This window comes from Cupressus sempervirens, chromosome 3 (genome assembly GCF_028749045.1).
Source record: "Cupressus sempervirens isolate cs-2001-9-10 chromosome 3, ASM2874904v1, whole genome shotgun sequence".
NCBI classification, from domain to species: domain Eukaryota; kingdom Viridiplantae; phylum Streptophyta; class Pinopsida; order Cupressales; family Cupressaceae; genus Cupressus; species Cupressus sempervirens.
The window spans coordinates 420,754,211-420,826,299 of record NC_143120.1 but is presented as its reverse complement, the minus strand read 5'-3'; the positions used below and the strand labels follow the sequence as shown (position 1 = coordinate 420,826,299).

At 35.1% G+C, this 72,089-nt stretch overlaps 1 protein-coding gene across 1 annotated transcript; it reads right to left on the bottom strand.

The window, feature by feature from the left end:
• Positions 1–22,571: 22,571 nt before the first annotated feature.
• On the bottom strand, positions 22,572–61,225 carry LOC149566822 (Ribosomal protein L18e/L15 superfamily protein). The gene is made up of 4 exons (XM_089820146.1): positions 60,494–61,225; positions 23,843–23,926; positions 23,611–23,700; positions 22,572–23,251 (listed from the first exon to the last, which is right to left on the bottom strand). The coding sequence occupies exons 1-4, from the start codon at positions 60,935–60,937 to the stop codon at positions 22,997–22,999; spliced, it is 873 nt and encodes a 290-aa protein (XP_089676272.1). The 5' UTR covers positions 60,938–61,225; the 3' UTR covers positions 22,572–22,996.
• Positions 61,226–72,089: the final 10,864 nt, after the last annotated feature.

Below are 72,089 nucleotides of genomic sequence, written 5' to 3'. Positions count from 1 at the left end.
AGACAAGGTGACCCCTTATCTCCTTTTCTATACATTATTATGGCTAAAGCCTTTGGGAGATCTCTTACTAGGGCTTATAACGATTAGGATATTAAAGGTATTACCATCACTAGGAATATACCTAATATTACTCATCATCAATATGCAGATGATACAATTTTGCCGGTGAAAGTTTAGCAAAAGAAGCGAGGGCTTTAAATTTTATTATAGAAAGATACATGAATTCATCTAGTCAAAAAGTGAATGTCTCAAAATCGGAGATATATTTCATTAATATGGATCCTAAGGTGGAAAAATAGATTTGCCACATTATGGGATATCAAAAAGGTTATTTCCCATACAAGTATCTTGGCATTGAGTTAGAGAAAGGTGTGAAGTCTAGTAAGGTTTGGTATAACACACTGGAGAAATTGGAAGCTAGGATTGGATGTTGGAAAGACAAGTGGCTTACGAAAGCTGGTAAGAGTACCAAGATCATATCAGTGTTATCGGCCATCCCTACGTATCCGCTATCTTTCCTTTCTCTTCCCAGGTCTCTTCTCCATAAATTTGAATCTAAACTTAGAAATTTCTTATGGAATGACTATGAGGAATCCAAAAATTGGCCCTCATAAAATGGGACAACATTTGCAAACCTAAGGAGTGCAGAGGATTAGGAATAAAAAATTTACAGTGGCAAAATGAAGCTCTAGGGGCTAAATTAATATGGCGCCTCTATACAAAAAGAGAGCATAAATGGGCAAAGATCATGTATAATAAATACCTGAAGGTAGAAGACCTAATTTTGATTTTTAGGATGAAGACTCTTCTTAAAGGTTCAGAAAGTTGGAACTTCATGGTCATATGCCACAACCTTGTGGGCAAATACCTTATTGAGATTTTGGCAAGGGGGATGAAGCTCTTTTTTGGGAAGATTCATGGGATAGGCACTCCCCTGATAGACAACAATCTAATCCCAAGAGACCTCAAAGAAAAATTAATTAAGCTATGGGGAAGCAAAGTATGTTATTATAGAACAAAGGTCACTATGAAAGAATATTCAAGATGGATTTGGAAACCTCTAAAAGATAATGAGATGGATCCAGTTGCTATAAAGGCATATGAAAAGATTATTCAAGATAGGAAAGTCAAGCAACTTGAGAGAAAAGACAAGCTCATTTGGGTAACATCAAACGATGGCAAGTATAGTGTGAAAAATGGGTATAAAGCATTGATAAATTCAAAGAGATGGGAGGAAGTGGAAATCCCACTTAAAATTTACTGGGACCCTGCATGTTTTTCGAAGGAAGGATTCTTCTTATGGTTGGCATTTCAAAATAGGATTGTTATGGCAGACAGAATCTACAAGCTAGGTTTTGAAGGTCCTTCGAGGTGTGTACTATGTAATTATGATGGCAAAAATGTGGACCATCTACTCTATAGCTATCCATACTCTTGAGACTATTGGGACTAGTTGAGATAGAGTTTAGGATGGAATTCTCTACTACCCAGATCATTTTTTGACTTGCTCATAGGCTGGCCCACAAATCTTTGTAAGGGCATCTACAGTATTCTTTGCAATATTTGTCCTTCCATTCTTGTGTGGAAGATTTGGAAAGAAAGGAATAGAAGAATTTTTGTGGCACTTTGAAATCAGAAGAGTTAATCCATAAAATAGAAGCTAGCATAGTGGAAATAGCTAATGCCCGTTTGAGGAAATCAAGAATAGTAGAAAGCTCCTTCTCTTTCTAGGATAGCCAAATCAAGAAGGTTTGGCCTAATTTGATCAATCCTCCTCATTTCTATTTGAAAAAAATCAAGGAGGCAAGGGAAAGGTGTAAATGGACTCCCCCCCCCCAAAGGAGTGGGTTAAGCTTAACTTTGATAGAGCCGCCACAAGTAATCTAGGGATTGTAGGAATTAGATGTATCATCAATGATTGCATAAGCCATTGGATTGCTAGAAAAGCTATGTCTATTAGCCCTACGTCTAATAAATTGGCAGAGCTCAAAGCTTTGGAAGAAGGCCTGAAGATCTATCAATATTTAGGATTATCAAAAATTGTAGTTGAAGGTAATTCTCAAATTGTATTAAATGCAATAAGGAACAAACCTACTCCAAACTAGGTTCTTAACTCCAAGTTAGAAGAAGTTAAAAATGTATTGGATGGATTTAAAGAAATTAGGATTTGTCATATTTTCCAAGAAGGTAACCAGAAGACTGACCTTTTGTCTAACAAAGGAGCTGATGGTGTTAACCTCTTGTTATTTAGTGATGGTCTCTGAATTCTATCATCCCAATATTTTGTTAGTTTTATGTCTCACCTGTTGTTTAGTAGTATCCATTATCTCAATTAATTTAATAAGGATAGCTAGATTAGGTATCCATAGATAGGATGGGTTATAAAGGGTAATAATAAACTATTGTTCAATTTACCCTTTTTTTAACCTTTCTCAAGTAATAGAGTAGATAGGTGACTAGGGATTAGTTCCTTTTAAATAAACAAAAATATACCGTGGCACTTAAATTAAATCAGGGGGTTCCTCTAAACATGTCTATCAACTATGTAGTAATATCTCATTATGAGGACTTAGATGTTTCTTAGGTCTATGTCTCTCCAATGATATATGCAGAGTTTTTTAGTAGAAGTGTATGTCTCATTATTTCATTATGATGTCAAGCATCGTAGTGAGTGTGGGACACTTGTGAAGCTTCTAGAGCCTTTGCAGTGTCATTTTATTCCTCTTTCTCTAAGAAGTTTTATTTTTTCAATCAGTCTATTCTTCTCAAAAATGGATACAAACATCTATGTATTCCATACTACTGAGGCTCGCACCATGGCCTTTTGAGGTAATGTAAAACTTGAAAGGTGGAATCATAGCCTCAGATGAGTTGATGGGATGACCAGGATCATGGTTAGTAGGAAAATTGGAGAAGGATTCTTCGATTATGAGTATACCTAGAGGACAAGCAGCGACATAATCAGCACTTTTATTGGATGCATGACCAAAGTTGGGATCTCAAAATGGGCCATGGTAAGGCTTTGATTGAACTTATTCGAATCCATCTAGTGTCAAGGTATTATTGAAGTCATCATGAGTCTGGATAAGTCCCTCTTCTTGAGATGTACATGAACCATCCACTAGGAAACTTGGTAGTGGCTAATATCTCCAGGAGGCTTGCCTTAATTATTAGGGATTTGGTAGCTTTCAATTTGGTCTGGCCTAAGATGGACTCTTGCTTTCACTTCTTACTTTGGTGGAGAATGATTATGGTGGGCACTGATACTATTTGGCTGAGCAACTATCAAAGTGTATATTCATCTAAGAGTGGGTTTCGAGAACCTTGATTTGGTGGACTTCTACACCCCCAACATTGAGAAGTCCAATAGAGATAGGTCCTCGTTTGAATTTCCACCACATTTTCGGTTAGAATACCCAAGTGATATTTTAGAAGTAATCATTGTATACTGGAAAAAGTAAAGTGTGATGTGGTCTTCTGGCTCAGTTTTTCATGATCTAAACTATTTCAATGTCAGGTTTTTGGTTCATCATCTCTCACAGAGACTGGATGTATTTTGATAGGTGTTTTAGATCTAAAAATGTATATATCTTACATGCTTATGTACCCTTTATCTTACTGCAATAGTTAGGTCTCAGTTAATATACACTAGGGATTGGGTTCAGTAGAAATGGTTTAAAGGTCAACATTGGTATGTTGTCAAAGAAGGGTTTCTATTGTTGTTCTTTATAGTAGCAGATAAATGTAAGCCTATGCCCAGTATGAATAGTTTATAATCAAAGCATAACTATTTCTCTCTTTGATGGTTTCAATTTTGTGATATGGTCAACAGGATCTCAAATTTATCAAGAACTACATATTTGTTGTGGTAATGTAGCTCTGTTTCTTATTTACAAATATGGCTCTCTGTTTTCTCACTAGCAGATTAGAGATTTTTTTCAAACTATCTAGCTTTTAGATAGGATAATTAATTGTATTCAGTAGGACTTATTGCATTTGAAACCCTAATTTGAAAGTACCGAGGGTGTGGATCTCAGTTTCATTTTTCTGATGTATCGAGAAAGGAATGTTGAGTAGAGGTGTTTTTTAAGGTTTCTGCTGGTAATTATGTCTAACCTTGTTTAGCCTAGGCTAACCTTCGGTATCCCTTTTGTTTTGACTGAGAGGTAGGTGATTTCTTAAGGTAGATCAAGTATTAAATAAGTTTCATTTGAGACAATTGGGATTTAGTTTTTGCTTTTGGTCACTTTAGGTTTTGTAATCAGATCTTAGTATTACAATAATGTCTAATATATTAGGTAAGAATCAGGACAGTGTTTACTTAATCACAACCTTGGTATTACAATAATGCCAAGTATAATAGGTAAGTATCAAGATACTGTTTTGACAATTACAATTTAAGTATAATTTTCTAAAAGAGATTAAATTTTAACAATTTTATTGATAAGTCTTTAGTTATGAAAGAAGGGATAACAACTATACTAACGAACCGGTAAGTGTAATGTTAATTCAAAGGTTATGAGTAACTATTTATTTGGTTCAAGATAGCTTTCATGTTTTAAAGATTATTCTAGTATTATTATTAACCAATATGTTTGATGAAGATAGCTAGGCAGGGTAAGCGTATCTTTTAGCAATGGAAGGACATAATGAGAAGTGGATGGAATGATTCTCAATAAGGTCTTAGCTGCAATTAGGAATTATTTACTCATTTGAAATAAGATCCTTTTATTGTAACAATAAGCATTGATGATAATCTAACTGGGGTATGCCCCTTTTATGATGTAATAATAAAGGACCATGGTCCCGGGCTAGACTAGAGGTTTTCTTCTCCGTTCTTTCCTACAAGTGCCTGTTTGAATGGTGATAAGCTATTGTAATTAATTTTTATTAATAAATATTATCAAAGCCTTGGTCGTTTACCGATCAAAAATATATATAACCTATTATATAATTTTTTTAACATTTAACAATTAAAATATTAAAAATTTATATTTAAAACAAATAAAAACAATATTAAATATTACAATATAAAATTCTAAAAACTCTTTTTAAAAATAAATTTATTATTTAATTATGTAAATATTTTAATAAAAGTTATTTACAAATTTATCTCTTTAATATTTCTAGTGAGCCTAATCACAAAATAAGACAACTTACTCAAAATATTAATATCCATTCTTTTTCTAACGCACATAAAAGATGATTTGATGTTATTGAGTATGAGGTATGGGCATCCAGCCACGAGGAATCTCATGGCTGGATAGCCGGTGCCAGCAACTAATCCCTAAAAAGATGCATATAAAACTAGTTACTCGCCTATTCCTAAGCTAAGAGACATGATTTTCAATGTCCATATTCAAAGGATAGTCATCTAAACCCAAATGACGGCAACCACAACCAACAATAGAAATAAACAATTCAAATTAACAACCATGCATGAAATCAGATAACACTTGAGTCAAGCATACCACCACTTAACAAGCAGCACAAATATTTCCATACTCAAGCTTTAGTGTGTTTACAATGAACCATATTCAGCTAAAATTATGTAAAAAACTCTATCATAAACAAGATGAATGATCAACCCCTTTCTTAAATGCCAAAATGGTTGGTAAAGTAGTATGCCTATCAACATGTCCTCGATATTTCTCAAAATTCACACAATTGGAGCACAACATTTAAAGCTAGCCTGTATTCAAATTCAACACATTATAGTATCAGCAAAATCTCAAATTTTACACTTGTTTCTTGATTAGGGTAAACATCTTATAGGCGACAGCTTGAATTGGACACCTCAGAGGCTAGGTCTAGTGAAGAAATATGTGATGTTATTGCATCATGACTATCAGCTATGCATGTTAAGAGAATACATATGTTGCTAGTTCTTCTTTCTTCTAAATTAGGAGTCTCTAGTTGTGGAGATTCAAACAACTTGATAGTTCTTCTTTCTTCTAAATTAGGAGTCTCTAGTTGTGGAGATTCAAACAACTTGATGCAAGAATGTATATATTTTTATTCTAAAATATTTTGTTGTATCCTAGACAGTAATCTAGAACATTCCCATGACATGTTTGATATCAAATACTTCTATAAAGTGCTAAAATGCATACATATATGAACCAACTTCCTTTTCCACATTCTTCTGATCAGTGTGTGTTAGTGTTTTGAAGCATATTGTTTGGATATTAGTAGTGAGTAAGATCTAAAGATTTTCTCTTTGCCATAGTGCTTGGGACTCTTAAAATTTGTCAAAATTTAGAGTTCTATCAACACCACATACCTTCACGGTATGAAACACATGCATCACAATTACTCTCAGGTGCAACTTGTACCCTGAGTTGGACACACAATGTGTGCCCCGTCTCCAATGCTCAAAAGCCCAACCAAGACCCTCACTATGCACTTTGTGTACTTGCTATATAAATTATTTCCTTCTTATTCCATTTTTCTATTTTATTGTCCTTCATCTGTAATTTCATCCTCGTTCACATATATATATATATATATATATATATATATATAAGCTTCCAAACCATCACACCCTTTTGGAAAGATAACCTTTAATTACCATATAATAATGTAATCACTCTTCTCTTTTAAGAGAATTTTTTTTTAAATATCCATTATTACTATTTTTTAAATCAAAAGATTATAATATCATTTTTTTTTATCTCTCCTTTGGTACTAGAAGATTGTTTCATAACTTTATATTCTCTTGGAGAAAACATATAGTTTAAGATTTGAGATAGATTTTGATGGATTTTGATTCAAAGATTGGGAATTGATTTTAGATCAGGGTGGATAATGTGAATACAAATGAGTCAAAAGAAAAGATTTGATGTTTAATGTTTTTGAAAGTTTTAAAGTGGAGGTCAATGAGAAGGCATGTGTATCAATCACATGGACATATTAAAATTATTCGAGTGAATGTGTACGACAGACACAATCCCACCTATATGCGTTATCCAAGCATGGTTTGTGGCACATACGATGGGGCACTAAGCACTTTTAATCACCCGAGATCATTCTTATAACACAAGTTGCTAACATACATATTGTACACACTCATTTTTACAAGCACACGGTAACTTTCAACATAATTCACAATCAATCCATACAAGCTCAATTAAACGATCTTAAACTGGGCATTTAAAAATGACTATAGGTATCACACACACACACACACACACACACACACACACACAAAATTCCAAACCCTTTGAACCATAGTTCATCTACAAACGTTTTCACATGGACAAGTTTTGTCCCAGTTCACCTCTCACTCCTTATAAAAAGGGGCACAACATGTCCCTTTCGGATTGTATTTGTTACTCATAAATGCCCAAAATGATACCTTGCAAACATCATTCCAAGAGCTTCTTTATGATTGAATTCATTTTTACCCACTGAATGATACAAAATTTTCATTTTATTTATTTATCTCAGCCCATATGCGGATAATAAAAAATTGCAAAAGTACATGCTATTGAAATACTAAAATTACATGTAATTGAAAAACTTTGATCAATCAAGCATCATTGAGATAATTTGTTATATTTAATATAGTTTAAAAATATTTACATATTAGATCACAATAACTGCATCAAAAATCAATATAATTTCTCATGTAAGTCCAACTATCACAGTTATTATAATTGCTCTCATCTTTTAACAATAGACTCAAAGATAAGAATCTACTGTACATCCTACATATAGACTATAGAAAAAAAATGACAAGGTATCATTAAGATTTTTGATGAGCTCTATTCAAAAAATTAAGGATGATGAGATAATAAAGTATGTCAAGGAGTTGTGTCCAATAAATTAGAGTGTTCTAATGAAAATATTATTAGGAAAAAAAAAAACAAATTCAAAAGTAGGGTAATTAAACTCACAAGCACTTCTTATTCATCATTGGTAATACTAGTTACAAATATATAAAGTCATATATGTCCTCATTGTGATCCTATAATTATGTTAATACAAATGACAACAAACTAATGCAAATTGACAACAAACTAGATGTCACTTGGAACTTATTAACAACTAACTCAAACACATCTACAATCTTATTTGATTCCTTCTCTAACTCTCTAGCTTATGGAGCATTAAATTCCAACACCCCTCTTAATGTTACAACATTAACCTGACATACAATAGGAAATACATTATGCATATTCTTTTCATTGAAAAATAGTTCTTAGACTAGTAAGGCTTCTCAACTCGCTCTCAATTCTTGGTATAGTCATGCAGTTAGCCTTTAAGCTTCCAACGCACCATTTGCACATGAAATGTCACATAGCCCTCGTAAAAGTATGATGCTAAGCTTCTCAATTTTCAGATCTCCCTAAACTATTGGACACCAATCCCCACTTTTGTGTCCCATAACCCTGATGAGGTATAGTCTCTTTGATCCATTAGCACCTTAGACTATTGAGCATGCATCTAGCCTCTACTCCATCCTTTCTTATTTTTAAAGCACTAGCTTTTTAAAAATATGGCAAGCCTTTCATCTTCAATGAAATCATCACCATCAAGAATTGGTGGTCCTTCACAAGGCCTCATGTCCTCGATAACTTCTTCTCTAACTTATTCTAGTAGCACTTCTTAAGCATACCCAATTTAATAGGAAGATAGCTTTGATATCATATTAGAAAAATAGAACACCAGATTCAAAAGGAGAGACCTAACTTGCAGCTTCTTATTCATCATTAGTAATACTAATTACAAATATAGTCTCATATGTCCTCATCAATATCCTATAATTGTGCTAATACAAATGACAATAAACTAATACAATTGACAACTAGATGTAACTGAAAACTAACTTGAACTTATTGATAGATAACTCAAACACATCTACAATCTTAATTGATTCCTTCTCTAACTCACTAACTTATGGAGCATTGAATTCCATTAAATTGTAATACCATTAATAATACTTCATGAATTGTTAGTGGTATTATGTGTGAATAATAAATGCTATAGTCAAAAAAATAAACTAGGGATGGTTTAACTACAATATCAATCATTTTCCACAACCCAAAAATGTTCCTTTCAAATAATCCATTATAATGCATGGCATGATTGCTAGCTAGGTAATATTGTATTTACGTGACTAATGAAGACATAGTGTGTGTACATCCAATTAGAGCAATATAAGGTATATAGAACGAACATCCCTAAGGGCATCTCGTACACCAATTTGATGTATTGGGTAACCATGTATGGTTAGCTTTCGTTTATCATTTATGTTTACAAAGTTTTCATTGTACGTTTTATCATTCAATAGAATATTTAGAAGCATTTGACATTGGCAACTACGACACTGGCTATCTAGCTACGAGATTCCTCTTGGTTGGATGCCCATACCATACATACCATGTTCGGTACTTTTCATGTCACCCTTCTCCTGTTAATAATGTCAAATCATCTTTTATGTGCGTTGGAGAAATAATAGATTGTTTAAGATTTTGATTTGTGTTTTGTGTGAATGCGTATTAATATTTTGAGTTGGTTGCCTTATTTTGTGACTAGGCTAATTTCTAAAATCTTAGTATTTATAGTGTTATTATTTGTGACATTAAATTTTTCTTATTTTCTAGGTCAAATGAATAATATCTTAAAAGATTAAATTTAATATATGAACATAAATCATTTTAATTTTAATATTATAAAAAAATCACTTCTATCAATCTTTCAATCTTTCTTACAATGAATTCCTAAACTTATTTCTTGGTTCCTTTTATTCTAAGTTTTCACATTATAATTTATTTTTTATATAAGTCAGTTTTGAAAATTCAAATTCACTTTGTCTCCTCGTCTTACAAAAGGCTTTATGTATGTATATATTTAGACTATGAGTATGCGATAATTTAATTTTTATTATTAATTAGTACTTAATAATAAAATTTATAACTTATTATATAATTTTTTAACATTTAAAAATTAAAATATTAAAATTTTATATTTAAAATAAATAAAAACAATATTAAATATATTAAATAATATAATATAAAATTCTAAAAACTCTTTCTAAAAATAAATTTCTGATTTAATTATGTAAATATTTTAATAAAAAGTATTTACAAATTTACCTCTTTAATATTTCAAGTTAGCCTAATCACAAAATAAGACAACTCACTCAAAATATTAATATCCATTCTTTTTCCAACATACATAAAAAATGATTTGACATTATTGAGAGGAGAAGCTTGGCAGGAAAAGTACGGGGTATGGACATCCAGCCACGAGCCACGAGGAATCTTGTGGCTAGATAGCCAGTGTTGGCAACTAATCTCTAAATAGATACCTATAAAACTAGTTACTCACCTCTTCCTAAGCTAAGGCCCCATTGGTTGTAGGAATTGGATGTAAATAGGATAATTTGACTACGAGATTTTGGAAATTCGGAGTTTGGATGTAAAAATGAAAAGTAGAATAGGAATATATCTATTATATTTTTAGCCCAAAATGGGCATGGCGGACTTCCCACTAAATAGGTGGAATAGGAATAGCCTATTCCTATTCCACTCTTTTCTAAACCAAATTTAATATTTGATTGGGTCTGCCAACATGCTCGATCTTGGAGGGAAAAAATAAGGTTTGTGCATTGCAAATACATGTGTGTAGAGCTAGAAGCACTATTTTCACACATTTTCAAGAGCTGAAGCACCATTTTCACACATTTTCTTGAGGTGAGTCGTCAATTTCCTACAAATAAATCCCTTCATGATAAAGCTTTTCTTTATCCGAATGTATTAACTACCTACTGTATTTTAATTTGTTTGTAACTGTTTTGATCATCCACGATTAGCAATTGTAGCATTTGAGATTGTGAAATGATGTAGAAGGTTGGCTTGAGAATAATTCGAGAGAGTAGATTCTATGTTTTAGATGATAAATTTTAGATTCATTTTACTTGATATTTGTAGGGTTTTATCAAGGTAAAAGTACAAAGTTATGTCACTTTTCAGGCTAACTTATTAAAACAATTGAATTTGAGTATCTATATCTGAAAATCCATTTTGTTCAAACATATCATCTAGATAAATTAATTCTAGCTAAGTTATATATGGTCTCACACTTTTCCAATTGGAAATGTCTATTAAATGCATATTTTATACTAGTTTGTATCTAATTACTAAATAATTTTTTTTTTAAAAATAGAAAAGTGGTGTTTCAATAACTACCACTATTTTTAATGATACATTTTTAATAACATATAAACACCATTTTATAGAGCTCGGAGTGAAGAATATTCTCATATAGAGTTTATAGTGTTTTAATTAGATAAAGTATATTATAATTTAAAAAATTCTACAAGCACATATTTTAACACTCAAAAAGATGTCAATTTTGAGAAAGAAAAGTATATTGAATCATATAATAAAATTACGCAAATTATATAACGTTCTTGAGGAAAGAGTCATCTTCTAGAGTGTATAATTTTTCTTTTGGTTAGAATATATTTATTTTGAAAAATGTGGTGGGAGATGAAAACTATCAATTTCAAGTGAGTTAAAGTTTGAATCATTATAAAAGAGAAAATATAGGTCAAAAGATGATTTATTTTTTTTGATTGTTCTAAATATATATGTTATCTATAACATAGTCTGAGATCAAAGGGAAATAAGTGTATTTCCATAAAGTTCTTTGGTGGGAACTAGACCCCTAATTTTCAACAATTTTCAAGCAACTAAAAAATTGTCTATAAAAATTAGGAAAAAATATCAATTCTTATTCCAAATAATTATTAAAAATTATAATCCTAATATTCATCCATTTCTACACATTTCATTAGTTTACTTCATTTTCAAATTCAAAACAATAATACAAATTTTATGTCATTCAAGGTGAACACTTTACTTTTGTTAGCCTTTTCCTTTACAAAAGGGTGACATAGGTTTGTTCTTTTACCCATCAGATTTCACGTACTCTGCTAATTGTCATTTATAATTTGAAGTTTTCTACTAGGGTTGTAGGCTTTTGCAATCGGGGTATGACTGTGTCAACTTATTTTTAGTTTTTAATCAAATAAATACATATAGATCATGTATTTTTAGTTCTTGGTTTGTAGGGATCGATATATTAGAATGTATGTGTAAAATATTTGAGCAATAGGTTACCTCTTATAGGCTCAAACGTATTAAAAGATTATTAGATCATAAGCCTCTAATTTTTGTACATTTGTTTGAAATTTTGGTTTGGTTTATATGGTGAGGTAGATTTTAACCTAGGTTACACTCTTATGATTCAATCTGGAGCTCAAAAAGAAAGGCTTCTGCTCTCTAGGCCTCATGGCAGCACAAGTTATTCATACTTGCAGCATCATTAGCTACCCACTAAGGTCAGTGTATATAGTTATTCTGAAAGACCATCTTTTTCACATATTTATATGTTTGTGGGCATCATGAGCTGCCTTATATAGTAAGGCAGATTTGAACCTCTTCTATAGTCTTATGATTTGAGCCACATTTTCACTGAAGTTATGTGTTGCTTTGTGATAGTGAGTTCAATTTGAACCTAGGTTGCAATCTTACAATAGCCACATAGTTTCATTACACCAGAATCCAATTAATGTCCCCGTGAGTGATGTTAGCGTTATTGAACCTTTAGGTAGTCAAAGTTCTAAGTACATTAAAGTGATTACCTTTGTGTTGTCTGCATTTTACTCTAAGTCGATTAGGTATGCGACCTTATTACATTTGTAAATAGGGGTCCTCGAGTACTACATATTTAGCTCTTAACTATGTGAAATTGGCCTTGAACCATCTTGAAAAAGAAAAGACTCAAGTGTGCATAGATAATTCATTGTGAAAAATAGGTCTAACTTGCTTTTCCACGCATTCCTGACAAACTTATAGTTATGTTCTTCACTTAATATCATTGCAACCTAAATTTGCTACATTATTCATGTAGATTCATATAATAGAGCATGTAAGTGGATCAACAAAGGGGGGATTTTACTACCAAAAGCTCCATAAATCTAGAGATCTGATAGCATGGCATCAATAGCGGTTCCCTCAGTGGAAAAATGCAATAAAAACCCTTTCATGGAGATCCCACCACGCCTCCACTTGGGGCTTTTTCTCTACTACGAACATCTATAGTAATCTGCCTATTAAATGTGTACCTTGCTATCTTGATTTTTAATGAGAGACCAAACATAAAGTCCCTTCAAAGATGTAATGACTAATGTGCTATGCATTCACATTAGTTTAATAGCCTTGCTCAAGTTTGTTTAAAGCTTTGTAGTCACTTGAAGACATGGGAATATTGAGCACTAGGAAACTAATGGAGGTGTGTACAGGAGTATAGGGAAATAATATAATTTATATATACTAACAAGAAGAGTGGAAAAGGGTATATTGGTCCCCATCCTTGAACCTAAATTTTCTAAATGATTATAGTTGAAATCCAAGGCAAGGTACGGCTAACTATGTAGCGTGACTAGATATGCTTTAGAACTATGGAAATGTTGTCTAACCAAGTGCAAGGAAACTTTTTAGCTTTTTAACTCTCTTTTTTTAAGCTTGTAATGTGTGGGAATTAGCCAAGAAAATTATAAATCTCAAGTTTACCACATTACAACATCCATCAATAATGTTAATCTATGAGTAGAGAGGAACAAAAAGGTTAGTTGATTGAAGTATGAAAGGGTTCCCAGACAAGGTCCATTATGGGTTTACAATTGCATACCTTTTAGATCTTACTTTTTTATCTATTATGGTATTTTCATATTATTTTCATGTTCTAGGCCTATGAGATATTTTAGATTTCATTACCTTATCATTTATATATGTATACATACATATATTGCATATACGATAGATGTATAGTATGTTTATATGATGGTGCAGACTAATTTCTGAACTTGTAAATTAAACCTAGAAGGAAATATTCTATTCTGATCTAACTCTTGAGAAATATAATTACAAAAAAAACATTCTATCCATGTATAAAATACACAACAAAATATAATATATATCATTACTTATTATCAGAAAATACTTTTAAAAATAGAGTGATTGGAACATCTTATTTAACTCCACCAGTTTTATATCCCCTGTTTGGGTACTCGTCTCTTTCTATTGCCAACTTCAAATCCTTTTATTTATTGCCTTATACTGCTCCCTTAATCGTAAAGCTGCCTCCTAAACCAAACTAAAAGCCAACTAAAGACAGCTGCCAACTGAAGATAATTAAAAAAGTAACTATAAAACAAACATCTAAAAATAGTATGTTAAAGAGTTCTAAAAAGACAGAACCACCTCTCAACTAAACTAAATATGGCAAGGGGCTATAAATAATCTGCATCATCGTTCCCTTTTCAAATGCAATACAATCTCTTTATTCGTTTGGTTCTGATAAATATGGTGGGGCAGATCAAGAGTTGTAAGAATCTGGTAAGCCTTTCCATTTATTAGAATATGGCTTGTAATAACTAGATCTGGTAGCTACCAATTTGGTATCTAATACAGAAGTCATTCCGCTCTAAAATTTGGTATCTAATACAATAGACACACCTCTACAATTTGATCAGGTCCTCTAGTTTATGTCAACATTTAATCTCCTTCATGGATAATCAATGATATTTGCACTACATGGATAATCTTTGATATCGTATTCATATATATATACACACATACTATAATTATCTTAGTTTAATAATCTCATCTTATCATAATTGATAACTATTTATGGTTGTTGACTATTATCCTGTATTTTAGTTAGTTTTGAGAATTAGTTCAATCCTTCTGTGCCTAGATTAATATCAGTATAAATTGTTGGCTATCGGATTCAAATTCTTGTAAAAGGGTGTTGGTCTTGGTATTTTACAAAAGAGGATATGAAAACAGATACGGGGACATGACACTATAATCATTCAATTAGGTTTCTATAATAGATACCCATTATAATTATAGTTATGACAACTGATAGAAATATTGCATGATAGTTTGTGATGTGGCTTTAAAAGTAGGTTCCAAATTTCCTTAGCTTCATTTAGTTTATTGGGCATGATATTTTGAATTTCAAAGAAATATTTTAGTCGATAATTGGTTGAAACATTTGTGATGTGTATTTAGGTCACTGATGGATTTCTCTAATGATCCAAGGATTCATGGACTCATTGCTACGAAGAATAGAGTAATTCTTGTTGCAATAGTAGCTCTTATCACCCTTGCAATATCTATTGCAGCATCTGTATGAGAAGCTAGAGGAGAGAGGCGTAAGTGTAGAAGACATGAAATTCTATTTTATAAGTGTGTCATCCATTCAATTGAGACAGATTGTCATGACCAACTTTGCATGAGAAAGACAGCCTTCTTTCGCCTAGCTCAAATTCTTAGTAGAAATGGAAGCATTAAAGATACAATAAACATATCATTGGAAAAACAACTAGTGATGTTCCTCCGTACCCTTGGCCACAATTTGAGGAATCATAAAATTGCCCATAACTTTGCTCACTCTGGAGAGACAATAACTCAACACTTCCACAAGCTATTGCAGGCTATATTAGCGCTACATACTAATTACTTGATACCTGCTACTCCTAACACTCCTGAAATTATTGCGAAGGACTCTTTTGACCCCTACTTCAAGATAACTCTCCTATTGGAACAAAAAAATTTGTTGACTTGAAATTCTATATGTGGAAATTTAATTATAAATTTGTTATTTGTAGGATTATATTGGAACAATTGATGGATCTCATATACTTATTACCATTGATGTGGACATACAAGCCAAATATTGTGATAGGAAAGGCAACCTATCGCAAAGTTTTATGGGTGTGTGTTCCTTTAATTATAAGTTCCAATACATTCTTGCTAGATGGGAAGGGTCTGCCACAAGTAGTCGTGTTCTTGCTTCTTCTATCTCGAGATTGGATCCACTAGTAGTGCTCCCCGGTATGTGGAATCATCTTGTATTTAACTATATAGTGAAGTTTATAAGAAATATGTCAAGGTTATAACATTATACTTTATGTGTGTTTGTGTAGGAAAATATTTTTTGGTTGATGCGGGATATCCAAACATATCTAGATTTCTTGCCCCTTATTGATGTACGCGCTACCACCTTAAGGAATTTTGTAGAGCAAAGCCAATAAACACTCTGAAGGAGTTATTTAACCATTGACTCTCCTCACTTAGGAATACAATAGAGCGTACATTTGGCCTTTTGAAGCAACGCTTTCCTATCTTGAGGCATGCAACATATTATGTAATCATGACACAAATTAAGATTGTTTTGGCATGTTGCATATTGCATAATTTCATTACGATAGAAGACAGCATTCCATCTAAAGTTAAAATTGAAGAGGATGATGACTGTGAGGGGGAAAATGTTCCAATACTTGAAACATATGGGATGACTCAGCGGGATAGAGATTATTAGGGGAAGTTTCGAGATGAAATAGAAAGGAGGATGTGGGAAGACTATAGACAAGGCAATTAGTTGTACTTGAGACATATTATACATTTTGTACTTGGATGGTATTTGAATGACTTTTATGAATGATATATGATGTTTATGGGAATACATTTGAATGAATGAAAGAAAATCTAGCGGCTACAATCTTGTTTATGTTTATGCTCCTACATAATAAACTAGATTTTGAATATCTTGAATGAATATCTTAGTTGTGAGTTCTGGAAGTTTTTAGCACATTCTATATTTAGGTCCTATGAAAGATCCTATTGTATGGTTCCATTTGAATAGTCATCCCCAACTGAATAGTATGTAGTTCAATTTGCTTCTTTTCTTGCTTCATTCTAATAGATGTTGCATTAGAATTCTTATAGAACTTTGTACTTTCATTTATTTTTTGAATTTGGTCCAAAAAATCTTGTTCTCAAGATTTCAATACTTCCAATTTATTAAGCAACATTCTTAGACTTGCCTCCAATTCATCTTTCAGTTTAATCTTTCATTTTTAGGGCCTCCTCCCATATCAAGATGTTGTTTGATTCATTTCAATTAGAAAAATCATTGATAGTTTTAAAAGTTATCTCGCATGTTGCAATGCCAATGTGCTTTTCTTGGAAATACAACACCTCAACCTTGAAATGACAAGGAAAATTATTATGTTTGACCACCAAATCATGGCCATGGGTCCAAAAATCAATCTACGAGTGGAATTCTTTTTTGTTTTTATAATTAATGTTTCCTGGAAGCACAAATATATGAGCATACATCTATGGTTAGTGTCTTTCCTCCAATAGAGACGTCACCTTCTAGTAAGGAGTTGACATGTTTGAAATTGATAAACGTGTGAGTAGTCTATTTTTGTTGCAAAATTGCATTGTATACCATATTAATGGTTGTAAAGTGAATTCTGTTATACCATTCTTAATTCCAAAACCTGACAATTACTAAAATTCCTTTAACAGAGACATTTTTTAATGCAAAGTCATGCATTTGATATCATTATTAAGTTGTGATTATACATATTTGTAAGCACATGCGCTAAGTCCTTGTGGACTGACATTCATACAAATTATGAATTGAAAAGGAGTCTTGGTTACTACCAGCTAACATTTTATGTGATGTTGGCAGTTTCATAATTAGGATTAACAATAGAAGGGATACAACCCATTGAAATATATATTTTCTAATTTCAAATAAGTGCTATGTAAATAGCCAACATTTTCCAATCTTCTCTCTTCCTTGTCCATTTCCATTGGCACAAGTTCTTGCTTGATGGAATTTGCATTAATTGCTTCTCCTTGAGTTTGTGACCTATGAAATTCTATCGATTGATTACTACCGATAGCTTCAAGCCAAGCTATATTCTTCTCAAACACCTGCCAATATATTTCAATACAGCCATTCAAATCTTCCTGACTTCAAACTTTACTCAGTTTATCTTGTATTATGTATCTTGAAATAGTACAATATTTTAGTTCTGAGTATCTTGTATGGGTCAGGACTGATGTTATTTTTCAGGTTTATTATGCAATGGGACTCATTCATTCTTTATGGCTATATGTTTCTTTATTTTGTGCATACATGTATTTGCATTATATTTTGTTGCCTACATGAGTGATGACTTTTTATTTTGTTCAATAGCATGGTTGATGATATGCAAACCAGCAATGTACCTTCATCTTCCGATAGGGTACTATGGTCAAGAGAGATGGAACAAAAGTTCCTTGACTTGCTATAGGAGCAAGTCCAACTTGGTCGAAAAGGTGAAGGCGGGTTCAAAAAAGAAGCTTGGACTACCATTGAGCAGCGCTTCAATGAAGATTTGAAGCAAAATTTGAGCAAAGATAATTTGAAGAATAAACTGAAAACGTGGAATGTGAAATTTAGAATCATGAAAGATTTAAGAAACACTAGCGGGTTCGCTTGGAATGAAGCCACACAATCTGTGGATGCTAAAGATAGTGTTTGGAATGACCTTTTGAAGGTCAAATACTATTTGAAGTTCATTTGAGTTTAAGTTATATTTTATCTTGTAAAGTTAGTATTGAAAGTGAAATAACCATTTCTTTCATGTTGCAAACATTTTAGAGTAAGGAATTCAAAGATGCAAAAGTCTATAAAAGGAAACCATTCCAATACTACAATGAGTTATTCTTTATTGTGGGAAATGACATGGCAGAAGGTACTACAACTGCCACACTGCAAGAAATGGAAGAAAGGCTCATGATGGATAAGGCCATCGATCTAGATGATGATGGGGATTTCTGTTTACCAGTTGATGATAATTTGGATGATGATTTTTCTCAATCCCATCAATCAACTGCTACTACCAGCCAAAGAATATCACCATCATCGTCAAAGAAGAGAAAGAGGAAGAAGGTGAGCATGGTTGGTTCCATGGATAGCATTTCTGAAGCCTTGAATAAGATCCATGAGGGCATGTCAAAGCCTTTCATTATCAAAGTGGATCAAGAAGATTCTGATTCAATTGTAGAGAAAATATATGATGCCCTCAAAGCCATTCTTGTGCTTACTGAAGAAACAATGATAAGGGCATATGATGCATTTTTAATTGAAACAACAAGAGCAAAAGGATTTATGAGAATGACTATGCCAAAGAGAATCAAATACATATTACTTAAGTATGGAGGACTCTAGAGTCTAGAAGCAACACAATATATGTATGATTTTTGTTAAAGCTATTTTGATTATATACCGTAACAACCAATTTTGTAATGGTTGATTATATTACAGTCACCTTTAAATACGGTTGCTTGATAGCATGCCTCACAACATTTTTATATTACAGTCACCTTTAATTATGGCTGCTTGATAGCATGCCTTATGATGTTTTTATATAATTTTAATTATCTTTAAATACATCTTCCTTTCTTACTCTGTGATTGTATACATTATGAATCAACTTCAAATATGGTTTCTTTCAAAATATGGTTGATTGAACTATTTTGTATATTTGCTATGTTATATGAACATGTTACCTTATGTCATTGGTGGTGTTATGATTGAACAAGTGGCTCCTACTATAATTGTAGCTCCTACTATGGTTGTAGCAACTCTTACTAGAATCCGTGTTGATGCAACTCCTTCTATGGTTGTAGTAGCTCCTACTAGAATCCATATTGATGCAGCTCCTACTATGGTTGTAGTAGCTCCTACTATGGCTATAACAGCTCCTACTATGGTTGTAGCTGCTACTATGGTTGTCTTCAAAGGACTGTTTTTTAATGTTTTATAATGAGAGGTCCATTCACACGCTGCTTCAAAATAAATTTTAGCAATTTTAGTTCGTACCAAAATAATAGTTATTACTTGCCTTCAATTTTACATTGTTTGGGTGCTTGAAAAATTGAATATATTAGTTTCTTTCTACACATTGAGACCTTCAAATCTACCGTGTTTTTTTATTAGTCACCAAGAATAGCAGATGATGTGGATATTTTATTTGTCACGTTGATTGCCTATTTTCTTTGGTCTTGTTTGTTCTTAGTTTTACTATCTTTTGTGTGATTAAGCTGATTGAGAGTATGTACATTGAATTCAGTTGATTGATAGCAGCCATTCACAAGATAAATGGTGGTTGATATGTTGACATCGATGTGAGAATGAATTAGCTCAGTTGATGGGGTCAATTGGACTATGGAACCATTAGCTACACATCCATGGTTTAGGTAGACCATGATTGGAGTTGTATAGGCAAGAATAATAGTCCTCTGGTCCATATCTTAAATATAAACAAGTAGTTCAAAAGAAACATAGGCCAACATAAAATCATGCATTAATATTCTTTCTTTGAAATCAAGCTTCAGTGTTTGCGATCAATTAAAAAAACCTCAGTGGATTTCAACAGACAATCTTGATCTTCAACTTTTGCCATGATTCCCCTTCTGATTTCAATTGAATGTTTAATTTTTTGATTGATTGCATAATTGATTGATTGCCTAAAGCCTACCTAAGCCTTCTTGAGTTGCATGATTCAATCATTTGCCTTCTACTCAATGGTAAATGGAACTCTTTCTTCATTAAGTTGCCTTCTCCATTTGATACAACTCTATTGCTTGAATTTTATGACTGAGGGATCATTGTGTTTTTCATAAGAGAATTCTCTTCTATGCTCATTATGGTCTATGATCCTAGTCTTTGCCCTGTATGACAGAATTTTGATCTCCAAGACAGTATCTACTTTCTCAGTCCCACAGTACTTATATGCATTTTATGATTGTCATTCTAAACTCATCATAACCTTGTATTTTTGCTTTACTTTACATGATAATGATATCTGTATTTGAAGGTGAACTATGATGCACAAGTTGGGTGCACACAAGCTTGAAACAATCCAATTGTAGATGTGGAAGAGCTAAATTTATAGCTCAATTAATATGAGATTATAAAGACCCATTTTAGCAAGTATCATAATATAAACAAACCATCTCTTGGTGATAATGTTTTCTAATTGCTTTCATCATAAACAATATATAATAGTGGGAAGCTCACTGAGCCATTATAGGTATTTTTGGGCATCCACAACTCTTGAATAATTGCTTTGCATTTTTACTGAATTTGAGTATTATCGATATAGATTCCATGAAGTAAAGAGAAAATACGGTTTATAAACATTGATTTATGCTAATATATTTGATGTTTTGTAGGGTGTATTTTCATATAACAAATTTACTTTTGATGTTGTAGGGTTGATGCCTTTAATCAATGTGTCAGCATGTCGCTATGGTGCTGGCTCATATTTGTTAAAGACCTCTAATACACCAAAAAATCTTGGGCGTAAATTTTGGTGTTGCTCTATTAGAAAAAAAGTGGTTATTATAATTAATTTTCTTTAAAATTATCGTTATGAATAATTAATTATTATGCTGAGAACTAATGAAGATTTTCTATTGTAAGGACATGATGGGTGTGGATTCTATGGTTAGGTCAGTGATGCACAAACAAGTATGGTTCATGATGAAGGAACAACAAGGCGTGATGAAGGAACAATTACAGTGTGTGATGGAGGAATAAAGTGAAGTGTTGCAAGGCTTAAAAGGCTGAAATTTACTTTTTATGATGTTTTCTTTACCTTGTAATTGCATTTATTTGCTAAAACCATATGCAAAAAACTCCATAAGTAGAACTTGTATAAGATTTTTCTAAAATGACAAAAAAGAGTTATATCAGATTTGAGATCTTTTATCAGCTTTTATAAAATTATCTTTACAAATAAATCTTGTCTCTAGTTTTTAATTAAAATCATGTTGAAGGATCATTTAAATATGACTTATTTGTATTTTTTTTTTAATATTTAAGTTATAATTTTCAATATTTTAATTTAAACTAAGTTGAAACGTCACGTTAATGCTATCAAAACTATACAATTTAAAATAATAACTTTTTAATTTTTTAAAATAATAAACCAAAAATATTTAAAAATCAATTATAAGTAGTTATATAATACATTGAATATAATTTAAAAATAATATTATTTAATTTTAAATACTTTCAAAGGTTGTGTTATACATTAACTATAAACTCAATATATAAAAAAATAGGATGCTTTTAAAATAATTAACAAAAAAATTTAAATTTTAAAAACAATTTTTGTTATATTTAAAATATAATCAAACCTTAAAAATATATATATATATATATTATTAAAAAATTAAAAAAACTTATTCCAATTTTTATTTTAATTGTTGCAACCAAACATAGAATATACATCTTCCGACTCCTCTTCCAGAACACCCAAACATGTTCAAATGATATTCTAGAAGTTATTTTAAGAATGTGTGAATTCCAGAAGAGAGTTTATTCCAGCATTGACGAATGCCGCATTCAACAATTTCTGGAACCAAACGGAGCCTAAGAGACATAGTTATTAATGTCCATATTCAAAGGATAGTCATCTCGGCAGCCACAACCAACAATAGCAATCCAAAATTCAAATTAACAACCATGCATGAAATCAGACAAAACTTGAGCCAAGCAGACCACCACTTAACAAGCAACACAAGTATTTCCTTAAGCTTTAGTGTGTTTACAATTAACCATATTGAGCTAACATTATGTAAAAATCTCTATCATACATGAGAAGAATGATCAACCCACTTTCTTAAATGCCAAAATTGTTGGTAAAGTAGTATGCCTATTAACATGTCCTCAACATCTCTCAAAATTCACAAAATTGGACCACAACATTTAAAGCTAGCCTGTATCCAAATTCAACACATTATAGTATCAGCAGAATCTCAAGTCTTAACAACCTAAATACAATTAAACTTCCTGGATCTCATGCTTGTACTGAAAGAACCTTGACTGAGAAAGCTTCCAGGATATGTTAGAATTTGAATTTGAATTGTTAAGCCAAGTGACCACTGACCTTACCCTGTCCAATGCCTCAAATGGACATATTTGCTCTTTGCATCGATGATTTACTACCAAGTCATAAGCAAACTGACTTTAGCTTATGGCAAATCAGCTGCATTCAGCTACACGTCTTCAAGCAGTAACATCAAAACCACCTTGGTAAATTTTATACCATTAAAAGACTTTAGGAAGATGCTTCAGTCATATTTTCACTTGTAAAAGGTATAGGGGTGGTTGGGGCAGGTAGACGACCAATACTATCAACCTTATGCCGCAGCTTTGGTGGAGGGCGTGCAGGCCGTGGCAATAACCGGCCCTTCTTTTCAAACCATTCTGGTTTCAATAAAGCACGCAATCCAAGTCGGTTGTAATGTACCCTCCTAACACTTCCACCAGCAGATTCAATGGCCTCCTTTGCCCTTTGAGTCACTCGGCTTACCTTTTAAACAGTGTGTTGTGTTAGATAATGATTCAATGATCATCTATAGAAAGTCTGCTTCAAGTTTATATAGAACCACATCTTACCATCGTATATGTTTTGGCAAAACAAGTACAGCATATGATATACACCATGTACGAAAATAAAAATCGGCAAATTCACAATTCATGTTTGGTAAAACATGCACAACTTCGAAAAATACAAATAAATACTCAATGTTATTTTTTAGTATAGCCAAAAAGAATAAGTGACTTATCGCTGACATCAAAAATAACAATACAGATACAAAAACTAGTCATTAGTGTAGCATGTGTAGCATGTTTCATTGGCTTCAACCTAATGCTAAAGGGCAATTATACCTCAACATGAATCGGCCAACGTATTTCCTCTGCTCCTCTGCCAAGCAGCCTTACACCATCCTCGACCTTTTTCCCTAAAGCTCCAGAATCCTGGAATAGCTTCATGATTAAAAAGGAGCCAGGAAAAAGAATGACTAAGCCTTTGACACACTAATAGTTTCCCAAGATGCATAAGTGATGCATGAAGATTGTAGTAAACTAAGGTTAGCTTCAAAACTAATTAGAAAATTACCCTGAGTGATTTCATTGTAATCAGTTCAGAAGAATCAATCCGACCTGCATTTATATATTTTGCAAGTTTCTTCAAGCTCATAGGCTGCATCGCACAAAAACATACGAACCAGTGTAAGAAAGAGCATAAGAAATTTACATAAACCATTAATTAAAGTACTTTTATTAATATTAATAAATATCAACATTCATGTACAATAGAAAAGTCTACTGCAATAGCTTTATCTAGATCTCCCCTAAAGTTTGTCTGAACATAAATGTTGTTTTCAACCCCACAATAAAATGCTGCAAATATTAAAATAAAAAACAAAAACTCTATTGAATATTTTACAAGGAGAAACTGGAATTGCTTATGTACAAGTTCAACCACCAGATTGTTTCGCCATATAAGTCTAAAGAATTTAAAGAACTGTATATACCCCCACAGAAAAGGTCTCTGAAAGCTTCTCAGGCTAAAAATAATTCATGTTTTATTAGCATGCAAAATTATGGTAAAGGAAACTCAATCCTTCCTCGCCAAAGATGATGCTACAGCTGCCAGATTTTGTTTGAGCTTCACATTTCTAGATGGTGTAACTGAAAGATCTTACATCTCAAGCCCAACTATCGAATTTAAAGACTCGATGCTTTTACAGCTATATTCTATGTTTTGAGGCATCCTCCGAAAGCAGACTATGTGAAGACCTTAAGGTCTATATGATCTGAATTTTCTTTTCTGAGCTACATAAACCTCAAAATAACTGATTACACAATATTGATTCAGGGAAAGAAATAGTCAATAATACTTATGCAGATTCAAATCATCAAATAACAAGTTTTACCCACAACAGTATATTCAGGAATATATTTGTATTTGAAATTGATATAGGGTTTCTTCAGAACAGTGATTTAAGTTTTCAGATTTACACAGAATACGTCAACATCTAGTCCTTCTATAATCAGTTTTTAAGAGTACACTATAGAAACCCAATCAGACATTTTGTTAAAATCATATAATTTAGCTACTCCTTATTTCTCGTCTTAGCGTAAAAGGTAGTATGACTTAAACTCATATGATTTAGCTAATTCTTATTTACCTTGCAAAGATGCTCCTACATCAGTGTGGCACGTATTGGTTTTCCCTACAATGCAAGAAGGCGGCCCATATCTAGGCAAAAAAACATATTTAGAGATGTGGTCTTCATGTCAAATTAAGGAGACCCATAACCTCACTTAAAAAACTCTAATCATCAGCATTATGTTTTGACATTAGTGACACAAAGAATAGCTGTAAACAATTATGGTATACACTCTGGTTGACAGCTATAAAAAATTTACTACGTTGCTGGATACGCAGCTCAGAGGCAGGATGTGGATGTGGGTTTGCTGCAGATGTGGATCCACTGCATTTACGAAAGTGGATGTGGTTACCTAGGGAGTCTGCAGACTTTAATATTTATTGGCATTATATTAAATTATTAATGATTAATCTCATTAATATTTATTCATACCCCGTACGTAATGTGAGCAGGCAGAGAGGCAGCTTCCGAAGGTCAAGTCTAAGATATGTTTATTTGATTTGTTTGATCGATATTATTATCACGTAACTTGGTTTCCACATAACAATGCTCATTAGCCGTGAAATTTATGTTAGTCGCGAATAATATTATCTGCAAAGTATTAATGCCAACATGTCATTAGATTACTATTGTTAAAAATAGTAAATTATTAATTAGTAAATAATTATGAGAACATGCATAACTCTTTATAAAACATTGCATCCTTTCAAGTTATAGATATAGATATAGATATGGCTTATTTGAATATTTTTAAACTATAATTTGGCATTTAATATTTATCTTTGGCATTTGGCATTGATCAATTTTCATACTATGAAATGATTTAATTCTGTATATTTCTTTAGTTTTTTTGTATATATATGAATTTATAATATATATATATATATATATATATATATATATATATATATATATATATATATATATCCAAATGCATCCAAACTTTCAGATATGCATGTCCCTGGTTCTCATACCTGCATCGGCATCCGGATTCAAACAGGTAACTTAGGAATGTTATAGTAATCAAGATGTAGAACAATGTTTTTAATGAAGCCTCCCAGCCGAAACAGGACATTTGAAAACAATCATGCAAGAATTGGCAGTGTTTATCAAAGGATAACTGTGGAATAGCAACAAAATCGCCGAGTCATTGCATTACAGAAACAAAAAATATAATAATTGTGCTACCATTTTGAGAAAGATGACTCCCATGTGACCCTATTATAAGATTCATATAATTTTGCTGTTCCTTGAAGTAATACGAGACAAAAAAAAAAATTATAAAAAAAGAGTGACACAAATTGAATTCCCTCTATGTGATAAGTGTGACTCTTGATGCCAAGCAGTGAGGATTGAAAGGCCAAAAGCCACTAATCGATGTTCAATGATCAAACAAAATCAGTTTTGAATTTCCACTATTTAAGGGTGAATCACATTATTCCAAGGCATTAAAGACAAGCTATGTTCACTGGATAACACTAGCCAACCCCACTCTAGTTTAGAGCTTATATCCATGACGTCTCTCCTTAGGATTTGCAAGATACAGCATACAAAATTATACTAATGTTCAATATTGGACCGACCCATGTCTAGCACCCAACATCACTCAATTTTGGGAATTAAAATAAATGATTTTATAATTCAAGTTTGGCCAAACTCCTCAGGAGAGTCACCTCACTTGGGTGAAAAGGCATTTGATGGGGTATAAAAGGATGGAAGTTTGTTGTCTAAGGTGTAAGCAATCAACAAAATATCTTACAAATTTAGAGCAGAAATATATTCTACATCACCAGATTTATAGCAGACATTTCAAGGAGATCATCACCAGATTTTTAAGCTGGTGTATGGCAGATTTGTAGAAGACTTAAGAGTAGATTTATAGCAGACTTTTTGAGGTGATTTATGGCAGATTCGTGGCAGACTTCAGAGCAGATTTACAGCGGACTTAAGAGCAGATCTACAGAAGACTTGAGAGCAGATTTATAGTAGATCTTATGAAGTAGACTCTCGCATTTGAAAAAGCAATCTAAAGAAGACTAAGGCTCTGTTGTGTTAGAGGTTCATGCCCCTCAAAAGAAGAGATCGGTGTCTCTTGTTGGGTTGGATCTCAGTAGTGGGGATTGGTCTCTCCAGTGATTGAGTGCCTATAAAGATGGGCAAGGATTGAATCATCAAGAAGTTCGAGTCTACAAAGTTTGTAAGAGAATTTTATATAAGCAATTATTTTCTGTGGTTTTCTCCCAAAAGGGTTTTCACAAATTCTTGCATTCTTAATTGCTGATGTTGTAGCTGTTTCCTTCAAGTATAGTATAACCACAAGAAGGTAGATCTCAAAAAGCACACATGATCTATCAAGAAGGCTCCATTGCTCACTCGACAAAATATGCCTTTTGGAACATAAGGCTGCACACTTACCTAGCAGCTCTTGGGTTTGATATCTGGCAATTGGTAATGAATGCTTATGAGTCATGCCCCACGATGAAGGCATGGCTTATACAAAACAGATTGGAGCCCATTTAATAATATTCCCTGGGCAACATTATAAGGTGGCTGACTGAGTTTATATTATCCATGCTAACCAACCTGTAGTGTTTAAATTAAATTAAATTTATGTTCCTTTTGGGCCGATTCCCTTTGATCTGATTACCTAAGGGCATCATGAAATAAATGCAGTGATTATTCTACATAAAAGAGCAGGGAATTGACAAATTACAGTGATCAATGTGAATGCGGCAAGGAAAGTAATTGAATTTCAATTAGCATCGGTGCTCATAAGACCAGATCAATTCACAATATATCCGTAATCAGACCATAGATCAGATCAGAGGCTACTATTGATTGCAGGCACTTGTTCCTTTGTGGTATGTGTCAGTAGATGATTGATATGCATGCTTAATATAGGAAATAATATATAATATCTAGTTTATTGCTGTGATCAATCATGACTAAGTTATTAGGGGGAGTGCAAGAGGGAGAGCAGAGATGTAACTTCCTTCTAAGTAGACCAACCATGCTGGGTGTCCAATGTGTCTGCCATGGCCAAGGGGTGAAAAGACATGTTCTTGGGCTTGGATTAGATGTTTTTGATACATTGTGGTGCTTCCTCTCCATCATATGTGTTGATTGATGTAGACTCACTTATATGTGGATAAATGAAGTAGCACGAATAGGGAAGGTGGAAAGAAGCTACCCCACTGAATAGAGCATTCCATGCTCGATGTCCAAAGTGCCTGCCACTTGGGGCCAATGCATGCAAAGTTGTGTCACTAAGCTTAGAATAAAAGATGTTCTGGAAGTCCTATCATGTAGCCTAATTCAACTATCCAATATGGTTGATTACTATATCTACGTATCTTGTCAATTTATCAAGCTCAATATATTCTAATCTTATTAAAAATGACCACTAATGCAACTGATTATATATGCAATTATTCATTGTTAACCCTAACCCTGATAAAATAAATTGGCCATGAACTATATTTCCAATAATATCTAACATGATTGCAAGTTTTAAACCAACATTTATTTTGGAAAGACATTGTCAAATGGTAAGTTGTATCTAAATGAGCTATATTTCTTATTTTAATTCAACTTGTGATTTTAGAGCAGGACCTAGGATCTTCACAAATGGGGACATTACAATATATTGCTCGGAACTACCCACCAATACATCAAGCTAGAAAGAGGTCTAGCCAATATAATCAGAGTCAGTCAAAGTGATGCATTATGCATCAGCAAAAAAAATGGGATAAACTAAAGAATATTATGGAGATAATAAGGTGAGAAAGCAAAGCTTCAAACAGATAGAAGACAATTTGAAAGTTTGTAAATGAACGACAAAGAAAACATTGCAGCCTATCTATGAGACGTCAACAACATAAGAGGTATTGGTAAGAATATAGAAGATTTTATGATTGTGCCAAAATTATTAAGATACTCTCCCCTTGAGATTTTGATGCCAAATTTTCTGCTACTGAAGAGATGAAAAATCTAGATGTATTGACAATGGACAATATGCATGGGATCCTCACAACATATGAAATGAACACAGAAAAGGAGAAATCATTTTAGCAAGAGGCAGCATTTAAAGACTCAACAAAGATGAAGAATAAGGAATCAAAGTCGAGCAATATCTCTGATAATGAATCAGATGAACAAGAAGCTCATCTTGCAAGAAAGCTCAAGAAAGGATCCAACAAGTGTAAAGGTAAGCTAACTTTTGAGTGCTTTAATTATAGAAAAAAACACTTTTTTACTAAATGTCCATATAAAAATAAAAGTAGTGTTGATGAGGAAGAGCATAACTTGAAGAAAGATTGCAAACATCATGAACATAAGAGGGACTACAAACGTGCTAAAAATTAGAAAAAGAAGAGCTTTCACAAATACAAGAAAAGCTTCTATGCAAATGAGAAAAGTACTTCATCTAAAGAGAGTTTCTCTAGTACCATAGAGATAAGATCCTATTCATAACAATAGAAACAAAAGATTTCCATTCTGAAAAATGAAGAGGAATCAAATCGGGAAGAGAATGTAGAAATAGATAGGGGAGTGGGTTTGGAAGAAAACAGTTGTGCCCTAAAGGGAAGAATCCAATTGAAGAAAAAACATAGTAACACGACAAAGTGCCCCCGGCCTTTTTCCCCAATGCACCTGAGATAGGGACACACCCAGGATGAGGGGACGACATTCTCACATCCCTAGCGGCACCACCTTTGGGCCGTTGACTCATCGAGGACGATGGGACATCCCCACATCCCCTATGGCAGCAAGGGGATGGGAACAAGTCCCCTAACCCCTCCAAGGGACGGCTGAGTGTGCCCTATCCAACCAAAATAATAATAAAGTTTGTTTACAAAAATTAAACAAGTTTTAATATTCTATTAAACGTAATGAATATCATGTCATGTTGCTCAATGTAATCATCTCTATGATGAGATACTCATACTTTTTATAACGATGACTATTATTATCTAATTATATGATAGAACTCTTTCATTTGCTCATTCGAGTCTTTAAAATTTATTATTTATTGCTCACTGTCCCACTTTCATGTTCAATGCAATGTTCAAGACTCGAGCATTTAAATTTTAGTAAATTAGTATTTTACATCTTTGTCTTATATTGTTATACATATTAATATATTTATTTATTTTTATATTTATTTATTTATATATATATATATATACATATACATATATATACATATACATATACATATATACATATACATATATACATATACATATATATATACATATATACATATATACATATACATATACATATATATATATATTGCAGCAAATAAGTTTCTCAATACTCTATCTTCTCAATACATTATAGTCCATGAACCTGTCAGAGCTTTCATTATTGGAATAATAGTTTAGTGGGCTCTAATGAACTCAACCACTTGATGACCAAATCCTGCAAATTCAAGGATCAATTGTCTCTGAGTATGAATCCTTCCATGCAGTTGCAAAACTAAACACTGTTGGAGTTGCAACTTCCGTAGGCACCATAAATACAATATACGTTGCTTTCAACTATTAGTTCAGACCAAACCAAACCTCTCGACCGCCGCTCCTTTTCTTTTCTAACTTCTCTCGTACAAACGCCACTCCTTTGTTATTGTCATGTTGTCGTCAAAGACTATGGATTAGTGTTTGTGTCGTGTGCATTTAGGAAATAATCTTTTACCCAAAAGTTAAAACTAATGTCGTGTGTGTCTAGATTATTACCGTCGGGTGAAAAAAATGAATGTCAAAAAACATTATTTTTGGGTCAATTATTCGACTGTGACTGAAAGTCGTTACCAGTTTCTCGAAGTTTTGCTCGGATTTCGTTTTGGGCTCGCGTTGGCAAGTTGGAAGTCATTTAAATTCGCTCAAAAGTCATCTAGAGTCTTACTTGACGACTTCAAGGCAAATGTATTAGATTGCAGACAAATTTGATGCAATTTCGAACCGAATGCGAATGACCTCCGAATGGACTCCCAATTTTCGGCCTGAACAAGCAAATATAGTAACTTAGTATATAGCATATACAAATCCCCTGCCGTCCCTCGCCGCCATTTGCAAATTGAGGCCCCTTTGTCCCCCCTGCCCGGAAACTTGCCCCCCCATCCACCAAGGCAGTGTAACTAGAAAAAAAAATGAAGAAAATTGTAAGAGGTTAGAGTTTGAAATTGTTTCCTTAAGGAAGGAACTAGAAAAAATAATCTTTAAGTTAAACATAAGTCTCAAGTTTGAGAAGAGTACCAAGATCTTAGATGTTATCATCAATGGATAAAAATCACCTCTCTGAAACTGTAATGTCCCCACTATTAGGGTTAGTTTGAAACAAGTAATACCTGCAAAATGATGGTTAGAATCACAACAATAACAAAACTAACTATATTGTTCTACCCTCTAATTTAACCCCAATCTTAAGGACGTCTCCAGATCGGGCTTCCTAGCTCATAGCTACCTCGTTGTCTTCTTGGGAGTGCACCCTTTAAGATTCTTCTTGGACAGGCATCCTCTATCCAAGGCTAATCACATATGCACATGTTAACAACATCAGAATATTCTGCCACATTGAATCTAGGCCATGGTGAACAATGGAGATCTTAATATCTCACATGCTCCATGCTTTAAGTCCACATTGATTGTCAACCATGGCGGACAATGGAGATCTTGATATCTCACATGCTCCATGCTTCAAGTCTCGTTAATATCCATGGGGCTAACCCCATAGGTTAACACAATATTATCCACAAGTAGGATTCATTAATATAAATAAAATCATAAATATAATTAAACAAATATAATCCATAAACATACCTTTCTTACCTTCTTTTCTTGGTCCATGTGGCCCTATCCTTAGTTGGCCCTTCAATGAATTATTCCTTCTAGAATTATCTCAACTCTATATTTGCTTTCTAAAATTCTTCATTTTCTAATTATAAGGAAAGGACAAAATATACTTTTTTATTTCTTCTTTTCCAAAAGTCACAATCTTTCATAATACAAATCCTTTGAAAAGTCACAACACTTCATAGTTATAATCTTTTCAAAAAGTCACAACACTTCATAAATAAAATCCTTTGGAAAAGTCTCAATACTTTATAATCACAATATTTTTTAAGAGTCGCAACTATTCATAATTATGACCCTTTCAAAAGTTTACATCCTTTCAATATCATTAATAACCTTTTAGAAAGTCACTTCCTTATTTTCTTCATATTACTTTCGTCTTCCATTTTCCCTTTTTGAACTCCTCTCTTCTTCTCCTCTTTTTTCTTCTCTTTAGAATAAACTCTCCTCCTTTTTATATCTTAACTTTAAGGAGTCATGTGAAAGATCCCTGATGGATGCCCTTGCTGATCTGCTGTAGTTTTTAAACTAATAAACTATATTTTCCTGTGATTTCTTTGATGGTCTTTGAGAATAGACAGAAGTTGCAGAAGGTTTTGTTTTTGTTTTATGTTTTTTGATAGTTTTCACAATAGTAATGAATAATGAACAATAAACATGAAAGGAGACTAAAAATAAATAAAGAGCATACAGCCAAATCAGAATTGCTATAAATCGTACCAAGTAGATTTCTGATTTATAAAGCCAAATAATAAATCCAATGCAATTCCAAGGAGCTTACATCCAACAATGATGCCAAACTAGATGGTGAATAATGAACATGAATCAAGGATACATCTGAGGCTGAATACAAGCATTCCCTATATTCCACATGGGGTGTACCTGCTGCAAATGGCGGCCCTAAGACTGCAAGGATCATGTCCCAGCTGAAAGAATCAATCTGCAACGTTGAAACCATAAATCTGCAACCTGAATTCACAATAAAAAATGGCGTACTCTATCCCTGATAGCAACGCACACTGTCTGAAGAATCCAATGCCAATAACTGTTGAGGGCTACGTCCCAGCCAATCCAGAACCTGGGGTTTGCGTCCCAGATGAAGAATTGCTCTCTCAGAGCCAATTCAAAAAAACAAGTTTTTCAATATGCAAAAGATAATAAGAAATTAGGTCTCCATCTCCTTATATCCCCTTCCAACTGTAAATCGAACCTTAAAGGGAAATTACACTTTGCCCTTTAAATAAAATATAATAAAATAACATTTTCCCAATTAAAGTCGTCCATGCTATAGGAAAAACATTACTTTATTAAAATTTCATAGCTGAAGGCACCAAAAAGTCTACAGATAGTAAAAATCATGTATAATAATTCGAGACCTTTCCAACGAGCTATAACACATAGGTGTACCTGATCAACTTAAGCCAGAATCCCCTTATTACTCCAAAATGGTTATATTATTAACCTTATTTTAATTTATTTAATCACCAACTTAGAAAATATTTAAATATATTAAAATATTTCCCAAATGGTCCCAAAAGGCCCAAAATGACCAATCAACCATGAATCTGACCTTGTCACCTGTCTGTGACTGATGCCAGACAAGATGGGTCAACTGGCAGTCCATCCCTAAAATCTAGGGATGCTCCTAAAAAGTAGGAGACAACCCCAATCAACCAAAATTGAGTCCCAATGACTCTCCCCTACTGTGTGCACCTCTGAGAGAACTGTCACTGAACTGTAAGTTCCTCCTAAAAAAAAGGAATGCCTCCTAAAAATAGGAGATGCATTCTAAGTCTCCAAAACGTTCGCCAAGGTCTCCAAATGCCTCCTAGACCACTCCTAGTCAATCCCTACAAATTAGGAATCCCTCCTAAATTGTAGGAAATTGTTGTCTACTGCTACAAACTACTTGGGAAGCTCATGCATGACTCTCAAAGCCCCTGGGTTGGTTCCCTCTACGCTCTGCTGGCCTATGGGAACCAGATAATAGACCAACCCTGCTAGAAATGTTGTCACTAAGGAATGGCAGAAATTGGGGACATGACATCATGTGCCAATAGTGGCATGTTGTGATGGTTAAGTTGTTGAGTTGTTATCCTTGCCATCAAGGTTCAAATCTAATGGGGATGAGGTCCCCTGTTTGTGACCTCACTGGTTCATAGCTCCACATCAAAGCGTTTACCCTTTTTTTTAAGAAGAAAAAAAAAAAAAAAAAAAAAAAAAATTTAAGGAGTCATGCCTATTTATTAAACATCTCTTGACTTTTCATTAGATTTAGTTAATTTATATTACTCTATGTTATATTATTTATTTACTTACTTATTTGTGTTTATTTTATTTATTATTAAATTCTATTTAGAAAGTTAACATACTTTCTACAATATTGTCTCTTGTATTTAATTTTATTTCTTTCTTTACTCATTGAAATTTTATTATTTTTCAATTATTTAAAATATCATACTAAATATTATTTTATTAATAATATAGATTAAATAATTATTGTTTCCTTGTTTTATATTTTAGTATAAGTTTTAATATAACTTTATTATTTATTTAATAACATTGTATTATCTAATTATTATTAAAATTCTATCTTAAAATGGGGATATGACAGAAACAAATCTTTGTTATGAAGAAAAGGAAGCGAATGAGGAAAATCCCAAATGCTATACAAATGCTCTCAAAAGTCCTATCAAAAATGAAAGCGGCAAGAAGAAAGAGAACCATGTCCCAAAAAAAATTAGCAATTCTCCAAATGCTAACAAAGACAAATTCAGAAAGTCTTGTCCGAGTCAGGCGCAAATGGCCAAGTTTCAACATTATTTATTTGGTTGTCACTTTTTGTGTGATCACTTTGTTCATAAAGCAATAGATTCTAGAACACATACAAGAAATTTTGGTTGGAAGAAGAACAAGTCATTGTGGGTTTTCAAGTAGGAACCATAACTCATTTGCTCCTCTAATGGATTTTAATATTATACAATATAATTGCACAAATTTTTAGCATATAGCATGCTTTTGTAGAAATGGTTTTGTGGAAGCAGCTAGACAGAACAAACAAGAGAATACCATGGCCAAACACAAGGAGAAAATAACAATATTATGGAAAAAGAAGCAAGGGCAAGAAAACAAAAAGGAGAAGTCCATGCTTGTAGAAAAAACCTTCCATGTTCAGAATGAGGGAAATCAGTGGTATATTGACAGGAATTGCACTAGCCAAATGACTGGAGACGAGCAAATTCCTCGCTTTGAAAGGAATAAATGGAGGGACAGGAAAAAATTTTAAAATGTAATGTTTCCTTTTAGAAATAGGATGTGGTTTAATAATAGATAATAATTAATAAAATATAAATATAAATAAAACATAAAATATATAATTACAAGTTAGTTATGTTTAATCAGAGGTCAAGAGGCATGCCATGAAGACTCGTGTCTCCCTTGACATAAGATATAAATTTATAAAAGGGAGAAGAGATCATTTGAAAGGAGACATGGATGGTTGGAAAACAAAATATGGAATAATCAGATTGGAGTTGGAGAAGAAATCAGAACCTGAATTAGAAATAAAGAAGAGCAATTAAGATTAATTAACGAGCAAGTCAAAAAGTGGAATAGATGCCACACTTGGGAAGGATATATTAAGAAGTTGTGAAGTGCATTTGAGGGGAGCATGAGTTTATATCAGACTTACATTTGCAGATCTGTCAATTAAAAGATAAAAGGGAGAATTGTCAAAGAAAGGTTGAAGGCATAATTGTAAGAAGAGTTTATAACAGAATTGTAAAAAGAGCATATGCAGATATGAAACGGGAATATATGCAAATATAAAAGAAATGTATATGCTAATGTGAATTGACAAGGAGAGTATGTGCAGTCTTAAAGCAGAAGTATAAAAAGAAGACACAATTTGAAGATGTGAATCAAGAAAGAAATAATGGAGAAGAAAATAATGAAGTAACTCCTCCAAAAGGCAAAAGTTATGAAGGATTATTAAGTAACTACAAGAGGTTGTGACCATTGCAAAGAAAAAATATGATGAAGTGGTGTAACTCTCCCCTGTTGATGTTATAGCTGCAGGAGTTATCTTTCTCTCCTGTATCCAAATAAATATATATACTAGTCAAGCCAACTCAACACATAATGTCATCTTCTTTGTATTGGAAAGGTAATAAGTTTCAAGACAACAAAAGGTCTTCAGTTTGTAATGGCAAGACAATAAAGGATCAAGACAAATTTATATATTCTTCCAGGAGGAGTTTGTATGGGAACGTATTGATATTCTTTGATTGTCTGTATATTTGTATCTAGAGAGATGCTATCGCGAGTGCTGGAAGTTTGGCCTAGTGTTTAAACAACTTATAAATCTGTTTTCCGCTCTTTCATTAAGTATAAGTGATATTTTCTTGTGGCTAGGTTTTTCTCCCTCAAGTTGAAGGGTTTTCCCAGGATAATTTAGTGTGCATTATTTTGCTTTTTGCTGCTTATCTTCAATTCTGGTATAAAACATTAACATGGTATCAAAGCTAGGTTTCAGAAATATTCTGCAGGATATTGGATTTCAGAAATATTTCATGGTCGGTTGCTTACTTCAAAGAAGCTGAAATTTGTAAAGATTTGCATGTGCAAAGTAATAAATGCTGTGAGATTTTGATAACAATGATAAGACCCAATATATTCTGAAGAAACATTATTATTTTTGGAGATAAGTAAAATTTACGAGAAGGAGAAGTTATATCACCAAATTCTAAGGAGTCGGTGGAGAGTTTTAAGAGCCAATGTCTGATGGTCTGAGTTGCCAATTCTGAGCCTGAAAAGGGAGACACTCTCACAGCACCTGGAAATATTGTTAGAGGCACACATCTGGTGTTTGAACAGTTTCTTGTTGCGCTTGCAGTGAATTTCCCAATTGACGGGTCTATCATGATGCTGAACTTGTCAGTTTTTGGACATTAACATAAACTACTGGTCTGCCAAATTGCTATTTGGATTATAACCACTCATTTCAACATTAGTTAGCAGATAATGGTGTTGAGTTGTCAAATGAAATCTGTGGGTAGTTTATTCAGTGTTTCTTTCATCAATGGAGATGGATGTGAATGTCGTTCATTGTTTAGTATTCTGAAGCATGAGTTTTCAAATTGCGGAGTCAGTTTTATGATTCTCGACAATCCTTGTTGATGTTTGATAGCTTCAGTCAGATAAATCTATTATATATGTGTTCTTTATATTTATATATGTGTTCTTTATATTTATATATGTGTTCTTTATATTTGAGATATAAGGTTATTGTTATATGAAAAAAATTAATATAATATAATATATATATGTGATTAAATCTATTATTATATTGATTATCTGATTAATGAATAGACATGTCCTATGAAGGGACATGCCTATCCATGGCCTATTCTCTATATATAATCCTACAAGGATGTTGCATTTGGAACACACATACCGAAGAGGAAGTGCCATTACATTTGCAACGATCTTCGTAGCATCAACATGGTATCAAAGCCAAGTTGTAATAATACTGCCTGTAATAAGACTGCCTATTGCCGGGCTAGCAAGAAGACTTAGAGGTCATCCTTTATAAAAATATATAGTCGATATTCATTATTAAAAATTCCTTGCTAAGCATATTACAGTCAGCATAAAGCATAGCAGGAAAATGTCAGACCAAACAAGACTGAGATATTCAGCGCACAAATGAGGAGGAATAGGGAAGGATGTCAGATTACATAGAATATTTATTTTTTATTATTACATTCAGGAAGTTATACCAAACAGAGGAAAACTCAAAAAGAATAGGCAATCTGAGAATACAGTTTGCATCCAACCAGTCAAAGCAATTCTTTAATAGTAACTACGGGGAAAATTACAAGTTATTTAAGCGACCAACATCTTGCACCATAAACCTAAGAAGGATATTGGAAAACAAATCGATCAAAAGAGAAGAATGCACAAGATGAAGATAAGGAAGCATGGAGATAATCACCCCAGCAAACCGTATTCTGCTCGAGCCTCTCGCTTATAAAGGTGTAAGGGCAGCGGGCAATTGAAGACTCGGCAGGGGCCACATCACCCTAGAGAATTATTGGTTGATGGGAAAAGCATTTGGAAACAGAGTGGATAACAGATACGTGCCTCCCTAGAAAATATCGGGCAGTGGTATCACCAATGCAAGGACTGTGTACCACTCAAATCACAGACCAATAAGGAAACCAGGTCCCAGAAGAGTTTAAGCAGCCGCCACGTGAGAGAATTGATTGGTGGCTAACAAATAAGTTACATGGACCTCAAAACATGTGCGAGCAGCTTTCACGCCAGGTAGGAGCGACATGGAAACAAGTACCTTATGCAGTGTAAAAAGTATGAAGGACCTAATGAAATAAAACGCATTGTAGTCATCGGTGAACAATTAGACAGAGATTAGGGTAAAGTCACATGGTTTCATATATTAGCTATAAATGGTGGACCCACCACAATGATAATTAAGGTGGGATTAATGTAATAGGACAAGCCCCCATGGTAAAGGGACCACTAACAAGGGAAGTACAAGGTATGTTCTCTTTGATATTATTATTGAATAATAATATAAATATATGTTTTATTGGAGGTTCTTCTACATTATTAAGTCCATAAATATATAATATGTTTTGTATTGAATATTGTGAAATATGTATTTATATATAATCATTTATTCGAAATGATATTTGATAATTTGATATATAGTTTGTTAATGATAAAGAGATTCATTATGAGAATGTAAAAGATAAAAATGAAGTATATTTATATTCTGACTTCTATACATCACTATGTATTATATTATAAATCAGTTATGTTGTTAGTAATAGGCATAAGTTAAATTACTAACATTCTTATTTGTATTTATATACTATTAGAGCTATTTTCCTTGATCTTTTTTGAGAATGTTCTTATAGGAAAAGGAGGAAGATTGAGATTCAGAGGGAGTTTTGACACTGGATCAGAGGCAAAATTGGATGAGAAGCTCTGAAGATTGATATTCAGAGGGAGTTCGAAAGTCCATATGTGTGACTGTATGATTTTAGAGGGCCTATTCACTGAGTACACCATGAGAAAGTGATGACTTCCAAGTGATGTTATTTGTATTTGCAGAAGTCATTGTAAGGCAACGATCTTACAATAACTTGTATTATGAGATCAAACAAATTGAGTATATGGTGAATGTCTTCCATCTCAAAATTCTGCAAGGCCATTACTAGAGTACTTGGTGAATATCACTGATATTTTGGGAGGCCGATACTCTTGATATAATATGTGATATCAAAACCTTTTGAGTACTTTGTGAATATCATTGATATTCTGGGAGGCCAATACTCTTGATATCAAATGTGATATCAAACCTTATTTTGAGTACTTGGTGAATATCATTGATATTTTGCAAGGCCAATACTCTTGGTATCAACTGTGATATCAAAACCTTTAGAGTACTTGGTGAATATCATTGATATTTTGGGAGAACAAATACTCTTGATATCAGATGTGATATCAAAACCTTTGAAGTACTTGTTGAATATCATTTGTTGATATTCTAGAAGACCAATACTCATGATATCAAATGCGATATCAAACGGTGGAAATCTTATGAGATATCAAATGAGATATCCTTAAAATTGTTATTTGTAATATTACGTTGAAGTGATATTTATTCTTATGTGGTTATCCTTCTAAGCTAAGAGGGAGTGTTGATGTTTGATAGCTTCAATCGGCTAAATCTATTATATATGTGTTCTTTATATTTGAGATATAAGGTTCTTGTTATATGAGAAAAATTAATATAATATTATATATATATATATATATATATATATATATATATATATATATATATATATATGATTAAATTTGTTAATATATTAATTATCTGATTAATGAATAGACATGTCCTATGGAGGGAAATGTCTATTCATGGCCTATTCTCTATATATAATCTAAGAGGATGTTGCATTTGTAACACGCATACCGAAGTAGTGACATTGCATTTGCAACGATCTTCGTATTACGAGGTAATTGGTAAATACTTGCTTATTAATGACAGAGACCGAAAGGTCAATTTATACAAAAGGAAGAGACGATGTTTCCTTAGGAAACGATCGTAAAGAATAGAAACATTCTATTCCAGAGAAAGCAAAAAACGAAAGCAAACTAAAGCTAAAGATATTTACAAGATAACCATTAACTAATAATAGACGTCTTATCTATTATTGTAATACCCTCCCTTAATGGTTAATCTATCTAACACACCAAGCTGTCCTCTGAATTTGACAAACTTATCAGGACCAAGAGGCTTGGTGAGAATGTCTGCAGTCTGATCTGAGGTAGGAACATACTGCAGATCTATAGTCCCGTCTTCAACCAGCTGTCGTATGTAATGACAATGAACATCCACATACTTGGTTCGTTCATGGAAGACTGGATTCCGTGCTAACTTGATAACGCCTTCGTTATTAACAAACAGAGTAGTCGGTCCTACTGGTGACATCTGCATATCCCCAAGCATCCGACGAAGCCAGACAGCTTCACATCCTGCCTTAACAGTCCCTCTATATTCAGCCTCTGTAGAAGTGAGAGAAACTGCCTGCTGCTTCTTGCTGGTCCATGTGACTGCACCGGATCCCAAACTGAACACATATCCAGATGTTGACTTTTTATCATCAACAGAGCCTGCCCAATCTGAATCTGTGAACCCACTGAGTTTAGGATTAGAACTCCGAGAATACAGAAGTCCATAATCAGAAGTGTCTTTCACATAACGAAGCACACGCTTTGCTGCCATCCAATGATAAGCCTTAGGAGCTGTCATAAAGCGTGAAATATAGCTAACTGCGAAGCTGATATCAGGCCTAATAGCAGATAGGTAGATGAGGCTGCCTACTAGTTGCCTATACATAGTATCATCAACGGAAGGAGAATCAGACTTGGCTGATAACTTGAGACCTTTCTCCATAGGTGTAGATGCAGGTTTGCAATCCTGCATTCGGAATTTGTCTAACAAGGCTCTGGCATATTTGGACTGAGAGATGAATATACCAGAAGATTGTTGCCAAACTTCGACACCTAAGCAATAATGCATAAGCCCAAGGTCAGTCATATCAAAAGACTGGCATAAGTGTTGTTTGATTCCCTGAATCAAAGATGCCGAACTGCCAGTGATGATCAAATCATCCACATAGATAACCAGAAGGATGATGTCACTGTCAGTAGTCTTGATGTACATATTTGAGTCTGAAGAACTCCTCTTGAAGCCTTGATCATTGAGGTACATATCAATCTTGATGTACCATGCCTAAGGGGCCTGCTTCAAACCATAGAGAGCTTTTACCAATCTGAGAACCTGATGGTCTTTACCAGCAACCTTGAAACCAGGAGGCTGCGTCATGTAGACCTCTTCATGGAGATCACCATTCAGGAAAGCACTCTTTATGTCCATCTGATGGACCTTCCAGCCAAACTGTGCTGCCATGGCTAGGACTAATCTGATGGTGTTCATCTTTGCAGTAGGAGCAAAGGTCTCCTCATAATCAATGCCCTGATGCTGAGAAAAGCCCTTTGCCACTAAACGAGCTTTGTACTTATCCAAAGTACCATCTGATTTGTATTTGATTTTGTAGACCCATTTGCAGCTAATGGGTTTCTTCCCTGGGGGAAGATCAGAAAGGACCCAAGTGTTGTTCTTCAACAGGCTCTGGTGTTCAGATTGCATGGCCTGTTCCCACTCTGGAATTCCTTTAGCCTCGGAATATGTTTGAGGTTCAAACACATTGTGAATGTTGGCCATAAGAGCAAAGTTAACAGAATCTATAGTTTTGCTCTTTTTCCGAGTAGTTCTCCCATCAATGAGCTCATCATCATGAAGATCAACAAGTGTCTTAGCCCACCACTTAGGCCGGAGAGGAGAATGACCAACAGTGGTACTAGGAGATGCTTGATCATCAGGATCCTGATCAGAAGAATCTGGATCAAACTCAGGTGAAGCATCTTCAAAACGAGGTGATCCTGCAGGAGAAGCCGGAGATGGCTGTACAGGTATCACTAGCAGGACTGGAGCTGTAGGAGCTACTGGAGCCCTCCCATCAGGTGGACCTAATGGAAGCCGAACTCCCAAATCATGAACCTGCATAGGCTGGTCTGCTGGATCAGGAACAGGAGAAACAGGCATGAATGGTCCTCGCTGCTCATCAAAGACTACATCGCGGCTGTATATGAGACGAGATGTCTCAACATCAATAAGGCGGTAAGCTTTGTGAAGACTGCTATATCCAGCAAGCATCAGTTTCTGACTCTTGGCATCCAACTTGGTGCGTGAAGCATCAGGGATCCAAACAAAAGCAAGAGAGCCAAAAACCTTCAGGTGACTGATTCTGGGCTTGCGACCTGACTAGGCCTCTTCCGGAGTTTTACCTTTGACCGCCACTGTGGGTGACCGGTTCAACAGATAAACTGCAGTGTTAACTGCTTCTGCCCAAAAACGCTTCGGAACATGTCTGTGTTCGAGCATGGAACGAGCCATCTCGGTGATTGTCCTGTTCCGACGTTCAACTACACTGTTCTGTTGTGGCGTGTGGGGTGTGGTGAACTGGCGTTGGATGCCATGTGTATCCAAGAAGCTGGAGAAAACATTAGAACAAAATTCCCCCTCATTGTCTGATCTAAGAGTAATAATAGATTTCCCAGACTCTTTTTCAACTAAGGGTTTAAACTTCTGAAATACAATAAATGCATCGGATTTCTTTTTAAGGAAATACACCCACATTTTTCTACTGAAATCATCTACAAACAACAGAAAATACCTGTATCCAAGAACAAAAGGAGTGGCCATAGGGCCGCAGATATCAACATGAACAAGCTGAAGTACTTGAGAAGCTCACCAAGAATCGCCACTGGGGAAAGGTGTGCGATGTTGCTTCACAGCCTGACATGCGTCACAAACTCCAAGGTGTTGGGTTTGAATCTCTGGCAAACCAAGAACAAGCTCATCCCGAGCAAGTTGTGAGAGATAATGCACATTTAAGTGCCCATATCGCTGATGCCAAAGTGTGCTGATGGAAGATCGCCGAGCAGCCATAGCTAAGTCCTGAGAATCACCAGAATTAGTAAGTCTGAAAAGACCATGATCCTCAAGAGCAACTGCAATAGTAGACTTAGTCGCCCGATCAGTGATGGTGCACTGATGTGAACTGAAGGTGACTGCCAAGTGTGGAGAATGTCGCAGCAACTGACTGACCGAGAGTAGATTTAGTTCCATCCCTGGAACGTAGTACACATCAAGGAATATGAGCTTCCTCCCAACAGACTGAATTTGAATGTTGCCTTTACCAACAACCGTGTACTCTTCTCCACCACCAAAGATAACAGAATCTGAATAAGGCTGGTAGTCAGTAAACCAGTCTCTGCGGTGAGTGAAATGTCGAGAGGCACCTGAATCAATGTACCAGGCAGATGACTGTACATGATCTGCGGGTCTTTTAGCCATGAAGGCATAAAAGGCAGATTCCGCCTCCTCAGTGTGCTCTACACTGTTCGCTTTGGGTTGCGAACCTGATTGCTTAGACTGGGCAGCTAAGCGTTTCCGACATGCAACCTTCATGTGACCATACTTGTGGCAATAGTTGCATTGAATGTTCTTCTTTTTGGTACCATCGGATGCTGGAGCAGAAGACTTCTGCTGAGATGGTTGCTGAAACTTGCCCTTATCCTTCTGAAAGGATTTCGCAGCAAAGGCTTGCTCAATGGAGGTGGAACTGGAGCTGCTACTGAACTGTTGTTTCCACCGATCTTGCTGAAGTAGCAGGGTGCAGAGATCAGTGAACTTTAGATCAACATTAGTAGATGTGATGTTGAGAGTCTCGATAAAATGCTCATAGGAATTTGGTAAACTCCGAAGAGTGATTACCACAATATCCTCTTCCTCCTTCTTGCGACCGATGGCAAGTAACTGATCGCGGATTTCCTGAATCCAATTCAGGTGTGCCTGGAGCGAGGTGCGCTCATCCATGACAATAGAAAACAGAGTGTTTTTCAAAAAGAAGGCTCTGCTCTTGTCGGAAGTCTCATGAAGACCTTTTAGATGTGTCCAGATTTCGGCCGTTGTCTTGCCGGATGGAATCTGAGAAAGCTGGTCATCAGCTACGGAGAGTTTGAGAAGCATTACTGCCTCTCGATTGTTCAAATCCCATGTATCTTGATCAGGACCCGGAGAAGTCGGACGCTGCTTAACACCCAGAACAAGTTGATCGGTGTTTCGATATTCGAAGATTGCGATGATGCGCTGCTTCCAGGTTCCATAATTGCGACCATTGAATTTGGAATTATGCTCGAGCAGAATATTTGTCAGAGATGCCATGGCACGTTTTTCAATGAAAAACTGTGAAAATCTGTGAAGGCACGTTCTTCGAGGCAAAAATACGGAAGACCCAGAAGAATCAGAGAATGACCCAAAAGAGAGCTCGAAAAACCCAGAAGGAATTTGCTGTCGTTTTCTGAATCCGCTGGCTCGAAAATCGAGGCACCCAGAAAAAACGAACGACAACCTAGTTGAGCTCTCAAAAAACCCACCAAGAATCTGCAAACAAAAAAAAATTTCAACCCCAAAAATTAGGGTTTCGAAAAAAAACGGCCCTAGCTGAAAAAAGCTTGAAAAAACTTCAGATTTCTTGACGAAAAATGGTTGAATCTGCTTCCCAGAGCACGATGACAAACTGAGACAGCTAAGAGCATGAAGATTTGATATAGAAACATGCAGATTTTCACCCCAAAAATGCGAGTCTCCAAAAAATGGCCACGATTTCCATGCGATTTGCAGACCCGTAATTCGAAAATTTCTCCAAGCAGAAAAACCCTAGGTGGGTTTTGGAGAAATTAGCTGAAATAATTTTGGAAAAATTTAAACAAATAATTTCAAGAAGAAATTATAAATTTTTCCGAAAAAATTTAAGTATTTAGCTCTGATACCATATTACGAGGTAATTGGTAAATACTTGCTTATTAATAACAGAGACCGAAAGGTCAATTTATACAAAAGGAAGAGACGATGTTTCCTTAGGAAACGATCGTAAAGAATAGAAACATTCTATTCCAAAGAAAGCAAAAAACGAAAGCAAACTAAAGCTAAAGATATTTACAAGATAACCATTAACTAATAATAGACGTCTTATCTATTATTGTAATACTTCGTAGCATCAACAATCCTCAATGGAAATGAAAATTGAAATATGAACGGTCAAGGATTTTCAAATCTTGGTGATGAAGAGAGGAAAGATGAATATGAAGACAATAATCATCACAGATCTAACTAGGTTTGGCAAGCTTTGGTGGTGCCAATCTTCTTTGATGTTCCATTTTTCAAGGTATTGTTTGACCCAACAAATTTGGGGCTTGTTGGGATCGCACTGATGTTCTAGTTTCAAATCCTTGCCCTACTACCTCTGTGATGCATTCTGTGTGGATGTTGGCAATCTCAATCCTATGAATGGCATGTATGTGTACTCTTGTGTGCATTTTTACAAGTGGTTGTATAAAGATTGAAACCATCTGTCTGGGTTGTGGCTCGCTAGTATTGCTGCTTGGCAATGTGTTAAGCTCTATGAACCTGCTTGCAAGGAAAGGAGCCGACTGCAATGGACCAATGGGAGCTCCACAAAACATGTGTAGATCAAATATCATTACATTCAGAGGGAGTCTAATGTACCATTCAAGTCTACTAATTCAGTTGATGTACCTAGAGATTTTGTATGGCATTGCCCTTGCTGAGAGGGAGTTTCAGCATCAATATTTTTTTACTAAGTGCTAAAATCCTATATCTTTGAGACAGAGAAATATGAGGTGAAAGCCCTTAGGAGATGTTGTTCTTTCCACTTGTGGGAATAGCCATGGTGGGCGCCGAATTGAGAGACTCCATGACGACATCACATTGAGTGACTCCGTGATGGGCACTTATGCATATGCTCTTTTCCACACATGCGAGTAGCCATGGTGGACATCATGTTGTCACTCCATGAGGTTACCACGTTGAGAGATTTCATGATAAACTCTTTTCCACAAATGGGTGTAGCCATTGTGGGTGTCATGTTAAGAAACTCCATGACGCTATCATGTTGAAAGATTTTGTGATATACTCTTTTCCACAAATGGGTGTAGCCATTGTGGGTGTCATGTTGAGAGACTCTATGACATAGATATCTAGAAAGATAACTCACTAGCTAAGAGGGAATGTTGATGTTATAGCTGCAACAGTTATCTTTCTCCCCTGTATTAGACAAAAATAAATAAATAAACATGTCATCAAAGAGTTGACTTTAATAAATATATATATTATTGAAGCCAACTCTACACATAACGTCATCTTCTTTACAACGTCAAGGCAATGAAGATTAAAGACAATAAGGGTCTTTACATTGTAATAGCAAGACAATGAAAGATCAAGACAATTTTATTCTTCCAAGAGGAATTTGTATAACAACAAATTGATATTCTTTGATTCGTCTATATATTTATATCTAGAGAGGTGCTATCGTGAGTGTCATAAGTTTGGCTTGGTGTTTGGCTAAATTGTAAATCTTTCTTCTGCTCTTTCATTAAATATAAGTGATATTTTCTTGTGGCTGGGTTTTTTCTCCCTTAAGTTTCCTAGGATGATTCATTGCGTCTTATTGTGCATTATTTTATATTTTGCTGCTTATCTTCAATTCTCATATATAACATTAACATCCCCAAGAACAAAATAATGAAGTGACTCCTCCAAAAGGCAAAAGTTATGAAGGATTTGACTCTTCCAAAGGAAGCTAACTATAAAAGGTTGTGACCATTGCAAAGAGAAAATATGATGAAGAGGTGTGAGTCTGTGACATTCCCCAAGAGAGAAATAATAGACAAGAAAATAATGAAGTGACTCTTCCAAAAGGCAAAAGTTATGAAGGATAGTGGCTCTTCCAAAGGGTGTTAACTATGAAAGGTTGTGACCATCGCAAAGAGCAAATATGATGAAGCGGTGTGACTCTCCCCAGTTGGATGATAAGGGGCTATATTTCATTTGAGGACATAAAAGGGAGATCAATTTAGGAAGTTATGAATAATTCTCAATTGGGAAGAAGGTTTCGCTAGAGGACATAAAAGGTAGATCAATTTGGTAAATTATATAATTCTCAAAGACAACAAATGAAAAGCAGTGACTCAATTCATATGAAAGGTGGTGACCCTTTCACCAACAAAGGAGATTTCATTATAAGCATTAAAGGGGGACTTATAGATCCCCTTCTTCCATCAAAGATCGATCTCTCAAGAAATCAACTATACAATCAACAATTATATTGTCATCTTCAATCATCTAATCAACAATTACTTAATCATAACTCAACAATACCTCAAATTATCAAATCAAAGGAAATCTCAATACGCATTCAGAAAACAAAATACAATTACAAAGGAACACCAAAGCAGTCAGCATAAGAGCACATTAGTCTAGAATAGGTTCATACAAGTTGAACATCATATACATCAAAGGAATTTACATTCAGATCGGGCATAATACAACAGAGTGATATTATATCAGATCTTCCTTTTTCAGTATCTTTCCTTCTCACAAGCAATTGTGGTATATGTGTATGTGTTCTTATGCATAATATTCAATGCTTAAGTAAATGTTCATGATAGAATATAAGATAAGCCTGACTGTCTGAAACCCATCGTGTTAGAAGGGCCTGGGATATAAGAGGAGGGTTATGAGAGGGTCATCTAAGTAGACCATCCTAGAGTTGACCATATGTCTGGCTCCTAAGAAGAAGAGGGTACTTACATAGGACCAAGAAACCCCCTTACGACCTATTCCCAACTCCACGAGACAGTATTTCTCTTTAGGAGGCTGAGACTTTGATAGGGAAAGTAGGTACAAGCAAACCACTAAGCAAGCAAAGAGAACCCTAGCAAACATCCACTCTTGGTCTTAGAGTAAAAATGGCTTCAAGTGAACCTATCATGTCTCTTCTTCTGAACCCTAATATGCTTGCATAATATTATTGATAGTGTATATATGATGTGATCTTAGCTAACCCTAATAATTGAGTATACACACCCACACTTGTATATGTTGTTTATGTTATAATTGCAAGATTCAAATCCAGGATCACATAATTTAAAGAAATATAATACTTACTTGGTAAGATGTAACCTTACCCTTATTTGTTGCAATTGTGATTCTAGGGCAAATATGGAAGGCGATATTACAGACAATGCTATACTGAGGATCACAATAAAAGGTACTTGTTGTCACATAGGTTTGCACCCTTGTCCAAGGCCTATGCGCAAGGACAACCTAGTGAAACATGGAAACAACCTCCAAGCTGTGGGACTTGAACTGCGAGGTTGAGTCTCCGGAGAAAGCCGGCTTCCTCTTACTATCAGGGCGCACCTATCTACTCTTGGAGAGGAAAAGGGAGAAGGAGAGCACGAAAGCAAATCTACCTAGTCTAATCTAAGGAGGTGATGCACCAAAATAGAGTGTTCAGACTTCATTTCTGCCCATATATGCACTACAAAACCAAGATAACATTCAAAAGACATACACACCCAAACTTATGTCAATCAATAACCACATACAGATCAGGAAACCAAACTGAATAACACAAGGAAAAGGATTTCACTTATATATTATCCAATAGGCCGAAAATAGACACAGTATGCAAGCCACAGATCTCAACAATACACCAATGAGAGGCAAGACAGATGCACATACACATTGATGGCTGAAGGAGATGATACAGAATGTTATACAGCTCAGAGACAAAGGGAATTTTACACTGCAGACCTGCGAGCAGTAGCAAAGAAATCAGAAAAGGAGTCCCCCTTACAAAAACAATAAAATCTGCCTTTATAGTTCAGGCATAACTGAGATCTTTTGCTGCTGAAGTGACCCTGCAGCTACCTGCCATTAAGTCCCGCGGAGGACAATCATGGAAATCTGAGGGAAATCTGATCTTGTTGCAACAGGTGTCCTGAGAGGATTGAAAACGGTGCCATCGATGTTCTGACTGGGTAGATGGATCGACTGAGACGGTGGAGTGTTCTTCCTCATTCTGCATTCATTCCGGGTAGGTCGGGATTGATCATGAAGATCAGATCGGCAAGATAACCCTCGGTTTTCCCTTTTTGGTGCATGAATCAGCAGAGCCGACAAGTCAACGTATCCTTGGCAACAGAATGAGCCGCGTGGACCAATAGCTTTTTACCCTTTTGCCACCCTGCTAAGTCTTCCTGTGTTGACCACCCTCTTATTGAACTAACCGCACCACCCCCGAACTGTTATCATTAACTGCAGCAATTACAAACCTGACCGCGACATTAACTACCAGCCGCTGACCGTCAACCCTGGTCTGCCAACGAGACACATGTCAGCAAGACGCTATGTCGCTATGGTAAAGATCGCACAACTTCACCATAGCGAGACAGCGCCTTCCGTTGATCTGCCCTGATCTGACGATCATGAAGACTCGTCATGTTCTGTGCTATCCTTACCCCGGGCCCATCATATCTGGCGCCACCTCAGCAACCGCAACACACCTGAATGACACTTGGCAAAACTTGACAGACGTACCTTGGTGCAACTTGGCCCTGCTGACACGTGGCGAAAGGGGCCATGTCGCTATGGTAAAGATCGCACAACTTCACCATGGCGACATGGCGCCTTCCGTTGATCTTCCTTGATCTGACGGCAAGCGATAGATACTGTTCCTCAGTGCATCAATGAATAGGAACCGGCCACGTATCGCCGTCTGACGAATCCTTGCTGACATCTGAGACTCACCGGACATGTGGCAGAAGGGCGCTATGTCGCCATCATATTCTCCATGCAACTTCGGAAGGCGAGATAGCACCAACCGTCGACCTGACTTTGATCCTACGGCCACGAAGACTTGCCCTAATCTGACGATCACATTAGAAACCCTGGCCCCATAATACACATGGCGTCCCCACACTGGTCCACGTAGCATCGTCCTAGTGACTTGTACTGCCTTGACTCATTGAGTAGCTCTTCCTTGCAGATGTGGCATGTTCTGATTTGCTAGCGTGGATCAAGGACCCTTCCAACTGGGCAATCAGAGTACGGAATGGGACCCAACTCATTTGCCTGAAGTTCTTGCCGTTGATCTCTTCCGTTGCCGCGAACCTTGCCGCCGACACTGGGACTCACCGTAGAAACAACCTCCGGTCGGTCGGGCGCTATGTCGCTATGAAGATTTTCCGGCCAACACACGATAGCGACATAGCGCCCACGGTGCCGTGGAACTTTTCGGACCCGCCGAAACATGCTGCCCTGCAAGCTGGACCCACCAGACACGTGTCCTCCGGGCGCCATGTCGCTAACATAAATCTCGCACAACTTCGCCATAGCGAGACAGCGCCAACCGTAGATCTGCCTTAGATCTGACGATGGAGAACCTGCGGGCCGTAGAACCATGTTATAAGGGTTGGCATTAAAATAGTATTATCTTTGGGAATTAGCCGTTGGACGGGCTGGACGTTTGAAATTTGAATCTTGGCGGGGCGAAAAATGATAACAATACTCTGAGTCTTGGAAATGGAAAAACAAATAGTGAAAATATATTAAGTTGACAGGATGAAACATAATCTTCTGAGTCAAAAGTGTGACCAAGGACACACTCACATTTCATGATGAAGGTTGTCAAATCAGAAAAGAAAGTACAGGGAAACGTGTTGCAAATGCAAATACAGCCAATAATGTATACCATTAGTAAGATCAATGGAGAAAGATTCCTTATGGGATGAGTAGATGAAAGTTCATTATGGCATAAAAGAAAGGGCCACATGAACCATTGACAATCAATCATTGTACAGTCAACGTTTAGCAACCTACTATATGTGACAAATCAGGCTAAACATTGTGCAAGCAGCAAAGGTGAAGATGCAAATTTGACAGACAGTATGTCATGATTACAGTACTGTCATATTGCATGCAAGTTCCTGTTGTGGAGGTAGAAAACACAGCAGAGGCAGATTTCATAGGAGTGGTATCATGGAACAGACACTGAGAGACATTGGGGAAGCAGAATAGTATGTCAAAGTGGAGAAGTATCTCAGACAGAAGTTGGGAAGTGGTATCTTATAAAGGCACACAAATTCAGGGGGAGATAGGCATAGCATTGTCTTTCATCTTCATGGAGAAGATAACTCAGTGTAGATATAATGTCCCCATGTGGGCTCTTCCTCAGTTTGCTCTAGAATTTCCAATTATGGTCTCACCTTGTATGTCCTTTGTGAAATTACTTTTTTTTGTCATTCTCCCCAAGGATTAATATTGCAATGAATTGTATATCTTATTTTAATTCCTCAAATGGGTATATAAGTTCTCCAACTATTAAACAATTATTGTCTGTGTTATTGTCTAAATGAATTAGACAATAGAGAAGTTGATCAAATATAACATTCTTTTAGGGAGATTCTATAAGTGGAAATATCAGGAGAGTCGTATCAAGGGAAACTGAGGGATAATAATATTTGCTTCCTTTAGAAATTCTTCAAATGGGTATATAAGTTCTCCAACTATTAAACATTTAATGTCTCTGTTATTGTCTAAATGAATTAGACAATAGAGAAGTTGATCAAATATAACATTCTTTTAGTGAGATTCTATAAGTGGAAATATCATGAGAGTCGTATCAAGGGAAACTGAGGGATAATAATATATGCTTCCTTTAGAATAAACTCCTTCAATATGTAACAATTATTTTAGTAGTAGTTTAAACCCAATTCTCTTAATGTGGAATTCAGTAAGTGGAGGTTGTCTGGAATGAAAGGACAGTAGACTGGATATTGATTATATTTATGATTAATCCCTTTATACTTAAAATATTCAAATGTTGTTTTAGATATTCAAATGCCGGTTGTCTTTCTAATATATACTGAATGTATTCTTTTATTATTACCGATTGGTTTGATTGCTAAATGTACCCTCAGAGGTATTCAATGCTTGTTTACTAATTCTATGCTATGCTCGACATTTATCCATTGCCTGCTTGCATATAATTCTTATCTCTTGTTTAATACTTAGTCAATGGTTCTCTTTGATGCCTAGCATGTATTCTTAACTATATATTTTCTGGTCCACAATTCCATATATCAATCACCCAGTTGATGTTGACGTGATTGATTGTCCGTCTTAAGGTAATCATTTTATATAACTTTAAATGAAATCTCTCTGTGTCTTGGTAACGCTAAGCTCCAACACAATTACAATTCAATGCTATTCAAGTATATTACTGCAAACTTCATTATAGTTCTTTTGAGATTGATGCCGGCTGACTATAATTGTTGAATTGACATTTATACTGTCTGCTTCCCCCTATGCTGAGTGGGTTGCTATCTTTTTCTCCCGAATGGACTAGACTGTATTCCTCCTTTGATTGCTGCAAGTAAGTCCAAACTCTTCTGCTGCTCGATAAATTAGTAGTTTGTTCACTGATTGTATGTTTTTTTAAGGCTGACTGAACTCGTATCGCTGAATCCTTATTTTCTCTCATAAATCTTTAGTGTCCTCCTTCCTCTCCAAGATTGGATCTCCTGTTCATAAGTGCTTAGTGTATGAATTTTGTCTTGATATCTTCTTTTCTATCTTTTCAATTGAGTGAGATCCAACTGTCCAAGTACTATATGTGTAATGCTAGCTGGGAAGTCTGTCAGTGCACCTGCAATGCAGAAATGTGCAAATATTAAATACAGTATTTGGTTTGGCCCATCTAAAATGACTCCCCTGTATTGTCTCAATCCTTATTACTGACTGGTCCAATATGAGATGATTCAAGTGGCTGAGGTTGTGATAATTCCCTCCACAAATCCCTGTTTTACTCCCTTTATAATATCTCATTACTGGGTCACAACCTTTGGTCGCAGCAGTCTTTAGTTAGTCGAAGGAATATATTAGATTTTATATAGTTTAATTTATAACTTCTTTAATGATATTCTTGTTAATTAAATATTATTATTAGATATTGTTAATTATTTGTATATATTAAAATTCATTGCTTATAATAAATTCTTACTGTATATTGTCAATTATTATTAAAAATAATATATTTATTAAATGTAAATATCAATTATTATAATTAACTAATCATAGTTATTATTGTGCTGTTATTTATTGAATTTAGTCTTCCAGATGGGGGACATCGCAGCCCCCCTCCCCGAAATTGCTTGTCCTAAAGCAATTCAAACTTTAGGTATGTGTGATGTCTTACTATATAACTCTGACCTCCAATATGACAACCCTGGAATGATAATTTCCACTAAGGTTAGAACTGCTTTACAAATACGGATTCATCAAATCTAAATATCATAATATTTAATTTAAAATATTAAGAATAATTCAAAGATTGAACTTATCTTAATGTGATGTAGAACTTCCTTTCTCACTTGTTCCATGATGAGCCTTGATGAATAATCCTTAGGGAGGGGTTCGTAATCAAGTTCCAAGAACTCTAGGGAGGACCTACTGGGGTTCTAACTACCATATTAGAACAGTCCTCAAACTGTGACACCATCTCAATACAACAATCTTCTCCCAAGTCCTTATGGATATCCAAAATTTGGTATATCTGTCCTTCCTAGAAAATAAATCTCTCTTCTTGGCATTCAGAGATGAAACCTCTCCCTTGTAGTGGGGTGTCCTAGCAATTCCCCCTTAATCACAATGTAGTATTGTGTCCTACTAATAGTTCTCCCTTAACTACTACTGCAATAAGATGCCCTTAGCGGTTCTCCCTCAACTACTTCTACAATAGGGTGCCCTTAGCAATTCTCCATCAATCAACAATGCAATAGGGTTCCCTTATATCAGTTCTCCCTTAAATTGTCGCTGCAATGGGGTGCCTTTCACAATTCTACCTTAATTGCAACCTTGGTTTCTTCTGCAATAGGGTGCCATAGCGGTTCTCCCTTAATCACAAAGCAGTAGATGCCCTTATAGCAATTCACCCTTGAACATGCTGCTGCAATAGGGTGCCCTAGCGATTCTCCCTTAATTGTAGCCTTGGGAAGGTACCAGCAATAGGGTTCCATTAGTGGTTCTCCCTAAATTGCAGTATAGTGAAGTGCCCTTGTAGCGGTTCTCCCAATCTACTACTGCAATAGGGTGCCCTTTGTGATTCTCCCTTCATTGCAGCGCTTTTCCCCTTTATTTGTTTTATCTCTTTAAATACTAATAACAATAAATTCATAGATATATTAATCACAATTTATACATCATTGATTTTTTAGATTGTTGGTACGGCTGCGATTGAACCTCTTTGAAACTCCACTGGCTTTTGACATTCTTTTTTCATAAAAATTATTTTCAATATCCTCTTTTACCCCACAGGATGGCAAGATCATGCTCTAATGCTACTGTAATGTCCCCATGTGGGCTTTCAATCAATTTGCTCTAGAATTCTCAATTATGGTTTCAACTTGTTTCCATTATGAAATCACTTTTGTTGTCCCTCTCTCCAAGGATTAATATTGTAATGAATTGTATATCTTATTTTAATTCCTGAAATAGGTATATATATTCTCCAACTATAAAACATATAGTCTTTGCTATCATCTAAATGAATTAAAAAAATAGAGAAATTGATCAAATATAATGTTCCTTTAATGAGATTCTATAAGTGGAAATATCATGAGAGTCGTATCAAGGGAAACACTGAGGAATAATAATATTTGCTTCCTTTAAAATAAACTCCTTCAATATGTAACAATTATTCTAGTAGTTTAAACCCGATTCTCTAAATGTAGAATTCAGTAAGTTGAGGTTGTCTACAATGAAGGTGTTAAGTTTTTGAGCCCAAAAATCAATGATGATAAACAACAATAAGAAAGAGCAAAAATGAAACAATAAGCACCAGAAATATCCTAGGAAAACCCAGCCACACAACAAAAAAGGCATTTTATTGATCATAAAAGTTCAAGTGTACAATGCCTATCGCTTGATGAGATATATATAACTTAAGGAAGACTCTTCACATTCCAGCCGAAAGTCTATCCAATTTCCCAAAACATGACCCTTTATTACAATTGCAAATACAACTCTTCGAATTTTCACACCTCAATGCATGTCGAATGACACATATTGTTACATTTAATATTATAATTTAAACATAAGTGTCCTTTTCAGCTGATGATGACAATAACGGTAATAACATCCATATTACCAGAGATAAAGATCTCTATCATAGCTACAAACTTCAACACTCCCTCTTAGCCAGAGAGAGGTCTTTAGTTGAACAATAACACAAGACTGCAACCAAAATGTCAATGATAAAATCTCATCACATAGATCCTATAAAATTCACGGAATCACTCAACATGAAAACCTGTAATAATTACTCACATTCCTAGAGTCACTTCAACATGAAAACCTGGAACAATTACTCATTGTTAATAATCATGGAATCACTCAACATGACAGATTTGTAAGACTCGCAGCTAAGCCTTTAATCACAAACTCTCTCAATGTGAACTGTCATGGAATCTTTCAACATGACATCCAACTCCCATCATGGAATCTCTCAACATGATGACATCATGGACTCTCTCAACATGATGTTCACTATCGCATAGTGAAAGAGTTATCATAGCTAATCTTACAATCTCATTTATTCACACAAATATAGAAATAGGCAAAACAAAATAAGACTTAGTTCCATTTACATCTCAAATTATAAAAATACCACAAGCATTATACGCATATATGAAAATGAAGGGGATTCCATAAGCACTCTCTCTTAATTATGAAGCCTCCCTCTGAAGCTAAAATCTCCCTCTAAAATTCAACATCTCCCTCTTGCAACATCCTCTTCTTATTGCTTTTCTCATTGAATCCTATAACGAAGAGAGATAAAATCAACTTATCATAAATATCATTATTAAGAGAACATTATTTTTAGTTATATAACAAGAATCGAGATCCCTAATACTTGTTAATGGGCCCTTGGTCTACTAGTGAAGTTAAATGGCTCACAAAGAGCCCACCAAGGGTCAAGTCTTGCTGAGTGCAAGGCTCCGACCCCATACAGGATGAGGTAGGGATCGTGCCCCAGTTGATTTTCACAGCGTGGATGCCCCTCACTCCTTGGCTCTAAGCCAAAGAGGTTTCAGGCATGAGTGGACCCATATAGGGTTCCTAAATCGTTTAATTGGTGACCTTCACTGGTTGGTAGCTCACAGGCCTTCTGTCTTTGCTAAGCTACCTCGCAGGTCTGAACCCTCCATCAAAAAAAAAGGATCTCTAATACTTATCTCTTTTGAAGCAATATACATAAAAGAGAACCAAAAATTGAAAAACCTGTATAACACCACCTTTAATAATCACCATCTAATGTATTAGAAAATTTATATTCGTGAAAGATTCCCTAAAAGGCAATTCACCATCTAGTTATATCAGATACCTGTAGTGCTATATTGAACTTCTAGAGTGCTGAGAATTCATCTGGAGTGCCATAAAGCAGCCATATTGCACAGATTTGATCATTTGTCCACTTGTGAGTTTATCTAAGAAATTGTAATTATCCAGATAACATATAAGTATTGTAGGCATTTCCCACATTGGGGTTTAGCAATATTAATCTTGTTACTGCTGTATATTTATGGCAAATCGTGAAACTTCCAACTTGAAAGCTGTGATTAACATTTATATTATGAGTTTCAGTTACTGCTAAAGTTTGTTTGTTTTTCAAAATATCAAAAAACCAAAATATTACCAAAAAAAATAAGTGAGCATCGCAATAGTAGACATGTGTGTTAATGTTATGCCCAAAAATAAAGATATACAACAATAAACAAAAATAAATAACACTAAGACACAACGATTTACCTTGGGAAAACCCTCCAACTTGAGGGGAAAAACGCAACCACACCAAAGAATATATCTCTTTCATTAAGTCATAGAGGTTTGAGTACAATGCTTATAACTGAATACAATGCTCATCACACAAAGTAATGACATATATCTAGAATAGTTTATCCTAGGGAAGCCCTCCAACTTTAGGGGAAAAACCCAACCACACCAAAGAAATATATCTCTTTCATTAAGTAATAGAGGTCTGAGTACAATGCTTCTAACTAGGTATAATGCTCATCACACAAAGCAATGATATATATCTAGAATAGAGAGAGTCTTCATATCATAACCAAAAGTCTCGTCATTTTCCAAATTTGTGTCTCTTCATATTTCCAAATGTAGGTCTCTTCATATTCTCCAACGCATGTCTCTTCAAATTTCCAAATTTGAGTATATGAAAGAGCACCAAGCAAATAATCAGGATGTCTCCCTGAACTACAAACATCAACACTCCCTCTTAGCAAAGAAGATATCATTTGCAAATTTCAAGTCATCATGACAACCATAATGGCTACACTCATGTGTGTCCACAACAAAACTCTATCACAATTTTTTCTCAACAAGATATAGTCATCTCAACATGACATTCACCATGAGATGATGAAGAATCAAAAAACTAAGTCATGGAGTCTTACACATGACTTCCACCATGGCTACTCCCAGAAGGTGGATACACCATGGCGACTCCTAGAGGGTGGATCCACCATGGCTACTCCTTGAGGGGGGAACAAGGAATTTCACCTCAAATTTCTCTTGCAAAGAAGAATGCATTAACAAGGGATTACACCTCAAACTTCTCCCTTACAAAGAAGAACTCATTCACAAGGAATTGCACCTCGAACTTCTCCATCATAGAGAAGAACTCATTAACAAGGATTGCACCTCGAACTTCCCCCTCACTGAGAAGAACTCATTAACAAGGGATTGCACCTCAAAATTCTCCCTCACAGAGAAGAACTCGTTACGAAGGCATTGCACCTTGAACTTCTCCCTTGCAGAGAAGACCTCATTAAAGCACATAAAAAATCATTTGAATGTTGAGACTCCATCTCAATAGGGACAGCGTGACTTCCTCACAGACTGCATCAAATTCTCTCTCCTTGACTACAATCTCTCAATGTGCTCCTCAATCCATCCTAGATACATTTAGAGAGATTAGCAATAGTTCATAGAATAAACCTAACACGAAGGGATTAGCAATTATGTATACCAATGCTAGAAGTCTACATAATTCACTGATTCTAATGTATGAATTATTAATCACATTAAAATTCATGAACATTAAATACTTCTCCAAAAAAATTCAAATCTTTCTCACAATCCATCAATTGTAACACAAACACATACCACAAGGCTTTGCAAGAACACCTTTGAATGATCACTATAGTGCCTATACTTCCCACAGCACGGATGATCTCCAAATGGAGAGTTCTTCCCACTACAAAGAGAAATCTCAATACTATGTTTTGTCGATGCACAATAATCCCATGATATTCTGCCTAAAGAATCACCAACACCCATGGACTTCCCAATCATTGCTAAAACATCATCTGAATAGACTTTTTCCAGATAACACAAGTTTTACAATAAAGCAAAACAGATAACTATCAGATGCCAAGATACTCACAATAATAGATATCTTTAAAACAAACACAACACTCTTACTTATGATTGACGTCTTCAAGGCTAATCAATCAATAAGCCTGCTAAATTTTTTAAAGAGTCTAACCATCTCTGATTGCAAATAACATAGCTTGATGATTATGCAGAGATCATCTAATTTGGTCATGCCAAAAATTGTGATTATCTCACAGTACTTGTATTCTTAGAACAAGAATATATCAGAAAAACGAAGACACGAAACATACGACTACCTCCCCTGAACTTTCTTCCCATTAATGATCTCAACATCAACCTGGTTCTGAAAAACCACGCGATGATAATCAGACATTGCTATATAACACAAAAGGCCAAAACTGAAGAGATATCGATGATAACTTGATAATAAGAAAACAGAAACAACAGTAATTAGAAGGATGTAATCAAAGAACTGACCATATTGAAGAACTAATAATATAAAATTATAAATGAATCAACAGAAGTTGAGAACAAAACGACAACTCCAGTAAATGAACCATCAGCACTTCATTTTCCCTAAAATGACAATTAACTCTGTCAGTCAATCAAAGACGTATGCAATGTTGCATCAACATGCATAGATGCCAAAAAATGAATACATTGGATGCACCAACAAGAGAGAAAGGTGAATCAACAGACAACATAGAATTTCAAGAGCGGAAGACAAATATTTTCACAGTTCAAGACTAACAAAATCATTACAAAGAGTATGAAGCTATTGAGCCAGGTCCAAAAATGAGCAAAAGAATCTCCCTTATTCGTTGCTATCCATCCTGCTCTGATACCATGTTAATGTTATGCCCAGATATAAAGATAAACAACAAAAAACAAAAATAGAGAACACTAAGTCACAGAAAGATGCAACAGTTTATCCTGGGAAAACTCTCCAACTTGAGAAGGAAAAACCCAGCCCCACCAAAAAATATATCTCTTTTATTAAGTAATAGAGGTTTGAGTACAATGCTTCAAATGAAAGTGAATACAATACTCTCACACAAAGCAATGATATATATCTAGAATTGACAGACTCTTCGTATCATAACCAAAAGTCTCTTCATATTCCAAATGTGTGTCTCGTCATATTTCCAAAAGCATGTCACTTCATACTGTGAAACACGTCTCTTCGTATTTCTAAATGTGAGTATATGAAATAGCACCATGCAGATAATCAGGATATCTCCTGCAGCTATAAACATCAACAATGTAGCCCTTGGATGACATTGTTTTCAAATACTGCATATTTACAAATCAAGTGCATAAATAGTCCAGTGGGAAAAGCTTAAGTGGTCACAACTGAAGCTTTCATGGCTAACTCCCAGTTGAACTATCAGAATGCCATGGGGTAAAATACCATCTCCAACATTGGATGTAGCATATCCCAAAAAAGGCTATGCGGGGTGATTTTTTGACTGAAGAGATGCAATAACCATCAGCTGTGTGGGATCAAAGGTAAAGGCTACTCCCCAAGACAAACCTTTAGAGAAAAAAGGATTCAGTACACGTGTAAAGTTGTTAAAGTACTCTTATTCTTTAATTCGATAAATACTAACCAAAAATGAGTTGCTGTAAGACAGCTTGTAAATAAAATATGATATCGATCATAAAGAGTGATCCTGAAATATAAATAATTTAAAAAGTTTGCAATGCACTAAGTTTATATCCTGAAACTTTCCTACAACAAATGATGTACTGTGAACTATTAAGAAATTTAAATGACAATGTTTTAAAACCAATGAAAAAGGTAGTGATACGATGCATAGCTGGGTGCAAAGAGTGATGGAGCTATCCATACACTCTTAGGACGGTGGCGTTTACAGGCAACACATATATGAAAGATTAAGTCCAAATTTTATCCAATGGGATGGACTGGACTTGTAAGTTGTCACAGCCGTCATTACAAAGTCCAGATTTAAATACTCATAGGGACAATTTTTAGTGTTGCTGTGTACAAAATTCCAACTATACTGGTTGCAACATAACCTCATAAAATCTTAAGTGATAACATTGATTGCAGCATACCCTGCGGGAATAGGAAGCGTGCAAGTCCCGGATGACTTTAACTGCATAAGTGCTCCAGAAAGGACCAAATCCAGGATATACTTTTACGATCTACAAAGTAAACAGAATACGTATTTTAAAAAGTTTATTTGAAAAAAAATAAGAGACGATAGGCATGCCTGGAAGTGAAGAGTGAACGGGTTCTTAAAACCTCGTTTTGGCAGCCTTCTTCGAAGAGGAGTTTGGCCACCTTCAAAGCCTAACTTAACACCGCTTCTTGCCCTTTGCCCCTTGTGTCCTCTCCCTGCTGTTTTCCCCTTCCCTGAACCTATTCCTCTGCCCTTTCGCGTCTTCTTCTTCCTGGACCCCTTGTTGTCGCTCAAATCATTCAGCGCGAGAAGGGTGATATTCCTCCTCCCAATGCGGCTATTGTAATGGCTCAATTCACTCCATCCAGTATTAATAAATGCTGCTGTTGGATGCAGACTCCTTGCTCCAAGGTAGAGCCCATTTGAAACATAAAGTGAAGCTGGTGATAAAAAAGTGGAAGACGAAGAAGAAGCTGTTGATACTGCCTTGGCCCAATAAGAAAACCGTTTGACGAAGAGTAGTTTTGAGGCCATGTTTTTATTGCTTAAGGTGGTTGTTTAGGGTTTTAGCCGCTTAAATGTTAGGATTTAGTCTGCCATTGGCATCTGAGAGGTGGAAAACCTGAATTATTCGACATACCCGATGAGAATTACTTTTCTTTGGCCTGACGATGGTGCTGATCTGAATACTACCAAACGCCGAACGCCTGCTGTGCGAGGGCAAGTTTTACTCTGGTCAGGGATGTACGTTGTTTCAGCAGTATGCCTCTGGATCGAAATAAAACTTTTGCCTGTATTCGTATCGCCTTAAATTTTTATGATGAATAGTGTTATGTTCTTAAATTGATATATAAAATTTAAAAAGAAAAGACAAGATTTAAAATTTCTGAAAAATATAGTGTAACTGAATTATATTGGAGAAGTTTATGTTAAGCTTAAAAGATAATAATGAGAATGATCAAATCACAAAGTTGTGCGGGATATACTAGCAAGAGAATAAGTGATGACACTAAGCTTAGGGATTCCACACATTTGTAAGATATTAATCTTTAATATATAGGTTTCTAATTTATCGTAGTGTCTTTTGGATCTTTATGTTCAATTTGTTGAAACAAACATGTACAGACAAGATCGCAAGTATATGGAGAACCTTGAGATCTACAACAAAATTCTTCAGAACTATGATTTGAAGTTTATGGATGTTGATATAGCAATCCTTCATAGCCCTGTGCTGGGGAAGCATCTTTACAAGCACTAAAAGGAGATAAACAAACGACCATAGGAGGACGAGTAATGGGGGAGAGGAGCCAATACATGAGTGGGGTCCAATAGGTGATTTGTTAGATGAACACTTCAGGCACGTAGGTGAATAAAACAGACCTATAGTGGTGCACTAAAAATGTCTCATTAATGCATATCCCTATGGAGAGAGGAAAAATTTTCAAAAAGCAACCACTCATGTGGTGCCACATTAGTGCACCATTAAACATGATGTGGTATATACCTGTGGGTCTTATCACTTTTTGGAACAATTTTTGACACTTCCACAAAAAGCATGTTGATGTGGCATCATATTTGACCGTGTGGGCTTGAAATTTTATTTTTAAATAAAGGACTTGACAAATAACCTGCTCTAAAAAAATGAGAGTAATTTAAAATTTTCAAATAGCATTTTGAAAAGTGTGAAGTTAAGGTGAGCAAGTAGAGTAGCTCCTCTCCCCTACATTGTTTAATTAGAGTTTCTAAATGAGAAATCTCTTTATTACCTTGGACCTCAATATGTAACATACAACCAATAAGGATAGTAGCTTTAGCATATATATATATATATATATATATATATATATATATATATATATATATATATATATATATATATATATATATATATATATATATATATATATATATATATATATATATATATATATATATATATATATATATATATATCAGTGTATGAACCGCCAAAGAAAGAAAGAATATTATCTTTACAAATTGAAAATAGTATCCCCACTTTGAAAGTATATTGTATCTAGGATTATGTAGCTACAATCTTAAGTTAATCACCTATAATTGTCATATATCATGGAAAATGCTCAAGGTAGATGTCTTTAAAAAGTCATAATCTAACACTAATTAACTTGACTTGAGGAACAAATCAAAAGAAATATCTGATGTTTTTTGAGTGGTCATATAAAGGACAATGTAGATATTTCATTCAAAAACCCTAATAGAGGACATCAAGTGAACTTGTGAAGATCATGTTAAGAGACCTTGTTCAAGAAGACACCAAACAAAGTAAATCAATTTGAGCTCGACAATATTGTCAACAATGTTGGGCCAAAATATTTGAAACCAATGGGTCCAATGAGAGTTAGATGGTTGAATATTTATCTTGCATTAAACTAGGTAACTATATGTTGCTGACAATGGAGCCATGAATAACCATCGCAGGTTTGTAAATCCTAAATAAGTGTTTGGGAACCACTTCTATTCCTATCACCATGGCTTTGTACAATGAATTTCTATCTTGTGAAATAATTCAGAACAACCAAAGCATAGGAAGCCTCGTAAGAATGCATGTCTTACTTATTAAGATTGAATTTAGCTCTATATAATTGATGGAGTCAAACCCTAGCTTTTCTGGAGAAAAGATAAAGAAAAATGCAAACCTCGTATCTGTAGAACCTTAAGGCACATCCATAAAGAACTATAGCTAGGGGTTATTAATAGAAAGTAATCTCAATATACCACCATAAGAAATGTTGGTTGATATAAATCCCAATTTTGAAGTTGTATTTATTCCATATGAGCCATGATGCAATGACTTCCTAAGCATATCAGATGTTCTTGACAACAAAAGTACCTTTATTTACATGAGATCCTTCATGATAAGGATAGTCTAAAAGCTAGGATGACACCACATATTGTGTTAAAGGGAGTACTTGAAATAATACAATGTTGGTGAAGAAACATTTAAGCTTCCTGACCCTTTGAGGCACAAATGATCTATTTGCCCTATAAAGTTAGCCCTTGTATGTAAGAACCAGTAAAATTGAGACTACCAAGATCTGAGCAATGAAATTACAAAGGAAGTTTATCAAATCCTTTAATATGCTTCATTAGTTCCTAAAGAAAATCCTTGAGGAATCACACCTACCCGAGGTAAGAGGCTTCAGAAGAGGCTTATACGATGAGTGGTGGAAATAGGTAGCAATAAGCAATTTGTAGAAAATTTGGAACTCCTTGATAAGGGAAATAAGATTGATAATCCATTGTTCTAAATTATTTTCAATATGAGCAAGATGAATTTGTACGAGGCAATGAGAACGATTGGAAGTCAAAGTGAATGCTTAGAAAATGAAATATCTCCCCATGGTCAATCTGTATTTAAAAGATAGGGGAATTTGTGGAAAATGAAATATCTCTCCATCATCAAATCCAATTTCAACCGTAGTTTTCAATCCACGTTGATTTAGAAAAGATAGAGCAATTATTATATTGAGGTTTCTATCATTTAAGGCCAACAATAGAAGAAAGATAAATGGTTTTATGGCATTGCAATTCATGGTTTGGTTCATTGTGGAGAGTGAGGAAGGAATCATTGAAAAATGGACTACTTGGAAATAAGAGTTAGGGAGACAAATTCCATTATCTTTTTTCATTGAGAGATCAACAAGCGAGTGGTCACAAAGTTGTGTACTTGAAACATGTAACATTAGTGCCAAATGACATCCCTTCCTTATAGAGCAAAAATTAAAATAAAATTGATGAGGTACATTAGCAATTGGTAATTATGCAAACAAAGGAATCTACAAGCAACGTTTTTATTTACTAAATAAAATTGAGACAAAAAAATTGAACATTTTGAAGTTGACCAAAATGAAGTTCCATTTAATGTAAAAAAATTTAAAAATAATCTTGATAAAGAGAGACTATTGCCAAGAATGTCTAGCACATTCCATACCTTCGCAAATAGTATTGATATTAGCAAGTGTTCAAGGAGGAAATGACATCAATGATAATGATAATGCAAACTAGATGTGACAAGTTTAACGCTTTCTCCCTAAGTCATTCAAAACAAGAGAAAGAGGGAATTCCAAGCATAACACTCAATAAGACCTAGGTTAAATTAGCAAAACCCAAGTGCGATGAGGGATGCCAATGCTAAACCAAAGTTTTATCAAAGAAGTACACTACGAAGTCCTCTTTCATGCAATATTATTTGATTGGGTGTATATATTGTGAAGCAATAATGAACTAAATGAAATATGCAAGATAATTTGAAGCCCTAATTGTATACAAACAACACAATATAGATGTGATAATAGGTAAATATTGGAAGATAAAGTGAATGATGAAAGACTCACATTGAAGTGTGCTCAAAAAAGTGTCTTCTTCCTCAAAAAATAGTAGATTCGGGCCTGTTACTCAAAATATAATTGTGGATCCCTTAATGAAATAGAAAACCCAGAAAAACCCTAAAACTAACTTTCTATTGAGATCTCAAAAATAGGTAACCTAGAGGAAGTATGTAGACGTCATTCCACGAGGTCATCATCTTACTCCGGCAATGTAACTAGGTGAACCCAAAATTTTCCAAAAGCTCTCAAAGAGTTATTTCCAAATTTGAAACCTTCAAACTAATATCTTGCAAGTCTAATACAAATATGTTGTGTATGGGTGGCTATAAAGGGGTTTGCCATAGTCAATTCCCCATTTTGGTGATTTTCACATCCACAAGTAACTGTTATAAAAATTGTTTATGTGCGTATGTGGTGCTCATGTATCCAAGATTGTAGATCTAGAATGTAAAAGATCTAAGATGTTGATAATCTACTATGTGAGTGAAACACTAGCATGTAAGTGTGCTTGTGCATGTAAGTGTATTCAAGATATGAAGATACAAATATCAAATAGAATAAAGTGTATAAATCATACCAAGCCCTAAAGCTAAATTAATCTAACCATCTTCATGATCCCCTCATGTCTCCATGGTATTGTATAATGATTCAATTGCATAATTGAAGAAAAAAAGATGAAGACTTCACTTTACAATGAAAGAATCCACTTCATCCCTTAGTTTCCACCTTGCAATTGCTCCATGACAAAATGGGGTGTTTATGCATGCATGTACCTTGCTTCCATTATGTGCAAATGAGGCATTTTGTGTCCTTTAATAGTGAATTTTTGAAATTATCCCCACAGGAGCTTACTGTAGTAAGTGAGAATTAACAAAAAGTGTAAGATGGGTTTGAGCCCAAGGTCACTGGACCCTCCTGGAATATGTTGAAGTTGACCTATTCCTCAAGAGGCCAATTTCCTAGGTTTTCTTGTTCTAGCATCAAAAATTATAGAAATTCTAGGAGTAATGTGCATTGGGGTTTGACAATTCGAGACCAAATATGAGAAATAAGGTCTAAGAAGAGGATGATGCTTAAAAATTAGATCCTACTTTGGCTCATGTGTGAGACAAAAGGAAATCAATGAGGATATATTAGATCCTACCATAATTTCATTTAGGAGAGAGAAAATATAATATCCACATTATTAAATAAAATTATAATATTATTTGAGAACCTGATTGATTTATGTATATCTCGGGGCCATCTTTAATTTTTCATTGGCACAAGTGTTTGTCATGTCATGTGTTGACACATTGTTTCTCCCTTGTGAGTTTTCCTCCAACAAGGTGTATATGTCCATTAGATTAGTTGTATTTGGTATGTGATTTAGATTATTTCTTTGTACTACAAATTCTAGTTGGAGTTATGTATTATCATCGCTTCAGAAGTGGAAGACCTTCCCTATTTGGCTACTTTGATTTTAGTTGGATTAAAGGCTTGCCCTATTTTAGCTCTTTATATTACTTTGCTTTGAGTTTGGCACATCTGGAGCACCATCATTGTCTACAAATATAATTGGTGAATATATATGTTCAAGATCTATTCTTATTTGTCATCTATCTTATGCAATTAGTGTTCCAATATTATATTATCTAGCATATAAAATTGGAATGCAATGTACTTTCCAAATAGAAGATTCAATTCCTATATAGCACCTTATTTATTCATGTAAGTTTTTTTGTTCCTACCATGTGACCTCCAACTTCCTACTATGCAACCTCTGCCTTTCTTTTGTGTGGCCTTTGACTTCCTACTGTGTGGCCTTTGGCTTCCTACCATCCAATCTCTAACTTCCTTTTGTGCAACCTCTAACTTCCTTTTATGTGGCCTTTGGCTTTCTTTTGTACAACCTCCGTCTTTATTTCATGGGGCCTCCAACTTCCTACTGTGTGACCTCTAGCTTCCTTCTATGCAGCCTCCAACTTCCTTCTATGCACCCTCCAGATTCCTAGCATGCAACCTATGGCTTCCTTCCATGTGGCCTCCAACTTACTTTCACATAGCCTTTAACTTCCTACCGTGAGGCCTTTGGCTTCCTATCATGTAGTCTTTGGCTTCCTATCGTGTGACCTTCAACTTCCTACTGTGTGGCCTTCAACTCCCTACCATGTACAATGTCTTTGCTTATTGGTCTCATAAACTGAAGATACTTCCATAGGCACCAAGCAACATAGGAATATTATAACGGTATTAAAGCTAGTGATTCTACCAACCTCTAGAACTGAATGCAAGTTTATACCCAAAGGAGAAGGCAAGATCACCTTGTTGGTAAAATGGTAGATCTACAGGATCCTAAGACAGAACTCACGAATCTTTTAAGAGAGGTTAGTAGAAACCAAATGCAAATCAACAAAACCTAAAGGTTTATGTAGAAAACATTACAAAAATTGGCCGAGGGAAGGACAAATCCTCTACCCTCTTCTCTTGACCTTCAATACCAACCTTCCCTCGAAGGACAAAAGCACCACACAAAGAAAGAGATCCCACTTTTTTGGGAAATACAAGAACAACATTGAGAAGATTAGAGCAATGTAAATATGGAAGGTGATATATCCTATAAAGACTATGTTGATCTAAGAATGAGATATTAAAGAGGGGGAAATCATGGTTATTTTAGTAATGATCTTGGGAGAAAGATCAAAAACGTAAACTTATACCATTTGATGGATTTGGAGCCATCACTGCATAGGCATGGGTTTTGAAGGAAGACACCTATTTTCAGCCCAACTGAATACTTGAAGAGAAAGAAAGAAATTTCATAGCACTACATCTAGAAGGTGTGGTGCAAGAATGGTGGTACTAAAGATTAGTCGCTCTCAACTGCTGCCAAGTGACCTTTTACATCGAGTTCACTAAGAGACTCATCGATCATTTTGATTAGAAGGATCATGAACTAAACTTCAAAGAGTTGGCACGTCTAAGGAAAACAAGTACAATAAACAATTACATCATAGAGTTCTAAAGGTTATTAGTACTAATCATAGACATCTTTGAGAGATGTCAAATTTTTTTATTCATGGATGGTTGAGGGAACCCTTGAGAGGTTGTATCAAAGGGTTCAACTCGTGCGCACTCAACAAAGCTATTAAAAAGGTGTGTGACATGGACACACCTTCCTCCAAAAACTAGAATGCTACTCCAACACCTCCCCCACAAGAAGACAAAGACAAAGAGCTGATTCAAAAAAAAAAACCCAATGGATGAAGACTCTCAACAAGAGCTCAAGAGGAGAAAGATTTGTTTCACTTGTAAGGAGTCATTGGGACTAGGTTACTGTTGTCCTAGGAAGGGAAATATTCATTACATTGAGGTGTTTCTCGATGATGAGGAAGGTTATCTAGAATAACTAGTGAAAAATAACTAGGTAGAGAGAATAAATGCACTCGTACAAAAAGGGGTTCCATTGCTACCCTCACTACAACAATTGGAATTAGTATCTTTAGGGTTTGTGGTACACTCCACAGAAAATGAGTCACAATCATGATTCACACTAGCACCACACTTAATTTTATCAATTCCTCATTGGTCGCTAGTAAGGCCTTTCATGCAATAGAGAATGGAGGATTTGAGGTTAAGGTTGTCCAAGGGACCTTGTTACCCTCCACTCACATGATTCCATGGCTCAACATTTCCATGGGAAACTATACCTTGATAGATGATTTCTTTATCATAGATTTGGTTGAAATTGATATCATATTGGGCATCTAGTGGATGGAGACTCTTGATTAGTATACCCAAAGCTTCAAGATGGTGGACTTTTCATTCAAGATAGATTGCAAGAAGGTGTTGCTAAGAGGAATTTCAAATAAAGGATCAATGAAAGTCATAATCAAGAAGATGGAGGCCATTTTTTAATAAAATATAATCCTAGAATGTAACTTTGACACTCTAGAGACAAGTAAAAATGTGACAATCAACACTTTACCCCTTTCCTTGGATTATTGGTGTCCCATCTATTGTTTGTGTACTCCAAGAACACTTTTGCATGCTAACTAACAAATGGCTATATACATGATGAAAGATACAAAGTGATTGATTATATCATTTACTATGTTGATAAGATCTACTTGGTGCTTGATTCCAAACTAAAGAAGTTGATTATATAAGGTTTCCCATAATTGAATTTACAATTGCTTGAGGGCAAGCAATTTTTGGAATGGGAGGATAGTAATATCCTTGTAATATCTTAGTAAAAGGGGTCTTCTAATTCCTAATAGATGCGTCCTTTGCAAAAACAAGGCTGAGTTTGTGGATCACCTATTTATACATTTCTCCTTCACTAAAGAGGTATGATCTATTTTTAGTCAAGCTTTTGGGATGAGTTGGTGTGCTCCTATCTCAACTATTGAATTCTTCAAGCAGTGGGATGACTCTTGGAAGGGATCAGGGCTCCAAGAAATAAGTAAATGGGCTATGCCTCGTTTTGGATGGGGTATTTGGAACGAATGCAATAACTGTATCTTTTAGGATGCTAGCCTTCCTGCTAATATTGTGTCTGGTAAAATTCAAAATGCACTTTTGGAAAATTATATGTTTAATAAAGGATATAAACCATTCACAGGTGAAATTGGAAGCAGTAATGATACTCAGAAAAGAAGAAAGGAATGTCACTGGTCTTTACCCTTAGAGGGTTAGCACAAAGCCAACTTTGATGGTGTGGCCAAAGCTAACCCGGGAGCTACGAGCAATGTAGGGGTGATCAAAAATTGTCATGGGTATGATATAGCAGTGGTTAATTTCTCATTGGGATTCCAAACTAATCACTATGTGGAGGCTTGTGTAGCCCTTCAAACAACCAAGCTAGCAAAAGAGGTTGAGGTTAAAAGCTTATGGCTTGAGGGGGATTCAAATAATATCATTAAATGCCTAAGGAGTGAACACCCCCCATCATAGAGTATAAAGAATATGATGGAGGAAAATAAACAAATATTACTTACTTTCGAGAGGGTCTATGTGTCACATGTTTACCATAAGACTAATGTAGTTACTGGTTGGATGGCCAATGAGACAATTAGTAGGGACGTCACATAGTTGACCAAGTAGTGAGGGGATTCCAACAACCGCTAAAAGTTTAATTGAGATTGAGAGAATCCAGGGCAGGACGAGAAATATAAAATGTAATAATGGAAGTTAATGTTGTGAATCAAAATTTTAAAGTAATAAAATCTTGGCATGGGCTGAAATAGAGTTACCATAATTGGGGGTTTTGTGGCATGTTTTTTTGGCGATTGGTAATTGTTATTACAATTGCTTTATCAACTAAAGAGCCAAGTATAGTTTTTGTGAGAAAAATCAATGTTCAGCTCTTCGCACTTAGAGAACATAGAGTAGCTATTCTATTTTCTGTAACAAAATGGTTGGTGGAAGGAATCATGGAGAATTGGAGGGTGAAGCAAAGAAGTGGAAGAGGAGATTGAAGGTGTGGGAGAAGCTGAGGGAGGGTGGCATCATGGCCTTCATTGAAAAAAATCATGGCTAGGATCCTAAGACAACTAACCTAATGGTTAAGTCATTGAAAAATGGGAAGGTGAAGATAGATGGTATTGATTTCCAGGTCAATGAAGGGGTCATAGATTCTCCTAATCAAGGCATAAAATTCTATAGGGATAAGAAAATATCCCTGAATGTTGTGAAAGACTTTGCTAAGGATGCCAAGGAGATGAAGGAATTAGTGAAGATTGGTGCCTACTATGAACCTGCATCAATAAAGAAACTTTGGAGGTTTGTTGTAAGGGTGATAATCTCTTACGTAACACTTGACACTAGGTATGATAGGATCTGTACCTACCATTTCGTTATCCTAAACCACTGTAGCTATGGAACAAAAATCTCCATCCCCTTCTACCTTTTCTTCTTTGCAAATGAGAGTATCATGGGTTTTAAGAAGAAAGTGTATGCTAATCTTGCCTTCCATGAGGGTCTATTATTACTTATATATGAGAACTTTAAGGCTCAAACCCATGGAAGAGCTATAGCCCATAAAGCAGAGTAGTCAAAGGATACAAAAAGTTCTTACCTTCCTTATAATATAGAGGATAATACAGGACTGCATTCGGATGACGAAGAGGAAGCGGCCAATATTATGAGGGACATGGGCAGGAAGAAGAAGAAGAATTCTAGGAAAGGAATGGAGGGAAGGATAAAGCATAAGGTCAACTCAGTAGAGGATTACATTGAAGAGGAAGAGGGGATGGAAATGAATGAGGAGGACAGTGTGAAAGAGGTGGGCACCAGTAAGGATCAAGAAAGCAGGGGGTGGAGATAAGGAAGTAGATAAGGCACATGGTAAGGGTAAGGAGACCAATCTTGAAGCTCGGGAAGAGAGTAAAGAGGAATATGGTTTGGAAAAAACTACTATTACTCTTGGCGCAAAGGGCAAGAAAACTACATGGAGGAACTTTCAAACAAGCATGATGAAAATGGGTCTGGTAAGAGAGCATATCCATCCAAAGGTTTTGGAGGGAAGGGATGGCAGAATTTAGTTGGAGGAACTCATCGACCCAACTTTGGTGATTCTAAGCGATAAAACGAGGGAAATGGGGATGAACCTCCTAAACAATGCCCACAACAATACTGTGGACAATTTCCAGCCCATTAAACAAATTTTCCATGAAATAGAAGAGATAAAGTTTAGGATGCAGGGGTGAGAAAGGATGGAAGGGGGGGACGGGAATGTCAAAATAAGAAAGTTGGATGCACGGGTCACTTAGATTAAAAAAAGAGTGGAAAGGATAGGGATCTCTCTCCATAGCTTGGCTAACCAAAGCTTGAACATAATCAAAGGATTAAATGACAATATTGTTCATCTGCACTCGATGATGGAGGAAAGCAATAAGGGGAAGGAGGAAAAGGACAAAGAGGAAATTAGGGTTGCATATGAAGATGACTTCTTAAAGGTTGAGAGCCCAAGCAAAAGAAGGAGATCAGATAAGAGGAAGAGGGAAGAGGATGTGTCTCCAGATGATAGTCAATGAAGGCCAATGTGACAGAGACCATGGGAGAGCTGGAGCTCAAGAATGCGGAGCTGGTTAAAGAAATGGTGCCTTGATTGGCACTCCTAGTTTTTTGTCTGTCCCTTGTCTTTTGGTTGTTGTTTTTTTGTTTAGTTCTAGTGGCCTGGTATGGCTTGTTGTTTTTTGTTGCTTTATTGCTTGTTAACTAGTAGGTTTCAGGAACCCCTATAAAAAACTTGTTTTACTTAATCAAAAAAATCTTGATTATTAAATTAAATAAATTAATATTTTTATTTGGGACCCTGATTGATTTATGTATATCAT

What these genes read in the sequence shown, in the direction of transcription:
- LOC149566822 (XM_089820146.1), bottom strand. Translation starts at nt 60,937, where the DNA reads ATGGCCTCAAAACTACTCTTCGTCAAACGGTTTTCTTATTGGGCCAAG. An exon ending in CGTTCACTCTTCACTTCCAG is followed by an intron (nt 23,927 to 60,493) that starts GCATGCCTATCG and finishes TGTGCGATGCAG; the next exon opens with CCTATGAGCTTGAAGAAACT. An exon ending in GTTGGCCGATTCATGTTGAG is followed by an intron (nt 23,252 to 23,610) that starts GTATAATTGCCC and finishes ACTGTTTAAAAG; the next exon opens with GTAAGCCGAGTGACTCAAAG.